We start from the raw sequence: 72,089 nt of genomic DNA on the forward strand, positions 1-72,089 counted from the left end.
GGCCACCTGATGAATTTAAGTCAACAATCACTCCCCATCAATCTCTGGTTTGGTTCATTTACCCAAATGCTGGATATTCAACTTTCTTCAGTTGATTTTCTTACTCACTTACTTCTGTTGTATGAAAGGCACTTTTCAGCCCTTTCATTATTCTGCTCTCTTCTACTATGACCAGTAGCTCATACAACAAATGTTTATGATTCTGTTTATAGCAAAGGGAAATACAACTGTGTTTGTTTAAATTAATTCATTGACCTTCAGCCATGATGGAAGTTTTCCAGCCCACACTTAGAAATTTTAGAAATGGCTTCTTGCTGGACCACATCAACAGCCATATTTACACTGTAAGTGATGAAGGTTCCGATATTGTAACCCTAGTTCTATATGCACAGGCAGAGCCCTCTACTGGACTCTATGGGTCCAGTAGGCGGAGCCCCATGAATGTTTACCCTACTGCAACATGTCATCAGACTGCCTCACTGAGCCTGACCGGCTATGGGTTAGTCGCCGCAGCCTTCCTACTATTTTTTTAAGCCTAGCTGCTTAAACGGAGCAGTAAGGGGCCCAACCCAGTTAACATGCACATGAACTGGTTGAAGACATGGCCTTACCTCACAGGGGTCACAGGTCATACACCAAACACCCTGTACATCCCATTCCCTGAGACATCTTGGATCACTGGAGAATGATGGCGTATAATGCACTCACAAAGCCAACTAGCTAGGCGCTTCTTGGATAGGGCTTTACTGGCCACTCTCTCTCCATAGTACACGGACAGAGGTTTAGTAAGCCGAAAGGGGGCCGTGCATTCAACATAACATGCCAACGCATGTACCGGGCATAATAAATGCAGTCCTGCCTTTCCAACATACCCACGGTGTGGACAAAATGCCTCTAACTGAATAGTTCTTGACCTAAATGAACCACAAAGCAGAAAATTTCAGCAAAGCTGTCTTCAATGACGTCTTCAGAGAGGAGCACTCCAGAGGCTCATAGTGATCACTCACTAGGGCATCGAGCCTCAACAGTAGTTCCCACTGAGGGGCGGAGACACACATTGCTGGCTGTTGTCTCGTAACCCCCTGTAAGAAACATTTCAGGAGGAGGTAAGACAGGTCTGTCGCCAAAGCCCTCATGACAGGAGGAGACAGCTGCTGCACACATTTTTAACAGTGGCATGATACAGCCCCTTTTCCACCAGATATTGTAGAAAGGAGGGAACCTCTCCCACTGCACTTGTCAGGGGGTCCAGTCTCCTTTCCTTGCACCGGCGTTGGAATTCCAACCACTTTGCTTTGTAGCAAGCAATGGTGGATCCTGCTCTTGCAACTTTCATTTTGGTTTAAAGACACCAGCGTAACAGCCAGCCAACCCAAACTTTGGCGCAGCCTGCTGCGCACTCCACTGGACAATCTTGTCAAAATATTCTATCTCCCGTCATACAGTAGTGGTGGTAGTGGCTTCGTGCTTGCTAACCAGCCGGCTGACTGTGGAATCAGGTGTGCAGCGAGGGTTGCATTAAGCGGGGCATGCCAGGAAAAGTAGCATCCATGCAGCCCTACACTCTAAGAAATCCCGCCAAAACCTGTGACTGGGGCTTTTGTCTTAAATGGCTGTCGCTAGGATGCCTCCACAGACTTCCTGGGTAAGCCTGTCCATAGAAACCCTCATGGAGAAAGTTACCGGCTTGTGTGGAAGCAGGGGGGCATTGTTAGCCCAACATGGAACACTGCTATGGTCATCACTTGCAGAAGTCCCGGTGGACAGACCCCTGCAGCTGGGCTCTGCGGGACACTGACTTACTGGACGCTGATGAGATGTTATCTTCATCATCTGCAACAAAGCTGTCGTCTCAGCAGAGATGACCAGGAGCAGCAGTGGTGTGTTGTCAGCTAGAGCAGGGGACTTGGTGTCATCAATCACGAGTCCCGACTCACTCTCCTCGCATCAGAGCATCACATCGGGTGCCGAAAGTGATCCCACCGCTGCTAGTATCTAATCTCAGGCAGCTATCGACAGCTTGCGCAGGATGGTGGCTGCTGAACACCTTTTTCTGCGCGGTCTCGTCCGACGCACTTGAAGCAGAGGACATGACAGTGTGTGTTGGGACATGACAAGTGACAATTGACAAGTGATGAGCGTTTTGAAGGGGCGACTCCATCCATAAAGAGGTAAGATCAGTGAGCAGATTCGCTGTCGCTGAAGTAAGAAGGATGATGAATGGCCGTGAGACGTAGCTCATGTAGTGTTTGAGACACACAAAATCAGTGGCCGCGTACTGACTGGCCGGCTACGTAAATGAAAATTTCAGTGGGCGATTTTGTGCATATGATTGGAGGAGAGTATTACCCATTGAGTCCAGTATAGTCCATTAGAGAGCAGAGCCTGTGTGAGATAGAACAAAGTGGTTATACATTTAGGCTGACAGCTGTTGGAGGAGAAAGAATAAATCGGTTCAAGGAAGTCTTATTATTAAGAACCAGCTATAACAGGCAACTGATCTCTTGAGGACTCAGCTGTAGATTTAGATGATTTATCATCTACTGGCTATCATTCAACCCTCTACAAATTTCTCTCCAGGGGGATGTCAGGTGATATTTTGTCAGTATCAAAGTATTCAAATGTCACATTGTCCAAAAAGCAACAATTTGCTGGGAATGTGAGTGTGTCCAAAATTTGAGGAATTTTATATGTCAGTGTTGGCATTTAGCTACATAAAGCAATCGAATTATCTGCCATAATTAGTTCCAATTGTCTGCATGTGTTGGCGGAATAATGAGTAGATAGAAAATAAAGACTTACTTTCTATAGGTAAACAATAATCTAAAGTAGAATGTGATTTTGAGTGGTTTTAATAATAATAATAATAATAATAATAATAATAATAATAATAATAATAATAATAATAATAATAATAATAATAAGGCAATATGAGGCACACTGTAAAAATTATATTATTTCCTGAGGAGGTGGCAGCTCGGTTGTTAATGCCAGATGGTTGGTTCACTGGTGGGAATCTTTATGCCAGCCAGCTGTGTAACCTCTGGCAATGTGGCAGTGTGTGTATAGCTGTGTAGGTGTGTAACATTGGCAGTAGATGCGTTGTATTGCTCTCTCCTGGCCTCCTGCCTGCTGTGTGTCTCTTAACCTCTTTGTGGGTCACATCCACTGCTGGAGCCTCTCCTGACACTGCCAGCATGACACATGACATTAAAACAGCAGACCCCGATGCAATACAACCTGTGGAGCATGGACCTTGGGTGTTACACACAGTGTCTACAGGCCTGTCACTGTGTCTAGTCTGATTTTTGCTCTCAGCATCTTACTACAGTGACACCATATACATACTTTCCTTTCAAAGGAAAAAAAAACAAACAAACATGATTTATGGAGCAAGATAGCAGAGCAGAGACTGCGCATGTAAATCTGACTATAAAGAGGCGTAACGTGGCATTTTAAACAGTGAAGGCAGATGCAGAATGGGGTGCAAGCAGCAGAAGAATTTGAGTTACATCAGAAATAGCTGAGGTTTATGAATGTTCAGCACTCTTTATAGAGCTGGCAGATATAAAATCAGAAGCCTTTATGTTGAAACCTTTTCACTGCTCATTGCTAAAGCAACAGTATGTGAAACCCTCAGGCTGCTGGAAGCTGCCAATGAGTCAGGAACAATAGGGTGCTAGATGTCTTTCAGTGTGTGCGTTTGTATTTCACATTAAGCTGTTTCATCTCCTCCCACCTCTCATCCCTCTATTGTTAATGTGGACTTCTACCTCCCACAGTCCATCTCTCTCTCTCTCTCTCTCTCTCCATTAGAGAGCTAGCAGTTCGGATCAGGTGATGCTGTTCTTGACTCATTTCCTGTGGGAATCGATGGACACATTTAATCAACTAGCTGGAAGCTAATGGCTTTAGTGGGGCTCAGGGGCGGGGCCGGAGTGCATTGGCTTAGGTCAGCATCAGACAGCAAAGATAAGTGAGCATGGACATCCCTCCTGGTAAGAACACTTGAAGTGACTTAATAGTGATAATGTCCACCACTGGTGACAAATTCACATTGGAATTGATGTGACAATGTTCCTTGACTCAATGGAACAAACAAACTAAAGGCCACAGTCACAGAGTTTCTGCTGTTTTTGCACCACCAGCCAACTTGTTCGCCTCAATAGGGCCTGCTAGGTTTGGGAAAATGTAAGTAGACTCAATAGAACAAACAAACTAAAGGCCTCAGTCATAGAATTTCTGTTAAAGGCCATTTCATGTTGTTTTTGCACAACTGGCCAGCTTGTTCACTTCTGCAGGTCTAAAATATTTGCAGAAATTTTAGTAGTTTCACCAATTTCACCTAGCCTAATGTCTAACCCTGACAGCTTTCTTTTTTCTTTTTTTTTAAATCAGAGGTTTCATTATAGCACATCAACATTGCTACCAAAAGCACACAACTATGGCTGTTAACCTCCTTCCTCTCAGTTGAAGGTAATCATGCATTGAAAAGAAGACCACAACATTATCACAACATTATCTGTGAAATTCATCACTCGCATAATGATATGTGTCCAACATTATGCCAGTTGTCTGTTTTTATTATCTTTTTCTTTTCTTTTTTTTTCTTTTTTTTTTTTTTTTTTTTACCAGCAACTGGTTTTCAATGTCAAAATAAAAAACAAATCAAACAAAAGAAAACAACAAAAAAACAAGCAAACAAAAAGTTCTCTTACACACCCTTATAGATGAGATGAGACCCAAAGTTCAATTTTTAAAATAAATGCTTTGCTTTTTTGGTTTGGTATTTTGTTATTGACAGTATCAAAATCCATAAGTTTTTTTTTTATTTTTAGTTGTTATAACATTATATATTATAGTTATATTCTGTTATATTATATAGTTATATTCTGAACAAATGTTATATTCTGCAGTAGCAGGCTGTTTCAACACAACAGTAATATTTCTCTCAAATGAAAAAAAAAAGCCTCTGAGATATTGTGCATGTTCACAATGCTCAATGTAGGTTAATCACAGGGATATTAGGATTACAGGAGCATTGTATTTATTTAATCAAATATGCAGCAGTCTGGAGCAGTGTTAACTGTGAATATATATATATGTGTGTGTGTATATATATATATATATATATATATATATATGTGTGTGTGTGTGTGTGTGTGTGTGTGTGTCTGTGTGTATATATATATATACACACACATATATATATATAAATAGATCTGAATGGATATTAGGCTAAAGCATAAAAAGCAGCCCACCTCTTCTTTTTATATATCATTCCACCTTTGCTATGCAGTGCCACTGAACGCTTTACTATTCATTAAAATTAGCTCAATCTTCCAAAGAGGTGCAACACTTACAGCAATTTTATGTTAATAACATGTTTCTCAAATTGGAGAATCACAGTGAAGCAGGTGGGAGTTTAACATGGGTTAATATTGTTGTCAATGGCTCTCAGTGCAGCTCTGAAGGTTTCTTTTCAGACGCTTCCCAGTGTCTATCGACGCTTCTCTGTTTGTCATATATGTCAGCATCGATCTTTAAGTAGCTCCCCACTCCGATACACTGAGGGGAAGATGAGAGATGGACAGGATCTAAAAAAACACTTCTTTCTTTTTCCTAGTTTTCACCACAAACACCACTGTGTGTTTTTCTACAAAGAGAGCATGACCAGATGAAACCCGCTGTGTAATCACATGTGACATAAAGTCGTTTGGTATGTGTCTCAGTGTTGTTGAGTCCCAAAGATCAGTGTCAATGTCAACATGAAGCATCGTTGATTTGTTTGACACGGAATTCAAAAGTGACAGAGCAAAAATTGTGCCTAAAGGAAAGATACCCTTGTACATCTCCACTCCATTCATCCCCAGTCATGATCAACAGCAAAGGAAAAAAGCAGTGAATTAACATTTGAGGTCTGGGAGAGCAAGCAGGGCTCTAACTGGGGGCTTTGATATGCAGGAGGAGGAAGATGAGAGACTAGATCAAAAACCAAACAATGGTATTCTCCTGTAAAACTGCTGCAGGACAACATGGATTATTTCTCAGGAAAGAAGGTGCACTGCACGACAATTGCAGATAGGGGACTGATTTGAGATCCAGGTCAAAGCTATTTAAAAGTTAGCACTAAATCAAAAAAAAGGAAACATCATCCATATTCCTCTTCAGTCTGATCATTTCAGGAGTGTGTCACTGCAGTTAATCGTTTAGATGTAAACAGAGAGACCAGATAATCGTCACACATATCCTCAAAACATATATCAGACAACAGATGAGAAAGAGAGGGATGAGAGAGTTTGAGAGACAAGAAAAACAACACATGAGAAGGTTTAAAATCTTTCTTCTGATCTGCGAGTCTTCTGCCCTTCCTATCCTGCAGGATATCTCCAAATAACCACATGCATTTACTGTGGGGGTGCTGAATATTCTAAATTGCAAACCATTATCTGTAACATTCAACTTAAAAAAAAAAAAAAAAAAAAGACTCAAAGAGTGATGTGCAGGAAGACTGCTTAAACTGCTAAACAACCATCAGAGAACCGTTTTAAACTACATTAAGACTCTCAGGCGGTCTAAGGTTGGGCTCCATTAAACTGACAGGGGTCTGGAGTTCACACAGTCAACCAAATGTCCACAAAAGCTTTCATGCAGAAATACTGTTTCAACATAACCTTAATATCATTAAAATAACAAATAGTGTCCCAAAATTAAGAAAGTAGCTGAGACTCGTTACTGTAACATTTGGCAATCTGGACACTGTTCAAAATATAAAAGGAGGTTTGATCAAAGCACTGTATTGAGCCTATTAAATGTCTTTGCAGTTGTTTCACTTTAACTGTAAAAAAAGCATATTTTTCTGTGTTCAGTTTAACCTGATTACTGGAAAAAGGCAGAGAAGAGAGAAGGAGGAGACAGTGATCCCTGAGGGGCGGGTGGTTTTAAAGTGGATCAATGAAAGTCAGAGGCATTTTACACGAGTTTGGTGCAGGTCAACACTCAACACGGGACTAACGGCTCTGAAAAGTTCAGCTTTTACTTCTACATACACAGAGAAAACTCTGAATTGGAATGCCAATGTGAGACCAGAAAATAGTTTCATGAAATTATAAAAATTGGTTTAGTATTGGTGTAAGTGCTGCAAACATTTTAAATAAAAGCTGCACAGTGGATGATGATGGTAATGACACTGGGCAAATGATTCAGCTTAATGGTTGAGGTTCAGGAATCTGTAAAGTTCCCTCTTCATAAGAAAACCGTCAGCTCACATCACAACTACAATCGATTCAACGCTCAGAAAATGAACTACAGTTGACCCTGACTATGATCCTCTGTATGAACATGAATCAATGTTTATTATTATTGAATGGAGGTCTAGTAGAGATCATTTACTCCTTCTGAAGACTGATTTAGTCCTTATCGACTCCAATAAATGAAAGCAGAGAAGCAATGCCCTGTCAGCATCCTCTGTTTGCTCAGAAGCTGTCCATCTTTTCTTTCCCACTATATTATCTACCCTATATATTCTCAGAAGCTCAGAAAAATACATACAGGCAGTATAATGGCTGTGTTGTAGTCAGAGGACTTAACTGGTTTTAAATATCGGGTTTTATAGCTTCTGCAAAAGCAGCAGAATGCTGAAGATTGGACCAACCCAGTGACAGCACGGTATCTGACTTCCTCTATAACATTGTGTATGGCCTTGAAGTATTGTATTGAATGAATGTGTGTTTTTTTTTTTTTATAATCCTGAGTTGTCCTCCACTCATACATACATGATACATGGTTACAGCAGAAATCTGGACAGGCAGTCATTGGCTGTTTGTTGCAACCTACCCACTTACAGCATTCTGTCACACTATGTATGCCTTTACTGAGGCATTTTATCACACATTGAACACTAATATACAGGTCAGATGTGGTTTGTTATCTCAAGGATACTAACACAGTGCACCAGAGTATTCTTCTCACATTCTTCCTCAAAGCTCTTGAACACGTTTGTTGTGCCTTATGTGTAAAGTCTCAGACCAATTTTACAGTATGTTTCCTTTGGGCACATGCTTATAAAGTCTCTTTTACACTCACAATTCTCAGACCAGAACTGCTCAGACATTCAACTATGAATTCTGTAGCATTTCAGGGGTAGACCAAACATGATGTAAATAACTCATATGTGTAGGGATGGGAATCGAGAACCGGATCCAAATTGTCCAATCCATTGGAATTGTATGCCTCCGAGCTTATCAATTCCTTTTGTCAATGCCAGCGTGTTTTTCTGACAGAAAATTGCACATTACGAAACAGTGATGTCAAACCCATGCATCTACGCTGCTGGGAAGTAATAGTGGAGACACACAGACTAATTTCTCATGTTGCAGCTAAACAGTACACTAAAACATGTTTCTGAAAATATTTGAGGCGAGAAATAGGCAATGCAGTAACAGAGTTTTGATTCATATTTGATCAGCACTGCCCAGTTTGACAATTTGATCCGAGTATTGTGAGCCAAGTGTGTTGCACTAGACAGATTCATTTGCATAAAGTTGAGGTTGAGACATGATTATGCAAATAAAACACACCCAGAATAACAGGGAAGACTCGGTGCTAACCTGCTACTGTGACCGGGCTGGGCTGCAGGGAGTGCTGCTGTTCTGCTAGTCTGCTGCTGGGGCTAACGGAGCTAACGGAGCTAACTAACAGACAGCTGACCATCAGCTGTTAACAACCCGGGCTAACAGGCTAGCTGACAGGTCACTGGCTCACCATGCTGCAGTGCAGCACAGTGATACCGAGGGAACTTGGGGTTGATCTCCAAACACTCCATTCTCTGAGTGGAATCACTTGGACCAGCCTGCTGTGGCATTCATGCCTTTTTTCTACTCTTTTTCTTCACTGTGTTCAGACTCACAGATAGTAAAAGAGTTGCGTTGATTCTGAAAACCTGTGTAGGCCTACTTTTTTCCATAGAGATAACTGATCAGGAATCAATAAGGGAATCGATAAAGAATCACAACGATAAGCAGAATCGATAATGGCATTGGTATCAATAAAATCTTATCAATTCCCATCCCTATATATAAGGGAGACTCAGCCTGGTCATCAGAATAGAGCGTTGGCATTGTACGTTTCTGCAAACCACAAACATTGAATATCTACGTTTCAACACATGTAATATGTAGCATATTAACATTTCATCAAAATGTAGCATATCAACATTTCTACAAAACATAGCATATTAACATTTCAACAATACGTATAATATCAAAATTTAAACAAAACGTATCATATCAACATTTCCAAAATATGTATCATCTCAACATTTCAAAAGTGATGTAGTTCACATGCGATCTATATGAGCTGACTTTCCTATTAGGAGGAGGAGGGGTCGGTGGACGGTTAGGAAGTTTCTTGACAGCAAGTTGGAAATCAGCAGAGAGCACGGTTCGAGATCACGTCTCCCCGTTTCAGCCAACAGAAGCGGGTGTTTTTAGCGAGACGTCAGGACATTTGCATCTGTTTTTCTGGCGAGAAAACTGGGTGTTTTTAGTGAGACATCAGCCGTTTTTATTTTATTTTATTTTTTATTTTATTTTAACCCAAACTATGATCTTTCCCCAACCCTAACCAAGTGGTCTTTGTGCATAAACCTAACCAGACCTTAACCACAGCCTTGTCACGCCATAAAACATCATTATTCAACAGGTAGAAATGTTAATATGCTACGTTTGTAGAAATGTTGATATGATACGTATTACACGTGTTTAAACGTGTATATTCAACGTCTCTGTGGTTTGCAGAAACATTCAATGCCGACATTTTGTTCTGGCAATTGGGTTGGGAGACTTGACCTGCTGGCCCATGGGGAGAGCACACAATCTTGAATGTGTCTGTTTATGTCCATGTACATGCTTTATCTGGTGAGAGCGAATAAGATCTAAGAGGGCACTCTCTGCCTCCTATTCATGTGGAAACCCTGAAATAAGAAAAGAGCCTGTTCATGAATAGATTTCATGAATATTGTAGAAATGTCCTCTATTTAGCGCGAGCTGTTGACAGTGGTTTATAGTCTCTCTTCAGTTCAAGGTCCTCACCTCTGAATGTAAAGCTACAATATTTTACACTTTTAAAATAAAATCTGAGTTTTCAAGTGCTGAACACATTTATTTAAATAGCATACTTAGAGTAGTTTTTTTTCTGAATAATGCAATTTACACTATAAAATCCAGTCTCATAATATGCTGCTCTGAACCCACATTCTCACACTCTTGATCCTGGCATCCTACAATGCAGAAAACGCACATGTCCTCTTAATGCATCATCTCCTGTATTCATTGCTTTCCACGGGGAATAGTTACAAACCTCAAGAGCTATCTTCACTGCAGAAAAACAATGTTCGAATGTCTCTAAAGAAATAGTTTCATCTTTACTTGGAGGCCTGCAGTTGTTGGTTCAGTAAAAGTTATTTCTCCACAGGGTCCGTAGGGTGTTGGTTATCTCTAGCTGTTTCTGCTATTTATGTTTTTGAACAATGGGTTTTTCCTGGGGGGTTGTGGTTGGTAGATCAATAGATATCTCTTTCATCTCTCTAGTATGGGAAAGCTTTACTTAATGTCTCTATGCCCTCTTTGTAAATCATTTTGCATTTTCAGTTTCATCTTCTTTTTCTTTTGTGTAAATTGTCAGTTTGTGGAACTACAGTGCATTGTCCATCCCCTGTACTAACCATGTAAAACCAAAACACAAGATTGTGAAAAATATGTCTTCAGATTCTGACATTTCAGCAGAAATAACAAGGACTAATGGGAGGGAATGGCTTTTCATTTAAAGCTGTGGTTAACTCTGTTTCTGTACTTTTGAGACAAAACTGATTGAATTACTTAGACAAGACCTGACTGTGACTGGTTGGGTTCAAACAAAGTCTGTTTGAATCCACTGAAATCTAACAAACACACCATTATACTCCTGGTCCTTGTCAACAAAATACTGATGTATTTGTGCAAAGTCAACAGTTTGAATAGAAACCTGCTGAGAGTCAGTACATACAAACTGTTGATGCCGATGCAGACGGGAACTTGATGCAACTGTAGAAATTTGGAAACAGGATTAGGTGGAATATAATATCAGAGAGGGGTTGGAATCAGCCATCAGTCAAAGCACTACATTAAAAGAGATGACAAATTTGTTTATCATGTTGCTATTTACCCACAAGATCCATTGCATATGGAACACACATACAGTGAATCTTTCTGAGGATTAAGGATAGTGATGCAGCAGCCCCTTAGAGAGGGAAAATCAATTGAGGCCTGAATCCCATTTTAACAATGCCATACCTTCAAAATATTACGCAGATAAGTGGTTAAAAATAATATTATATTATTAAACTGACACAACATGTCATAACTATTCTGCACCACCAGAGAAAAAATGAAAACTCTTGTTTGCTTTATGCCTCAAAACTAAGACAATCTGGTTCTGGCAAACAATACATCACAGATAAAACTATTAGATAATGTGTGTGAGGTGCTTTGCCATGACTGAATATGACCCTAAATGAGCTTTAAGGGCATTGTACTGTATCAAGTTGGCCTAACACTCTGGATTAATCTGTCCCTGTGGTTTCATCTGCGAAGTTGGTGGCTGCAACACAGACAGTTTGACCAAACCATTGTGACCTTGTGACATCATGATATAGACTGAGTCAAATCATTTATCTGACCACTTCCACTGTGTCCAAACATGCTTTCTTTGATGCTGAAGTTGAAGGCATCAGTGAAACTCCAAATGGGAAGAAGGTGGGAAAAAAAATCATTGCTCTAAAACTTTTTTATTCTCCCTTTGCTGGTCCACAGCTGCCGAGCAGCTGGTTCTTATCTCCCTTACCTGGTGCCATGCCACAGCTCTCCAATCTGATCCCACTTGATCAGTAACTCAACGCTTAGTTCAGTAATTACCTCTCATGCTGGAGGGGTTGCAATCCAAGCAGGTAAATAAAAAAGCCTTGAAATGTTGAAATGATAAGTGTGAAATATTCTATAAATGGCGACAAGAGTTAGAATTGATGGCTTTTTATTGGGGATCTCATCTCCAGTGAAAATGGCAAAATGTCAGAGGTTGAATGAGGTTTAGCACACAGAAACAGCTTAGCCCCGCTTGGCTGAGAGCAGACAGACCTGGCATATGGATGAGACATGATCTCACCCAGTGGGAGATTCTGCAATATTGATATTAATAATGGAGTATTTTAGGGGCTGTGTGGCTGTGCAGGAGGCTACACAAGACAAGGGAAGCATGCAATGCATCCATATTTCATCAGGATACTACAGACCTGAAGATACAGCTGCTTCCAGGGTCAATATTAAAACAGCAGTGGTCTCCATTTTACTTTATAACTTTACATTCTTGGTGAATGTCGGACCATTGATCCTCGCAACGCAATTTTTCAATATTTTTTTGCCATGAGGGACAGTTTTGGTGAGCAAAGGTGTGTATGAGAGAGAACACACACACACACACACACAGGAGAACAGGCCAAAGAACTAAGTATTGTAGCTCTCATGCTTTGCTCAATGTGTAGGAGACTGAGAGGTTTGGGCTTCCACTATCTGGCAGTTTCTTTTTTAGTATCTAGCAGAACATGTGCTGACCAGCAAAGCTGGCTGGTACAACTGAGTACTGTCCTCCTGACTATGATTTACAGTTATGAGTAGTGGTTTCTACCATCATCATTCATGCTGTCTGTGTTGTCATCATGAATATTCATGTCTGCATAATGTTTCAGTGAATTAACTCTCTGTAGAGTCTGTATAAAACTACTAGTGAGTAATCCACAAGACATGCATCATGTGGGAGTCAATGGCAGAGCATATATTTTAAAGTGTGGAAATAAGTCGTTTTTATTATTTATATCTTTATTATTTATTATTTGTCAGCTTCTTGGGCTGTAGAGGTCCTCTCTTTCTGTTGACTGTTTGAATCATGAGCCCTTCTGTCAGTTGGCTCCAGAGGTAACACTTCATAAATCAGTTTGTACTCATGGTATGGTACTCTTGAGTGAGCATGCCTTTGCCAGGTTTGTACTCCCTGTACACTAGTCCTTCCCAGCAACCGACCATCTTTCCAGCTGTCACCATTCTTTCAGGATCATCATGCTGTCTGTTCCAGCTTAATGCTGAATATTCAGTTATTGAATTTACCAAGGATGGGGTGATTGGGTGGGGTGGTGAATATTATTACATTGGAATAGAATGTTAAATAGAAAAAACAATAAACTATACCAAGGTCTTTGGGTTAGATTTACCAAAAAAAAAAAAAAAAAAAAAAATGCTGCAGCCTTGCAGGTGTCATTGAATTTGCAGCCACAAATTTCATGCTGTAGTCAGCTCCTGGACTGTGCCTGGAACAGTTCTCCACTCTGCAAATAAGGGTGCAGATCAGCAATGGGATCTATATGAGATCACCAAGCTCAGAGAATAAATAATACGTGATCTTGATCACAAAATCTGCAATTCATGGTTCAAATACACCTAAGACTTACTATTAGGCTAGGCTACTGAAAGGTAAAATATTATAGGAGGCAAAAAGGAGATGGGGCGACACAATAAGACAAATCACGATGCACAAAATAAACACAAGAGCGAGAGAGAGTGTGCGAGCATCAAGTTGAAAAGCTTTGAGTCGAGCAGGTGGAGGTGGCATTGATGTGGATGTTAATAATGAGGTAAATGCATCCTGATTCTCACTTTAATGTCTTTTGTAAAGCATAGCAAATTGTGTGACCTTTTAATCATCCTCTCTTTACATGTCGCCTCCTAGTATTTTCACAATCCTCCCTTAAACATGGAGAGAGTCACACCTTGCAAACGCTCACATAAATGACACGCAAACTGCAGCTTCAGTCCGGTGTGTCTGATAAATACAGCACGTGTGTCAGGGGCAGAATGTGTTACATCAGCCTCAAAAGCTTTCATTAATATGTCCCTTGGTGTATTATTCAACATATTATTCATCAGCAAAGTTTAAAATTTGCAGAGATTACTGTGTAAGAGAGTAGAGCTTTTGATAACCTGGAGGAGGGATCTTTCTAATCTCTCTGACACACTTCATTTGTCTCGTTAATTAACACTTAATCTGCAGATTTAAATGACCTCAGAAACACATTAAATATTTTGGTTGGTTCTTTTAAAGGTTATGTCTGTTAGACTGTGGGTTTACTACTGTTACACCCATACACTATTTACTACTTACTTATTACTTTCTTAGAGCTGTTTTGTTTGTATGATGTGAACTTGGGACACATGTAAAAGACGCTCAGATTCCTTGATGTGGTCTATCTGTTAGTAAATAAGTGTTTAAAGAATTATATTTCTATACCAGAGTGACTTAATGGAAACATGTGGTTGTCTGAGAGGAAGGGCAATTCTAAAATTCATTATTTAAAATGTTATCATATTATTTGAAAAATTCACCACAGTGATACAAAGTAAACACAATTTGTAGTGAATGGATTGAAACGTGTCTCTTTACATGCCTGCTGTAAGCAAAATACATGTCTTGTGCTGGTGGCAAATTAGATATTTGGATGGCAGGAGTCACACCAATAATTCAGGTATCAAGTTTACTGCAGGCAGTGATGGTGGTGTGAGAGAGGGAAATTTGCTTGCTAGTTTCCTTTTCTTTGTCACTTCATTTGATTTTCTACATTTTAAGCCCCTTTACTGTATACTTTTGAAAATTATGTTCTTCAAAGACTTTTCCCATTTACATCAGCCCTGCTGTGTCTCATGTTTGTTCACTGCCTTTTTGTCTGAATTTATGATGTCCTTCCATTCAAATATCTACTAGTAATTTACTAGTATTTTACTTTTTGAGAACAGGTGGAAATATTTCTGTGCAGCTGTATTCCTGTAACATACATCACTGTAGCAACAACAAATGGCACACAAATGGTTTAACTTTCACTGTCAGCTCCAAATCTCATTCAAAACCGAGCTAGTGAGAACTCCCCCCACAGCAATAGTATTGTATATACATTTCCATGGCTTATCATCAATGAAAGAGTCGGGTTAAGATAGAAAAAGATCAAACAAACCAACTTTAAATCCTCTAATTTAGCTTTTGTTCCCTTTTAGTTGCAGTTAAGTAGCTTTAGATGTCCTATTAGAGTGGAAAAGAAAAAAATGAAAAGAGGTGAATAACTATAAAATTCAGCATGTGAATCCATCAATAACATCAAAGGATGACAAAATTCAGATGACCATAGTGTCATCTGGTTTAGTTCCAATTAATCCCTGCTTGTGAGTATACTGTATATTTACAACGAATGACTCAAAGGGAGGCCTACTATTACATGAGATTACATCTGACATTCAATATCATTCATCCTGTTTTATTCCAGGAAAACATATCAATATATTCTTCTTTATTTTCCTCTTCCCTTAACCCTGACATTTGATCTGATTTTCTCCTTCTCCTCAAACTAATTACCAGGATTTTCATCTTTCTTTGGCCTTTAATCAATGTTTACTCATAAAAAACAATCTGAACGAAATGGATCTGGCAAATGAAATGTAACTTCAGCAAGGCCTTAAGAAGGTAATGAAGCCTTGATGCATCTATCTATCACTGTAGGGAGGGAGGGTGGTAGACAGACGAATAAACTGACACTGAGTGCAGTTTACTCCATCCAAGTTTCTAAACAGAGATGAAATGAGTTTCCTCCGGAGAGTGTCTGGGCTCAGGCTTAGAGAAAGTGAGGAGCTTGGGCATCCAGTGGCAGCTCAGAGCAGAGCTGCTGCTCCTTCGCATCGAAGGGAGCCAGCTGAGGTGGTTTAGGCACCTTTTTAGGATGCCCCCTGGACGCCTCCCTTTGGAGGTGTTCTGGGCACCACTAACTGGTAGGAGACTCCGGGGCAGACTCAAAGCATGCTGGAGGGATTACATATCTGTGCTGGCCAAAGGAATGCCTTGGGATCCCCCAGGAGGAGCTGGAGGGCGTTGGCGGGGAGAAGGATGTCTGGGTTTTTTACTCAGTCTAATGTTACCGCAACCCATTCCGGATAAGTGGCGGAAAATGGATGGATGGATGATTTTATCGCAAAGGCTTGAAGCATGACTTTCACTTCAGGACAGGATGTTTGATTGGTTGGCTTTCTACAGACACTGGTCCTGTGCGTTTGTTCTACTTAAGCTGCTTGTTCATACCTTTGTTGATCTGCAAAAACCCCAAGCCTAAACTTCCTCTTTATTCAATACTGACTCTCTACTGTGATTTCCAATTACTCTGCACAACTAACATTTATCCATCTAGGCAGGAGATGTAGTTCACACTGTGAATAACAAAACACAAGTCAATGTGATTAGGAATAGTGGAAAATAAGACTTTAAATATATCAGACAACTATCGTCAATACAGCAGCAGTACAGCTTTTTTGAAAAAAAAAGAAAAGAAAAGAAAAGAAAACTTTCATCAGCTGTTGGCATAAAGTTTACTTGGTTTTTTATAGGGGGAGAAGCTGGGCTGCAGCTCCAGAGGATTTCCCATCCACCCACTGTGCAATAACCATCTAATCTCATTTTAAGAAATGTATAAAAATAACTAATCACAAATTGACAGGCATGAGATTTTGAAAGCAAAAGCCTGCCAATTTCAACTCTCAGTGCTCGCTCCCTAGATTGTTGCCATATATAACCTATTCCACCAGGGGTGAAAACAATGCCAATATGAATCATGCTGTGCTGAGAGTGGTCAGCCGTGTTAATGCTGATAACAAGGGACACATTAAAGATAAAGAGTTGGTTTGAGCTTTGGAGCTGTGAGGCTGTTCAGGCTGGATAAAGCTGTGTTTGATATTAATTTATTACGCTAATTTAGCTGCTGTATTCCCTTAGCTAAAGCCCAAATGAGGGGGTGTGATGTGAAATGTGTGTGTGTGTTTGTATGTGTGTGTGAGTGTTCACTGAAAAATGTCATTTTTCTGCTGCTAGTGTTTATTTCATTATTAATGAAAGATGATCTCTAAGTGAGAAATAATAATCATTGTACATCTAATCTGTCTCTCACATGCACTATCAATTAAGATAGTTGAAGAGGTGAGCAGTTGAGTGTCAGGGCTGTGGACTGATAGCTAATGTTATTATTACTGTCTATTTCCTAACTGTCACCCGTTTACTATGACAGCTGAATCCCCTCATGAGTGAAAGTGTGTGTGAGAGAGGATTGACAGCATGGAGGCTGCAGAAATGGGCAGATGAAAGTCAGATTGTAGATTGACAGCTCATATGAAGACCAGTCTAAAAAGAGACCAGAGAGACCATCAATCCACTGAGCTTTACCGCGACATACCACTACCCATGAACCACACCAACTAATTATCCACAGTCACAGTGAACAGCAGATGTATGGTTAACATTCAGCTACTATTGGAAAGTTGCTCTGTTCATTATGTGGCACAGTTAATCCATTGCTGTGAGAGGTAACAGTGATACATCGTGTTAGCAAATAGCTGCTTTGACCGCCATTGGCATTGCTCTAATATCACACTTATGATTTTAACACATTTAACACATTAGATAAACTGTGATGAATGTGTCATCGCTAACAACAGCAACAATGTAGCATTGTTGACATATGAGAGTAAAACTAACAAAGAGCTGATCACTGAGTGAAGCCCAATTAAACATTGTATAATGGTACAAAAAGTTCGGTATGTACCTCAGTTTTGAGGGTCATGGTTCGTGATGTAATTTCGAAACAGCAGGAAAAAGAAAAAATGGAAGAAGAAAATAATATTTTTGTCCTTAATTTTGAAAAATGTGAACACACAACAATAGCTCATTGGCCAAAACTATCACTGAAACAGCTTAGTTGTGCTGCAGTTGAAAAGGAAAACAACCCTTTTGTTTCCTGCAAGGAATCTGCACACCTGCTGACAGCTGTTTTATGATAATTTATGGTTGCTCAGAACTGATTCTTATGACGTGCTGTCTGACCACGTCAGGAATCAAATAAGTTTATAGTTGTTCCGAACGGCTTCACTCAAAGGAGGAGGGAAAAGTCGACTGCAATAGGGTGGATCTATGGGCGGCAGCTACCCTAGCTGCCACCCCAGTTTTTTGACAATCTAATTTGAAAATATATATATGAAAAGTTGTGGCTGGTCAGAAATTTACAAGAGTGAAACTCTGATGTCTGAGTGCAAGTGAATGCAGCAAGAGATGACACCACCTGCTACTACCTCTCCCTGCAGCAGGCAGCAGCTCCTTTTTCTCCCGGCCCCGGCAGCTTTCTGTGCAGCCTCTCCGGGGCCCGACTGCACACAACGACTGCTGATGGCTTTTTTTTCCTGCTAAATGTGTGTAGGGTTGCCAACTTCCACTAGCAGAAATGCATAATAGCTGCAGATTAATCACATTAGAAGCCACATTTGTCAGCAATGCAGTGACAGTTCATTCAAAGCGTACCTGAGAGTTTGCACTTTCACCACATTTTCAAATTGAAGCTCAGAGAAAAGGGCGTTTGCCATTTAATCAGCATTACTGGATAAACACTAGATATATTGGATCATTGGCAACACTTTGTTTGGCTTCACAGAGTATAAGTGACACAATTAGTGACTATCGTCTTCATATGTAGGTCTCTATCTAGGAGCCAATTTAAACCCTTAAAAAAAGCCTGCATTGGCACAATTACTGATCACATTGACTCTTATTTCAGAAATTTGTTGGGAAACATTGAGGGGCATTTAGGAGGTTGAAACAGACAGCAAGTGAAAAACATCACACATTCACTCAAACTTTCCATATATTCAATGTTAAGTTGTACACTGTTATTAATAATGATGATTATTACAGGAAAAAAGAAAAAAAAACATAGTAGTTAAGTCACTCTGAATCTTATAGGAGACACAGAGCTAAGCTTTGGTTGAGTGGTCAGCACAGTTGTCCATGGTCTGGGAGACAGGGTTCTGGGACCCGGTGTGGGAACCCCTACAGATACAAATACAAATACTGGGCTCTCTGCACATCCCTAATATATATATATATATATATGCCACCCTCTTGCCATTGCCACCCCATGAATATTTCTCCAGATCTGCCCCTGGTTGACCATCACAGAGAAAAGAGGGGGACAGGGAGACGTGATATTGTTTAAATACAGGGATAACAGAACATATTTTAATAATAATGATGGCAGCAACATTACAGGGTAACCAGGGTAACTTGGCTAAGCCGGCAAGCATGCGTCCATGATGTAGCATGCTACCAGCATGCCACAGCTAAATGGTGCACTGCCAAAACATTCCAGGTGGAATTCAAGTGCAAGAATTATCGTTACACACATTGGAGTAAGTGGATTATTAAACTATTTTGACAATAACTGTTTGGGTTTGGGTCAGGGAGCATACCAAACCATGGAAAGTCGCATACTGAACTGAACGTCTTGTACCGAATGGTTTAGGATGAATACATGAATGGTTACACCCCTATATTACATTATCAGTCTTAACAATGTCTCATTAACACCATCTATGTTAATCATTCAGCTGCTCAACATTCAGGAAGAACAATTTGTTGTTCATCAGTGTGTTCAATTATTTGTCATAAATTAATTTTCACCTTGTGAGAAGAAAATAAATAAATCACAGTCAGAGAAACATATCAGAGGAGACTGGAGCATTTATAGCAACAAACAGTTACACAGTTGTGTTTGACTGATGATGCTCTGCTCCATTTAAATCTCTCTTAATGAATCTAAGCAGCATGCCAGAGATTCTGCCAGGAGCAATAACTCTCAAATGCAGGTATATAAAACAGAAAGGAGCTCACACATATCATAGTGAAATGACAGACACATAGTGCACACAGCAGGAGATGCCATAACAAGTATAATTACTAATGAACCACAGTTTGAGGATTGCATGATAAAGAGAATCAGACCAATAAAACTGCAGTATGTAGCAGTTAGCAATAAGAGCAGCGACAGGAGCAGCATGACTGGACTGCATGTATCTGCTAATGGTGGCCATGTACTGGTCTGCTCTGAAACTAGACACACATGCACATACACACCTAAAAAACACACAAGGCAGGTCTGGCAGGATGCCATGAAAATCCTCCTGCAGATGCTGCTATTCTTGAACTGTAGAGCAGATGTCAAACACACACACACACATGCACGCACACACACACACACACACACACACACACACACACACACACACACACACACACACACACACACACACACACACACACACACACACACAGACGGCTGTGCTGATGAGCACCTGAGTAAACTAATATTGTAATGTTGAGCTCTGGGTGTGTTTATTTTGACAAAATCTGGAATTCTAATACTGCAACAAATCAGGTCGTTGTACCTTAATTTACCTTTAATTTGCTTTGGTTAATGCCAAAAGCCAAGAAAATCTGACCAGATCCGCTATTTAACAAGAAAAGCTAAAGTTCTGATGGAATGAGTTGGATCTAATGACAGCAGCACTGGATAACTGGTATAGAAGTGATGTGAGGTGAGTAATAAAAATGACATTAAAAGCACAGCCGTGTCTGACAGTGAAAGTACATAGCTTAAAAATCAATTAAGCCAAAATATCTTGTTATTAAGTTACAGAACTATAAATCTCCAGAGCCTGAAATACAGCTGCTCTGAATGTTTGAACATAATTTCATTAAATATAAATTAGTTTGAGATGTGGCTTTTTCTATTCGCTTTTGCATATGTCCAATGGCACAATCAAATTTGCCTCAGATAAGCAAGCAATAAAAGCAATTGTTAGCTTTGCTGCATGTCATACCCCATCTCTCCCACCTCATTTCCTGTCATCTCTCTCTACTATCCAATAAAGCATAACAACCCCTCCACGCCCCCAAAAAACAAAAAACAAATCAAATAAATATGTATGTAAACAGTATATTCACAAATAATGTTATTTTGTAATTGTTTGTTGCTTTATAATAACCCTTATTATAACATTCCTTTCATGAAGAGACTTTGGGTGAGTAACAACAAGATAATGAGGTGTACTGTCATATTTCAAGTTGTTGTATCCATATGGTATCCAGATGCACAGAACCTGTCGTGTCTTAGGCTAATGTGATGCTTCAGAGACTGTCACATCAAATAGACATACATACGGTAGATGCAAATTGTTTGGCTCTCAGTTTGAAAACAAGTTTGTGAAACTCCATCTGCTTATGGCTGAACAGCGGTTCCAATTTAAAGGTATACTATGCAGGATTTGTCAGTTGGCGTTTGTAAACACAGCACTCAAAGTTGGCCCGTCCTCCCCAGCTTGACCAGAGCGAACTGAGAGCAGAGTGAGAGAGAGAGTGTGGCAGCGGTCTAACAAGCTAGAGAGTGAATGAGGAGAGCGAGCAGCGCTGGTGAAAACAAAGCAGTAAATCAGATAAATAATAAGTTATTTCCTGATTGTTTCATGGTGGTTACGTGCTAAAGCACAAATCAACATGCCCACACCTCCTCAAAACCCTGTGGGAAGGTGCCACATTGCTGGATTTTGTGTGAATGCAGAGCTTCATCCTGTGGCCTCTCTGCTGTGTGTGTGTGTGTGTGTGTGTGTGTAGCTCAGCCCTGCCCTCGGTCAAGCAGACACACAGACCTGCAGCTCTTTCTACATCACAGAGACACAGCAGAGCGGAGCAGAGGAGAGAGATGGAGACAGCGATGTAACCTGGTTGCTACATTTTTATAGAATCCCGACCTCTCTCCCTCAACTTGAGACTGTGGATTTAAATGATGGAGGTCAGTTCTCAGTGATGTAAGAATAATTTTAAATTTGATGTATTAAAATATATTTTACCTGTACAATAATGTGTAATGTATATAAATTGGTTTCTTGATGCCTCAACTAGATCTGCTAAATACTTGTTCAAGTGTGTTGCTGTGCATTAATTCCAAATATGTAGGTTATTTGATTTCTTGTGAGTAATTGAATTAACTTTTATTGCTATTATTAGAGGACATTGTTAGAGGACATTGTGAGGAGACATAAAAAGCTTTTAATACATATTTCAATAATGTGAGTAACCCCTAATGAGAGAGGACAGGATGATGGAAAATAAGAAACAGTTTGACCAAATTCATTTCATCATGTCAAATAACACAGTCATTACAGACCTCTGTGGGGAGGCAAAACTAATTCCTGATTAAGCACTTCATCAATGACCATGTATTTTAATTGATAATGTCACTGTGTCCTTGCTGTGATAAACAAAAAAAACAAATTAAGAATCAACATGATGATGTAATTCGTCAATACCTTCGTTTGCACATGAAGCTAGAAGCAGCTAAACACAATCTGCAATCAACGCTGACAGTGACTACACACAGTGAATATCAGCCTGTAACTTCCACCAGGCCAATTAGACTGAAAATGTGATGGAACGATGTAACTGAAGTGAGATGAAATTATGAAATGGCATGTGTATGTTAATCTCCAGCAGTGGTGATTACTATTATTAAATCCTGAGTGTTGTTAGTAGCAGCCAAGCAGCTATATCACACTAATGTACACTGATGACCGAGATGAACATAAACAGATTACAAACTATTAAGAAAAATCACTAATCATTTATGGCAGGATAAATTATAGAGCTGATATGTGTGGATTGTAAAAGAATAAAACATCCTCTAAAACAAATATATTTCACAGCCGACACTGGTGTATGAAGCATCGGGACATCAGTTCTCTGGTGTTTATGAAATCCTGTGTGGCCACACGGGCTTCTTCATGCCTCCAGACTTCTTCTGTAGAAAATGCTGGCATAAAAGAGACAATCAGAAAGATGTCTGTCTGCTGTCTGTCTCCATCCATCCAGCCCTCCTCCCTCCCCTGTTATCCCCATTCATGTGTTTTAAGCTGCGGAGTTGTTTTATAAATCATAAAGATGTTTAAAACATCAAAGTTTCACAGTCTGGTACAAACCAAATGAATCACAGAATAACTCTGATGTTTTGATCAGAGGCTGTAATGAAGATCAGAGGAGAACTGCTCAGCAAGCCCACACACAGCTTTGTGTAAATTAGTAAGGGAGAATAACTGCACAGACACCAAACCAAAACTGGTCAAACTTAAGACAATTGAAAGTCCCTGGACATGATATATCCGCAATATGTTGAATTTGTATGTGGTGCAGGGATAACAGAATAGCAGGGCAGGAGAAAGGTTCAGACTGTAACTGACTGATTAAAATGATTCAAGGTGTGAGGTGGTGCTGTACACACTGTTATTAAGGGAGCAGATTAAAAAACCTAAAGTTAAGTCAACTGGACCTCTAAAATGGAGAGAAAATCATATTGGTATCTTGGTGACTCGCCGTGCGCCCCAGTGATAGGAGAGGCACGGTAGAGGGTCAAACAGATGACAAGTTATCACACACACACAAAAACAGTTTTATTCCGATTAAAGAATTAATGCCAGTGATACAGACTAAACAATAATGAGTGATTCTCACAGCACTGTAATCCGTAACAGGTATCTGTTCCCACTTCATTCCAGAGTGAACTAGATCATGTTTTTTTTTCCACTTTCCATGGATTTATGTTACCACAATGGTATTTAACTGGTGAATATTATTGTTAAAAGGGAAGGAAGCCTCAAATACCTATAATATATAGTAATGTATTGTTTTTGATTCACCTGTATCCGAGTGTCCCACAGGTGCGCCAGATGAGCAAGTCTCATGTTGGCATTCAGAGTATGTCATAGCCTACTGAAAATACTGGATGATATACATTTTTATATATCAGTGTATATTAGTTATACACTGATATGGAGTGAATTAAAAACACAGACTGACAGTGTAACACAGACAGCTGCTATAACCCTGCAGGATTTTATCTACCAGAAAATAGTTTGATCCCACTGTCAAGAGGCCAGCAGGACAAGACAAGAGAAGCCAGTGAAAGTCCAGGACTGACAGACTACAGGAGGCACAGTTCACCTCCACTGACAGAGAAAAGAACAAATACAAACGCCGTGACATGAAACATCACACAGAGTCAGTCGCTGGGAGGTGACTGTAAATAAATGGCTTTAAACACACTGAACAAAAGAAAAAGGTACTGACACTAAATTATGTGTTTATTCTAATTAATTTCCACATGATATATTACTCCTAAGAGTTAAAGATTAGAACATTTAAATCAGTTTAGTGATAGTTTTTAAGTGAATTAGTATATTTCAGGGACAGGGTGCTTGATAAAGTACCAAAGGCTAAAACAACAGGAGTGTTGAATCATTACCTCCCTGTTTGTTTTCCTGTTTACCTCAACTTGGTCCATCCATCAACATGACAAAAAAAAAAAAACACAACACATCACAGTCCTCTGATTATAAGCTCTTTTAAAGGCATATATACTTTTCTCTAAGATACCCCACACACACACACCTATGTGTCCCACAAAATAACGAATTTGAGAAAATGCTCAAAACAAGACTATGGAGGCATGTGTTTGATATTTTTACTTGCATTGCACACACACTTTCACTCCCACACACGGATTGTAACAAAGCTCTCTTTATCCACTCCCTTCAGTCAAGAGTTCATTGAGATCCAACTGTCAACAGACAGAATGAGTAAACACACAACTAGTCCTCTCCTCAGTCCTAATTTGCACACATGACAACAGATCAGTCTGAAAACACTGATTACATGTGGAGCTGATGTGTCGGGAGACACATCAGTTTTCTACAATCTATTTTCTACACTATATGTCCTGTCTGAGAAGATGCAGGTGTTGTGGACATTTTTTTTTTTTTACAGTTACTGACATTGTGTACATCATTCTAAATATATGGATGGCCCCTGTGGCAAAATTATTCAACAGGGTTCAAGCTCTTGTCATTTTTCAACCTGGCCTGCAGTTGTCATAACAGAAATATGAAGTCTGGATGATTCCACAGAACTCTTAAATATACTTTCCTCTTCAATCAGTCTCTCTCTCTCCCCTATTGATTTCATGAGCAGAGCATCTCCTTAGATAAAGAGTTTGTTTGACTGCAGGCTCTGATATCCAGCTGAACCCACAGTGGGCAGTGGGAGGCCGAAATGCAGCACAACTAAAGCAATGAAAAAAAGGTGCAGCTCTAAAAGTCCTAGAAATATAAGTGGGTTTTTTCTTCTGGAAACTCTGAGTGTCAAACCATTTCATGTTAAAATACACCAGTAGAAGAAGAGGTTTTACTGACAGTTTATTAAACTATAACTTATCCTCTGCAGTTGGTGAAAGTGAAAAGCCTTAAAACTGTAGCACTCTTGATAGAAAAGCTAATGAACTGTTTGATAAGAGGCTCCTGCATGTGCAGTTCACACAAGCTCACTTTCCTTTTTTTTTTTTTTTTTTATTATTAACTACATAGTAATGAAATCAGACTCCAGTGAATCTGAAGCAAGGCAGATTAAAGGCTTTTAATATCATAAGGATTCACATTAGATTAAAGTCATTTGAGGGCACCAATTAGTGTTTTGAGAGGATACTTTACATTTTGAGAGAAAGAGATGCTAATTTGAAGGGACAATGTATTAAAATTATATCTTGGGGGTGCTTTAACATTAGAATTATTAAACTTCACTCAAACTTTATTTCCACAGAGAAAACGTTTCTCACTCTGCCCCTCCTTCCCTTTTATGTCTTAAAAAAAAGGGGTTAAAAGGGACATCTTTATCTGACACACACACAGCTTTTCACTCTTCTGTGACAGTCTGTGATCCTTCGCTCTCCGCTGAGCGACGGCCTGACTCAACCATTCTCTCTGTCCTCATCTCTCCTCCTTCCTCTCCATCCACAGAGTGTGGCATTAGCTGCCTCTGGTAGTTTTGTTGATATATTGGTTGACAGCTAACTTAGTTCTCCACAGACTAGTCTAATGTGTGTGTGTGTGTGTAACTCTGGTCTGACTCTGGTCCTGGAGATCCAGACTGAGCTGTGGGAGAATCTCTGACTGTCTTGCCAGTACAGCCGGCAGTAAACTCCGAACAAAATCAAACCTGGCATGTTTGCAGAGGCAAAAAGGTGGGATTGCAGCCGAAACTAATCACTGCATTTGGCTTTGATCAGCGCAGTGAGTACAGGCTGTCCAGCTGAATTTGCAGCAATTTTCACACAACCTTGTTTGCCATCATGTGACTAATTTATATCCAGCTCTGTCGGTTCATCCCGCAGCAACTTGAGCCCCTCCGTCTGTTGCTGGAAATCATTCATTGAGCAGACCTTGAGGTAGTTATTATTGTACCACATAGACACACATTAAAAAAAAAGACCCTTCATTCTAAGAGATTCATTAAAATGAGAATCCACCAGCATGACACCATATCAGAGGTGTTTTTCCAGGATTACTTGTTTGAATGAAGGATTAATAGAAACCGGATGTGTGGATGTATTTAATGGTTGAACACTAAGCCAAGCAAATATCTCTAATCCTGTAATCCTATAATACAGTCTCACCTCTGATTTTTATTGACTCTTAAGTAAAGAAAACAAATATCCAGTAAGAATTAATCATTGAAGACCTGATAGCACAAGACATTTGTTTTCATCATCATGGTGTTGAAAGAATGTACAAGACAGCTTCCTGATGTACACTTTGCAGGGAAATACAATGTTATGCAATGTTACATTTGGATCCAGTGAACAGTTTTAAATACTCTCATTGATGCTTTAAATTGCGCAGAGCCTGTAGATTTTTATGAGCTCTTTAAAATGAGCAACTGATGTCGTAAATATCAATTACAGGCAGTAAGTACTTGTTAGAAGCTGAAGGGAGGATGTCACTTCCTCTGTTGTCACTCCAGCTGTAATGTGCAGAGGCAGCGTTCATTTTCTGAGCCGCAGTCTATACAGTCATGAAGATGCTAAGCCTCCTAAAGTGAGTGTGGCAAACACTTAACAATTAGAAGTGTTTCAAAGGGAATTTACCAAAAAAAAAGTGACATATGATGGAAAAATGCCTAAATATATAAATAAACTAATAACAAGAGTGGCCTTTAAACAAAGGCATGTATTACTCAAACTGACTTCCTGGATCATATTTCATCGTTACCTGTTGTTTTCAGTCTGATCGCCCACTAACTGCCCTTCCTCTCGAGAAAACAAGCTACACTGAAATTCAAATGTATAATGTTTCCAAATTAAAATGATGAATCTGAATGAGTCCTTAGTAGGCAGAGTCAGAGGTGAATAACTTTTAAGGAGATATGGAAAAGGATATTAAATGTCTTATATATAGAGAGAGTTGCAGACAACCAGATCATGTGAATGTTCCTTAATTAAACTCTTTAATAAATGATCTCAAGCATCATTAAAGCTCCAAAAAGCTTAGTGCCTAGTTTGAAATTAGACAAGTCAGACAGTGATAGACGGGAGTGAAGACTTTATCTAAAGTTACTAGAAACCTTTACAGATCTTGCAATTTATTCTTGGTGGTAACACTTTTTCACTGACTTGCTAAACTTAGTGGAGCAAATAAATGAGAAACCAAACATAGTAATAATAAAGTACAATTCACTATTTACCAGCTGACCTTGTTAGAGGGAGACAGAGTGGGTACAGTACCTATGTGATTAAAATTGATGCTCTGCAAAAGATAAGTGCTTGTTAACTGAAAGTAGTAGCTGAGTTTACTTACTTTAATAAGAAGGCAGAAATTCACAAATCAGTGTTTTACGCACACAAGCTCTACTTAGTCAGCCCACCAAAGTATATTAATGTACATCCAAGTAGACTTCGCACGAGTGCACACTGGCCTGAACAGGTATTGAAATAAAACTTCCAAGGAAATGATCATCAGTTCATCCTCTGTCTCTCTGTCTCCTGCTCACTGGTTGCACTTTGAAAAGCCTGCAGCAAACAGAGTCAACGTTTAAATCAATTAAAATCTGAACAGCTGAGAACTTTGAAGAAGCTCTGCAGTCAGATGGACATCACTGCTCCCCTCAGGAAAAAAAAATAAACAAACAAACCAAAAAAAACAAATATGTCAAGATAGGTATAAACAAAAAAATCGAGATGCTTCAAATCGTGAGTGCCATGGAACAGAGGTGAAGGACGGTGAGGCAAAGTAAACAAAGTAAAGAGAGTAAACAAAAAGTGTAGTTTCTGGAGTTTATCAGTATAACAATGAGAGAGGAGGAGTGGGAGATGGAGGTGAACTAATGAGGAATGTTAGAGGGAAGTGGAAATACTGAGAGAGGATTTCATGAGAGGTAGTGATGGGAATTTCAAGCATGGATCTTTTATTTAACTCTATTATGTTCCATCTCTCCTGAACAGCTCCGTTTTTCCAGCAGATAAGCACAAAAGGCCGCTATCCTTTACTGAGCAAGAAAAAAAACACACAAAGAGAAACCGGGAGTCCAGTTTTGTTCTGGGCCTGAGTCTCTGAGCCATCAACTCAAAATGATTTCCCCTGCAAGCATTCTTCATATCTACTCTCCGTCCACTCTGAGTGCTCTGTGTTTGTGTGTGTGTGTGTGTGTGTGTGTGGTGTGCTGCTGCGCTGCAGTGAAGCTGTGAAAAGTGTCAGCTGTCAAACAGCATTGCATTTACAAGCTTCAATATGTTGTCTCACAAACCATCCTGCAAAACACAAAAGCAAACATGCAAAAAGGTATCATAAAAAGATAATGTTAGGGCTTCTTTCAACAAAAAGCTCCACTTTAGCAGTCGACTCTCAATTCTCCTGGAAGTCAGAGGTTCCTTCAGCACATCAGAACACCACAGCAGCAGAGGAAAAACGCTACTGTAAACTCTGAACAGTGTTTTTAAAGATCCCAGAGAAAAGGAGAAGAGACAATAAACTCACCATTCTCTAGAAAACTACTGCACTTATCAAATGGTGACTTTAAACGCAGAAGGCACCATATCTTGAGCTGGGTATCATTACAATTTGGCAGTACAAGTGAAAACAAACCTGGGTTTCCATATTGATACCAAAAGATATATTGCCTAAAACCATTTTGATGGGTTTACACTCGTGGGTTTTTTTTTTACAAATTTGTTTCATACAGAAATTTTAAAAAAATATCTGTTTTTGGGAGGGAAAAAAACCCATGTTATACACCAGTGCGCAGGTAGGTTCCATACCTATCTCATTAAAGGCCTTCTGGCAAACAGTTATGTCTATCAGCAGGTCTCACGGAGGGGAGTCACATCAACCTGCAACATGATGCACATTTCCTTATTTGGACACCACTCCCGCAGCTGGGGGTGTTTGCCAGAGATAAAGCTGAACTACTGACACAAGCGAAGTGCTTTCAAGGGACTCTCCATAACCTGTTGTTTCCTTTCTCCTTTCCACAAAGTCAGGTTGTAAAAAATAGGCAATAAATGAAAAGTGCAAAGCAATAATCAGCTTTGAAGTTCTATGATCTGGGAGACTCCAGTTCGAGACCTCGTGTGGAGACCTCCTTCATAAGGTAGTTTATTCATGAACACTTAATTGTAACACTTAAATTTTCTCAAATTAAAAGCGTAATAAAAACAAAACAGGATTTTTAAGCCTCTTTCCATTTTTATTCGAACGCAAACACAAATACAAATAATTTTGCTGCCTCAACAAATACAGACACAAATACAAATACTGGGCTCTCTGTACAGCCCTAGTACATAATAATGTATATAATTATGTACAAATTCTACAGGTAGGAGCTTTAAAAGTTGGATATTTACCTATGTGCAAGAAATATATACTGAGCATGCAGAAAGTGATGATGTGCATTATGCTGTAAGAGCGTTTTGAGAAGTTTTTTCTAGTTCAGAAATGAAAACTCATCACCACTCTGAAGGGCAAACATCAACTTTTATGGCCACACTAACTCACAGCCAATTCATTAAATAAATGAGCATGATGTTCATCCAGTCATCTGCATCATTTAAAGGTGGATGAATGGGAATGAATATCTTGCCTCGGCATATGTGTGTGTGTGTACAGTATGTGTGTTACATCTTTGTGTGATACTATAGTGACTGGACACTTTTATTTCCAGCACTGACCCTGAAGACCTGATGGTGATTTTTCACTCAAACTGATTTCTTCATGAAGTCAAACTGAGCAGCTGATGATATATCACTGTGTTGCCTCTGTCACCACTCAATTACCAAACTCTCAATTCATTTCACAGCTGATGTACTTACAGTCTGGAGAGCATCATTACTTACTGCTGACATTTAATTACAAAAGTAGACAGGGGAGGAAGGCATGGGAACTATTTTTTTTTTCTATTTTCCATCACATATTGCTTCTTTCTCTTCCCTTTATCCACACGTATCACACATTCCCTCCCCCATCTCATCACACTAATAAAGCTCCTTGCCAGCATAAGAGCCTGCAGTGCCAAAGAGAATCCAATAGGTCATGACTGATTGATCAAACTACCATGTAAACATCATGGTTTAAAGAGAAGGGATGTGTTTGAAGATAATAAGGTATTTCTATTACACAAGCTAACTGGCAATTGTCCTATAATATGAGCCACTGAGATGCAGACTGTAAGAGTGGAGCTGACTGTTGAACAGCATCCACATGTTTCTGCATTACTCTACTACTATACTGAGAGGAAGCTCTACTGAAGCTGTCAGCTGTACCATCAGCCTCTATAGCTGCTCTCTTCTCTCTGTCACATACCGCTGCTGTACATGAAGACTGCTGTCAGCTCAGCTCAGCAACATCACTAACTTTATTCAGACCAAACACAGCTGTACTGTCACAGTAAACAGTATTCTCCACGAGGAGTCCAGTTCTCTGTCATGTCAGGTGTTCTCAGGAAGGGGAGTCATTTCACATACCTTCATAACTAGAGTCAGAACCAGACGGACAGACGCACATTAAACATCAATGGCAGTTTCCTAGTGGAAAACGTCAGCACATGAAATGAAAAGAATGAAACGGTTCCCTTGCCTTGAAATCCAAAGAGGAAAGCGGCGACGGGGATCCACACGGTGTGTATCCAGAAGTAAAGCATGGTGTCCTTTAATCAGGTGCAAAAGCTCCGCGCTCTGCCCGACGAAGATCTGTCTCCAGTGGTTAATTTCCAGAAGAGAAAGCTGCAAATGAAGCCGAGCGGAGGAAGAAATCCCAATCTGAAGAGTGCTGATGAACAACACAAGAGCCGGAGACTCTGTCACTTCTTCATCTGCTGCTTTCACACAGACATCAGCGACCCCTACCGAAACTCTCATCCACAGAGAGAGAGTGTGTGTGTGTGTGTGTGTGAGACGGTCCTCTCTCTCAGTGTGGTCAATGATTCTACTAAAGCAGGGTTTTATGGTTCAAGACTCACAGCAGGACTAATCTGGACAAGTCCAACACATTTCATTAAGCACCACGACCACGGTTTCCTCACACCAAGGCTCTCACTCTTCTTCATCTCAGCACATTTACTGCTGGACAAAGCAAAGCAAATGTGTTCGCTAATCACAGATGGGATGTCTTAGCCAGCAATTTGTAACAATGTTATTCAATATTCAAACTCAGGTGGAGTGTCTACAGTGGATCCTCCCTAATGCCAGCAGTCTGATACTGTACATGGCTCACAGTGTGATTGAAGACACTTTATATTAACTCTTTAATCAGCTACTAAAACTGTAATAATTACATTTACTGAGACTAACTTTTTTATTGACTTTGTTGGGAACTTCTCCTCCAGACAGAAATGTAGTCGATTTTTACACAAATCAATATCAAACACTCACGTACTGTAGATCTGCCTTTATAAGTGATCTGTGATTGAAAGTAAAGCAAAGACAGCTCATAGAATATTTGCACATAAGCACAGTGACATTTTGTTTCTCACAAAATGTGCAGAATACCCACATGTCCCACTTTTGTCATGATTGTAATTAGAATATAGAAATGCATGCCTGACTATTAGTGTGATCTTCTCAGTAAATGATCTATAGGAGCTCCTTAGCTATGAAGTCACATAATAACAGTTCAAAATGAAGAAAGTTGGTCTCACTGGAGAAAGCCAGTTATCTGAGTGCATACAAGTTTGGTGTTTTACCCCAGACATCCTGACAGCAGATATATTACATAGTTCTCACACAACCACTAGAGCTGTTGCTTTAGTTTTCATTATGCACCGTCTTCTGCTGAGTTTGGTGAAGTGAGAGCGTCTAAAAAGAGCAAAAACAACCCCCCACCCCACCCTCTGTGTAAATGCTAAGGCACTAGGCGTGAGTTTGAGTCATTGTCTTCACATATTAGCCTAATATTGAAGCATAAAGTGACAAACTGGTAATTTATACCAAAGAGAATAGTCCAACACCTTTCACTGCAAAGCAGAGAAACATGTGAGCTGTGAAATTCTCAACTTTTTTACTACTAAGCTGACTCTTAGCTTAGCTTACATCTTTCTCCAATTCTTCGCCATCCATTTGTGGCTTTTCTTTTTTCTAATTTGGCATTTGATATGTAAACACCATGCATAATCTCATCCTATACAACTGTAACTCATTCATCAGCTATGAATTAGAATTAAGTGTCTACTGTCCTATTTAGAAACAGTTAGAGTAACATTTCTGAATCAATCTGATCATATGGACAAAGTGGAAACAGAATGAACAAAGTCAAGTGTAACACTGTGGTTCAGTGTTATTTTTACACTGACATATTGTTTGAAATATATGGAAACCTCTCCTGTCGCTTGCAACTACATTTTGCACAATTGTATTTGTATTTATGTGGATTTGTATTTTCAGTTGCTTTTTCATTTTAGTTTCCATCTGTGAAGCTTCCACCCACGAGACATTATGGCACAGGAGGACTGTGTTTGGAGAGTTTATTTACATTCCTCACCTGCTTCTCTCACACTGCTCATTTGTATTTCAGGCTCAGAGGAGAAGAATAACATTTTCATTATAACATGCCGGCAGCAAGAAACAAAGCAAAGATTAGATGGAATCCCACCAAAACAGTAAGATGAATATAGTTTGCTGTCAAGAAGTGAGACTACTGATTCTCAGAGACAAGTCAAGTCTCATTTCATGCAAAATCCACTGGTCGTATGGATGAAATGTAAATGATTTTTGCTTTCAAACACTATTCATGATCACAAGATATCAGATCTGTGTGTGTGGGAGCGTGTGCTTTGTAGGTTAGAATTCACAGTTATCTTAATATTTTTGTTCAATCAAGTAACACAATCATAATGTCAATCTTCAGTCTGAACATAGTAATCACAAACCATCTCTTATCCTGCTGTGTGAATTATATACACACATTAACACATCTCAAATCGTCTGCATACACACTGAAAAGTAGGCAGAAAGAAAATAAAATCAGTTTGAAACATGGCTCCCTGCAACAAATTGCATTAATATGCAATGCTTCCCACAGACAACTCTTTGTAATGAGTTATTCTATTGTGGGCAGATGGCAGCTTTAATGTGTTTGTTGAAAATTATTTCACATTAGCTTGTGCCACTAATAGCTTCACAAAATGCAAATTTATTACCAATGTTGGAAGAAGAAATGAACATCACATGATACAAGAAATGTGGAAAATGTTCCAGTTCTTGCCGGTCTATAATTTCAGATGATTTCTCCGGCTTTGCAGTTCTGCAATCAGAGAAATCATCACTTTAGGTGAAAGAAAGTCCTCCTCATTACATTTTCTCATTAGAGAGAAAAATTCAGATTCATTTTACAGCGTACAGTCCACTCATGTCTTATACTGAATACTAAGTTCAAAGCTCCTGACCTCTAAGTGTCTTGATTCATAATTCATTTCCAGCCCACAGTGTTTCTGTCCTCCAGCAAACCTTTGGATGTCAGTGTGCAAGCCTCAAGATGATGTTGGTGAATTTGGGACTGTGTTGAACTATGGCAGTGGGAGTTTTTGAGACAGCTTTGATCACTGGCATGATACAGGATGAATTGTTCATTATCCAGGATGCACTCTGAGATTATGTGGCATTTTGGAAATGCAAAGTAGGCTGCAGTTTTCTATTGATCAGTTACACATAGATAAATACGTAATGCAAGAGAGAGAGAAGAGAGAGAAAGAATAAAAAAGAAAGGCAGAAGAGAAAGACAGGAAAAAGATAAAATAAGACTCTGCATTACACTGTCTCGCACCAAAGACTCCCAGCTTTGATTCATCTTCCCCGGAGCCACTTGATGGACGGTCAGTAGACAAAAATTGTTCCTCCACTCTGCTCCCGGCACCTCATTTGACTACCTTCCAGTAGCTGCCATCTGGAGATACCGCAAGAGGTTTCTGGTCAAGGAGTAGCTACTGATGTTTTAAAAGATTTTTGTTGGGTTTTTTTCTAAGGTTGGATGAGGGATTCTGAATGGTCCCTTTTATTGAGGCTTATCCATTCATTCTGCCATTCTTACATGTTTACTGTTTGACCTGAATCATGGCCTTGCTATCCAGGACCCTTCAGCAAGCAAGGACAGCAACAAGATCAATCAGCACCAAATGCCTTCGCTCCTGAAGTGTTAAACTACCCTGACTGTATGGTCATGTGTATGGCATTGCTGTTGAATAGACATATAGGTCCTAAAATTGCTACTGCATGAAGGGGTTAATATTGCTGGTAAAATCCAATGGGGACAAACTTGCCAAACAGGGGGAAATATGACTCATTACAGAAGCTAGTTTTAGAAAACAATACTGCAAATAACCCCATTTGAATGTGTTGGAAGTTTCCATTTACACTGATGGATCTCAGTAGTGCACTGAAACTTTACTGATATGACATTGTGTGGCATAAATGGCATCATGTTTAGCTCTGATGAACATTATTATGATCAGGTTTTATCACAGTTTATATGGCTGGTGCATGGGCACAGTTCGGTTTTGTCCATAATGCTGTGCCTTGTCAACAGTGCTGTTTTCATTTAAGACCATGACCCAACTAGAGGCTAACACTGTACACTACCATGTCCTCCCAATCAGCACCATGGAAAGAGACAGAGCAGCAGCAGAGTGCTGAGCTTGGTTCACTGTGGAGACAGAGTTCTGCAAAGACTGCTGCTTTCACCACAGTACATGAGAAATTACCAACATTATAATTTTTCTTTTCCTACTGTGATTTAAATTATTCATAAATGCTTAAAATGAAGTCACTGCTGCACAGTACATCAGCAATTAGCTGTGTCCCCATACATTATTGCTCTATCGTTTATTAAAATGTTGTGCCTTCTTTAAAAGCATTATTAGTAACAGTGAGTGATTTTCACTGTTCACTTTTTCCTACTTATTTCCCCCAATTTTGGATTGACACATTCTCCTGCACTGCCGTCTTTGTCATTGCTAATTCTACTGTTGGGGAGGGTGTAGGCAGATATATTTATCCTCTGATAACACACACTGCATGCCAGCTGCATCATTTTGCCAGCCAACAAGGAGCTTCACTGTGAGGACATAATATGTTCACACACGGTTCACATGTTGGGAAATAGTAAACTTGTTGAAGAGGAGGTGAAGGGGTTGCCAAATTCATTATAATTCCTCCTCAGGCTACCATCAATATCTACCAAAATCCAGAAATCCTGTTGTGAGATAACTTGGCAGGTCCAACACTATGTTCCTGTGAGACATAAAAGTGTGAAAGTGAAAGTTGCTTAACTTTCTATCCATCAAGTATCTGGAGACAGTTCTGAAAAAAGGTCTATATTGATATTCTAAATATGACACCACATTGCACAGCACTCTCTGCACTCTGTGTTGTGACCTCCAGAAGTGGATTGTTTACAGTAAAGTTGCAGATACTCTGTGGTACTTGTACTCTGCTGCTAATGACTCTTGCAGCTCTAGTTTCCTCTGCTGTTGGTCTTTGTCCTGAATAAAAAAGCTCCTCTGTCTATTTCTAGTGACTCCATCCCAGTGGTTTCCATCACACCCGACCCCCAGCTGATTACCTGTGACTCTACTGAGAGAGTTTGATTTATGACTGCTTTGCTCTTATTATACTTGAGTGCTCTGCTGTAACAGTGTAGCTCTCAGCTGGCAAGTAAAACCTGTGAAAGCTTCCCTAAAGACTTTGTCTTGATAACAATTTGCCCCTGACGCGGAGCCAAGTGGCTGTAGAGCAAAGCATCACTTTCTGGTTCAGATCCAGTTAAAAGTGTGTTTGGTCTCTGTCACCAGACCTTTATTCCACAGAGAGAACTGGATCCCATTTCTAACAGAAGTAACCCTAAATATCCAGGCAGAGAGAAGAGAGTGAGTCTATATCTACAAAAGTATAATTAATTAAAAGTAAATAGAAAAACTGTTATTGTGGAGATTCTCTTTCTGCTTCACTAACTTGGTGAATGGTGGCCTTTTTTGTGAACAGAGCCAGCAGCTGCAGTGTCTAGTCATAGATGATTTAGAGGTGGGAGAAAGGTGATTACAATCTCCAGCACTATTGAATATACAACACCAGTCAAAAGTTTGGGCACGCTTTCTCATTCTGGGGAGTGGGAAGGTGCCAAACTTTTGTTTGGTACTGAAGGAATAGAGGAGGTTGTTTTACTTCAGTCCAGCCAATCCAGCTCCTGAAAACTGTTCTCATCACACTTCTGTTCTCGAACAACTCCAGTAAGAGGAACAACTTCAAATTCTAGGAAAAACATAGATATGTTTTTAAAAAAACTACAATTCCCTACAGTTGCGACATGCAGCTTAAAGGTATAATATGTAATTATTCCACATTAAAATATCTAAAAACAACTAGACCTATGTTATATATTTTGTTGAGTTGTGTACTTACATTATCCCAAATGTTTCCAACAATTTTCAAACCCAGAGAAATCTGTAACTTAATCAAAGTAACGGATCGTTTCATTTAGTTGCATGTCAATGGCGTCATACCTCCTCCACCAAAGAGTAAACACCATAGGTAAACACGCACAAGATGCATACGGCGGCGCTGTGTTTGTCCGCTACAATGGCGTCTACCAAAGAGTAACTTACACACATACAAGATAATACATCAGCGTTGTGGTTGTTCCACAGAAACTGTTATAAATTGACTTTTTTTCACTTTTAAGCCACATTTTCATGATAAATTTAGGTCGCTTTTAACTATATCTTTTAGCCGGAAGAAGGATTTTAGTCATTGGACGTCTGGATCTAAAGTTATAAGAGAAATAAACCAAACAAGTATTAGCAGCAGCTTGGCTAACAGCCCGTACCGAACGTCCGGTGCTCGCCAAACATCGTCGGAGAAACACTAATTTTTTTAGGTGAAACAGCTTTATTCAGTGTTTTTACCTGTAATCTCCGGGTCCGTTTGTTCTGAAGAGGAGACCTCTGCGGGTAATTTGGCTCCCGGCAAAAACATGCCAAATGATTAACACTGGAGTAATCCTATCCTAGTGAAGCTGGTTATTTAACACATGAATGTATAAAGCAAACTGGATACAGCGTCGGAGACGGGGCCCCGTTCATTCCTATGAAAGTTGCTCAGTGGCGCATGAAGCAATAAATAAATCGACTTCCCGGTGTGAAAGTACCCGGATCTTCCGCATTGTGCAGCCCACAGTGCATGCGCGCTAGTGACTTTCGCTCGTTCTCTTTATACATCCATGATTTAACAACGAAGAAAACAACTCCCATGATCCCGTGCTACTTCACACTGTCGTCACACTCTGTCTTTTGTTATTGTTTTGATTAAGAGACCCCTAGTGGCTGAAATTACATATTGTGCGTTTAAGACAAATCAGTCCGGTTCTTCCAGTTTGCAAAGTAGGGTTGTAAATAGGGTCGTGAAATTATATATCTATTGAAAATATTAAATAACTAGTACAGCTGAACTAGTAATTACACTGCATCTAGATGATCTATGTTAACAAAAAGTAAAGATGTTGGTTTATTTCAGATATAACTTTATTTCTCAGAATTGAAGGAGAAATAATTAAAACGGATGGCTTTAACATTAACCTGTCAAATTGTTGCATTATCAAGGACACTTTCGTGTTTTTCTGTTGAGAAATGTTAGAGATACCTTTAAAAGAAAACCTTAACATGGTGACAATGAGGACAGTACTTCCGGGCGGCAGGTCTTCTGGTCAGCCAATCGCAAAGTTTCAGATTCTGGATTTCAAATTCAGTTCATCCCTGGGGCGCTCCAAAATCTACATTTCTTTATTGAAAGAATATAATCAAACAGTTCCATAAAATAATAAGAATACATAACAGCTCAGATAACAACACAATGCAAAGACAATGATTCAAACAAAATGCAACTACATGGTTTCAGCAACAGCAGCTTCCATAGCAACCACCATAGCAACGTTAGAAAGCCTGAAAAAATCTTCATGATAACTAACAAAATAAAAATCATATAGAAACTATCTTAAAATATTGCATTTTCCACTGAAAATAAATGTCAGCCTTTTCTTTTTTTCACAGACAGAAACTTGACAGTCACATGACGTGGACGCAGGTCAATATAAAACAACAAGCCAAAAAAATGTAGGAATCTCACAATTTCAGAGCCGTTGTTGTGAAACTAATGTTTTGCACTGTGGACCAACGTAGCCATTGCACACTTTGATGTAAGATTGGGTTGGTAATGGGTACTTTCATGTAGTCTTTCTGTCCATCTCTTTCATTTTTATATGAATGTAGTTCTTGTGCATACAATACAAAAGAAAAATGCATAATTTATCAAAGATGCACACAGTACAGAAGAAATACACAGATATAAATTCTACATCAAACACATAGGCATTCCTTTTCTGTCTCAGGCAAACGCCCTCCTACAGACTGTCCTCACTCCTGTTCTCTGTGTCGCTGCTTTGTGTTATAACACTGATAATTAATTTCTGTGGGATGCTTTGTCTGCAGACTGTAGGTACTTGTAAGTGGCAGTTTTGAAACTGGCATGCACAACAGGGTGTCCATTGTTTTACTGTACATCCAACATGTAGCTGCTGGTCAAACATTTAATACTGAGACGCATTCAAGAAATAATGTTTTCTGACCTTTTTTACACAACAAGCTTGTATACAGACTTTGTGACAGGTGTGTGCATTTGTGTGCATACAAATAGCAGCCTCACTGACTGCTTGCGAGGTGATTGGTTAACCTTCCAGACTGCAACAAGCTGCATCAATGTCAACAATCTGAGAAAGTAGTGAGTCGGATCCTTCAAACCTCTCTGAGCTAAAAAATGTCACAAGTTGAGTGATGAAGCTCTTCTTCTTGAACGTGTTTCCTTTAAAATGTTCCATTTCAGAGTTTTAGTGAATGTGAGAGGACTTATTATGGGACTGACAGGAACGCAAAGACACATTGCAGTCATTTCTACCAGACTTATCAGAGGGCCTCTTTACCTCTCTCTGACAGAGGGATACAGCCCAGTTCAGCCTCTGTGAAACTCTGAAGAACAAATTACTTGAAAACTGCTGTGATGGAAGTGTACTCCACTGGATTATGAAGTCGTAAAACTAGCTGAGATGTCAGTCAACTCATATTGGGAAGTCAGCATTTATATTTTCAAGCTGGAACCAGTGGCAGAATATTTTTGCCACTTTGCAACAGAACAATTAAAGTGAACGCACTTTGACACAGTCCCTAAGAAGAAACAGACAAGCAAGCACAGACGGCCAGAGTACAAAAACCCATGTACACACATGTTTGTCTTTATATACTTGTGAGGACACTCATTGACATAATGCATTCCCTAGCTGCTTACCTTAACCCTAACCATCACAACTAAATGCCTAAACCTTACCCTTACCCCAAACTGAACCTAAACCCAATCTAATCTTAACCCTAAAACCAAGTCTTAACCTTCAAATTGCCCTTTGAAGTTGTGAGGACCGGCCAAAATCTCATCACAACACAGAAATGTCCTCACAAAGCTTGTTTTCAAATGAAATTGGTTCTCTGAAAGATAGACACGCACATCCATACACGTACACAGTTACCTAAACCATAAAATGATCATCACTGTGACCAATCAAAATGTATCCATCTGGTGTCTCAGTGGAAAATCAAGTGTTAAAATGTGTAGGTCTGGTGTTGTTAGTACAGTCACAGATGTTACAGTAACAACAATCGGATTGGGATTGGTGTGTGTTCATGCTCCTACATCTGGTTATGTAAAAGAAATGGTGGTGGAGGTGTTTTTGTTTCCAGTACATGTACAGTACACAAACAATATTTACAAAGGGTCCCTGCTTTTAAACAGGAGGAGAACATCTCTTCACACTGCCTGCTGTATTCAAATGTTAGAGCTACTTCAGTGTTGTTAGTGCTTTGCAGGTTAAGGGCCAAGTAACTGACACACTGGTGGTCCAGCTAAAGTGATTGAGGTGTGGTGTTACTCCTGCCACTGTGCAGGGGAAACCCCTACACGGGTTGAATCTGCCTGTCATGGCATTAGCATGCAAATTTCAGTGGGCTAAGCTGAAAGGATGAGTAACTAAGCCAATAAAGTCTTGTTTGAGAGAGAAGGGTGTGTGAAATGGAAATGTGTGCAATATTTTCTTAAGAGGAAGCAGACACTGCTTTGTCAATATCATAATATGCGCTCTTTTCCATGACTTAGAAATACTTGACAGCTTTATAATTGGGTGTCAAATAATGAAATTTAAAAAGGGGAAGACAAAATGATTCACCTAATCTGTGACTGTACTATGCTTTGTACTGTGCGTGACCACATTTAAATACTTTTATATACACAGTATGTTCTTGAACTGAATGCCTACGCGCATGTGGGAGAGATTTCCTGTAAATGTCTTTGTATGTGTGTGTGCGCGAGTGTTTGTGTGTCTGTGTGTGATGAGTGAAGGGGGGAGGTGGGTCATTTGGGCCACGTCACACAGATGGATGTTATATTTTTTCAATTTTATTTATATAGCGACAAATCATAACAAACACCAGACTAAAAATGGCACCCATTCAGTCCTATAAGAACTGCTCAGCTGGCCCATATGCCAAAAAAAGTCTCTAGCTTCCAGGTGTGCTTCCACATTATGTGGCCCACTGAATATGCACAGTAGTGTTTCCCCTGCCGGCCCTGCCAGCAAGTTCCTGCTCGGCCTATAGACTTTACACTGTGATGACGTCATGGATTTTTAAATCGCTTTTCTCAGCTTGAGGAAAGTTTTACAAATATAAAACTTCCATGGATCATAAATTCATAACAAAAAGAGTCATCATTGACATTGTTTGCAGTTCAAGGTGTACTGTCAACAGTTTTACAGACGTCTCTTTTACAATGGTGGTCTAAGGGGAAGATGCTTTTTGGGCCACAGGGGGATTTTTTCTGCAATACCGCGTGCTAGTGGCAGAGCCCTATCAAGCTCTTATTATACATCTATAGTTTAGCATTATAACTTGAGTCCTGCAGTAGACACAATGATGACAGAGAAGCATTCAGAGCTCAGACACTGACAGAGACCCCAGTTTGTCAAAATAACGGTTAAAAAAAAAGATAATGGAAATTGGGGATCAGAAAAGGACAATAAAGTCTCTGAAATGAAGAGAAATAGACAGAAACAGCAGGAAAAAAAAATCAGCAATGAATGGAGAAATATTTTTTAATGTCTTTTTTTTTCTAATTTTCTTGAATTTTGTTGTTGGTAAAACTTGATTAATTTGTCATCAGTTCAAATCAGTCAGTGAAAACCAAATATGTCTAAATTTAAAATTTTGTCTGTGGCCAAATATTGTAAATTATAACTCCCTCAGTAGTTCATACATTGATTTTGTGTATTAAAACAAAATAAGATTGGAGATGCTGCTTTAAGTAATTGTAAACGTTTCTATGGTGACCTGTGCCCTTGCAGTACAGTTTCATATTTATGTACTATGTATGCTGCCTGCTGTGGTCCTGTTTCTGCTCCTGATAACCTGGTCTGGAAGATTGTAGCATGCTGAGTGCGCCAATTTCTCCAGCAATCTCTCTTGTATAATTGTAGAAATAATCGTTATTAGTGTCTGTATATTTCTTAGTGTTCCCCATTGTTAGTTTGCTTAGTTATGAGTCAGTAATTCGTGCCTGATGAAAAATGAAGCTATCCACTGCGGAGTAGCAGTGGACCACAGTTTTACATTTATACAGCTTTGCTCTGCTCTCTGTTATGTTCACATTTTAGAGAATGTAATTAATATTCTCCTCATTAATGATGTATTATTTCACGGCCACAACCCATCTGCCATTAATCAGAATGTAATTTTTTACGACCCGACCCGCCCAATCCGCAGATTACCCAGGGCTCTAACTGCAATCCGCCCATCAGTACTGTCCATGTACAAGCTATGTTTGATAAGTGTTTTAGGCTTAGATTATAACAAAAAGACTACAATAATATATTGAAATCATCTAAATGTATGCTTTAGCTAATATACTCACACACAGCCAGGGTAGTGCTGCGTTTTGGTAAACACCAGTGCAACATATGCAAGGTCCTACCAGCAAGTAATTTGTAACTGAGGGGACAGATGGACCATTTCAGGTCTCACTGCGTAACCAGCCAGAGATAATAACCATAGTAACAGCATGAGAAGATGCACTCCATTGTAGTCAGTGCTCGGTTCAGTTTGTCATTTGCTAAGCGATTGTTTAAAATAAATAAATGAACAAATAAATAATTATATATAAAATCCCTTTCGTAATGGAGGCATCCCGGGGAATATCAAAAAGTGAGTTCTCAGAGTTAGAAGGATCATGAAAACCCCATTTGAAAATGTGATTGGATTTTGATATTATATTTTCAGAGTACATTAAGCATGTCTGTTATTTTGACAAATAAAAGAGAACTGTACTGTATATCAGTTTTGCTAACTAGAATGTCAAAACTTTGGACCTCAATAACTCAAAACCACTCAGAATGCAGATAGAACTTGATAATTCTAAGGCGTCAACCTGTTATTTTCCTGTTATGGTACAAGTCAAAATGCGTGTTTCGAAAAATGCTCATATAACAAAATCACACTGCAACAGAGGAGACACATCAGGCTTTCAATGACAAAAATTATTGACAGCACAGACAAAACTACCCATTTCATTTCCAGCTCACAAACAACAACAATTCAGGTTTCTACTCAGTAATTCTCATTCTTTCCATCTTTATATGTCCATTGTTGTATTTAAACTCCTACACTCTGAATAGTCCCTGCAGCTCTGTCCTCCTGCATCCTGGGTCACACAGCACTGTGAAAGTGTCATGTAACCTCACAGAGCTTCCAGCAGTACAGGATGTCATTATGCAGCATACGAGACCAAGTTCACACTCAGACCAGCAGATCTTCCCTGCTGGCAGCAACCAGAGCTGGAAGCTACAAATTATCATCACTTCTCGTACGACACATATTCATCACAGCATGAGGACTCATTACAGATAAGCAGCACTGTTGTACCTTAATATTACTGACAGAAACATATGGGTGGGCAGACAGAGACAACACAATGACTCTTCTAGGTGATTCAATAAAATGTGAAAGCAGTTTAATGTGTTTGGTTCAACTGCTGTGAAGACTAATGGTGAAGGAGATGATGATGGAAGTTATGTGATTGCCACTGGCTCTAAACAAACACATGTAGTTCTCTCAAAAGTTCAATATTTCAGCCTGTATATCTCTTAACACCAGCACTACAATAAAGGCTATTGAACACAGTATTCTCTTCATAGTTCATGAATACAATAATTACATTTGTCAAATTTTTAGCCCTGCCACCAACATAGTTCTAAGGATGGTCAGTTGGTCTTCTACTTTGGTCCAGACTGAAATATATATATAACTATATATAACTACTAGATCGATTGCCATGACACTTTGTACAGACATTCACATGTCCCAGAGGATGAATCCTACTGACTTTTGATAATCTTTCCTCTAGCACCACCAGAAAGGTTGACACTTTTGGCTTTTAATGAAATGTCTTGACAACTATTGGATGGTTTGCCATTTAGCACACATATTCATGTTCCCCTCAGGATGAATTTGAAAAACTTTGGTGACCCCTTGACTTTTTATCTAGTACCATCTTCTGGTCAAAATTTACATTTTCCCAATACTTTGGTCTATGCAACTGGAATTTCTACTACCCTCAGTTGTAGGATACTTTGTGTTTACTGCTAATTAGAAAATTGGAGTATGCTATCATGATGCAAGATGTGATCATGGTAAAGATTACACCTGCTTATCATCAGCATGTTAGCATTGTCATTGAGAGTATGTCAGAATCATGGGTGTGGTTAGCATGCTGACTTTGGCATTTAACTCAATGCTGTGCCTAAGTACAGCCAGACTCTTGCCCTTGCTTATAATTGTATCACACTCTCAAAATGTGAACGGTACATCTGCTATAAATTAAAATGTAATTATGGTACAGAAATGTATTAGTTGTTCCCTATGATTGTTGTCATAAAGTATATATCAGAAGTTAAGACAGTAGCCTTGTAGGTCAAAGAAGTACATATTTCTGCTGGAAGAGCTGGTTCTGTGCCAAGTTTGACGTGTCAGGTTTTCAGGTGACAGTAAGTAATTAAATGAAGTACACTTGACTCAGAGAATGACTAATTTGGAGGGAAAATTGTTGCCTGCCATGTGAGTGGCCATTTGAAAGTGCTTCCTTAAAGACCAGGGCCATGTTTCCCAATAATGATCCAATGATGATGATGATCCGCAGTTTTAGGTTTAGGTTTCGGTGATGTGCATGTGACTGTTCTGTTGACAGAGGAAAAAGCTGATGCAGTTCATGATTGTCAGTTGAATCAGGTTTATGATGCCTAACAATATTTGTATTGATTCCGAGATGCACAGAAACTTTTCTGTAAATTGTAACATCTTCATAAAATGAAGGTTTATGAAAATAGTAAGATTCAAAGACCCTGTTGGTGCTGAAGATTAACCTTCTGGGTTGCAATTCCCGTGACAATAGGAATTTCCTAATTGACAGATTCAGACTGACAGATTGCAGGATGAAAGCTGATAGTTATGGTGACATTTGCATTTTTGAATAAGAGGTTTTTAGCAATACCAGTGAAAAGCAGGAAATCACAGTGACACTTGAAAATCAGTAAATAAAGACTCACAGTAAGGCAGAGTGGAAAGAATGAATCAGAAACTCATGGTTAAATATAAAAGAGGAGGGAGGAATAAATGATTTTGCTCTGTGGGCTTTTTCAAAAGCTTTATTTAAATCTCCATTCATTGATTTGAATAAAACAGTATGTTATGTTTTCAAACTTTAGGATCTGTCCAGCTGTCACAACTAATAAAAATGTCAGTGGTTACATGTATCTTCCCCTGTATTTTTTTATCTTAACATTCAAACAGTATAATATTCAAAACAAAAAAATGGTTTGTCTGGTGCCAGTAAAGTTCTTCTCAATGTTTCTTCCTTTTCTTTACCTTAGTCAGGGAGTTTTATTGTCACCTTTAACTGGTCTCGAGTTCTGTTCTCAACTAGACTAAAATGATACAATTGAAGGAGGATCACTTAAGCTATGTTTAAAATGAAGTGCATTAAACTTCTAACATCAAAGAAACAGCATTATACACATGGAGTTGGTATCCATGCATATACATTAAGAAAGAGGAAGAAGGTGAAATGAGAATAGTTTTGAGTTGTATTGAATATCTACTTGGCTCGATGAAATCTTGAATCTTTAGCCGCCTTTCCTTTAACCTGAGAGTGTACAGCCTATGGTACACATCAGCAACCTGATCAACATTAATTGGATACACACTGCTAATGTAAGACTGGGAAGACTTCCCCAGACTTGTCTTTAATCGTTAGAACAGGCCTGATGGAGATGACCTGAGAGGCTCATAACCACTAAGCAGGCCTGAGAGCTGTTGTGGAGCGAGAGCATTTAGTGCTTTACAAACAAGAAGTAGAGAGTTGAAGTCAATTCTAAAAGTCTAATAAAAGCTGATAAAGTGATCACAGTTACACACACTACCACGAGGGACATCCTGTGAAAAGGCAGTGTAGTGAAAGAACCTGAGACACTTGCTTTCAGCAGGTTCAGATGGCTCTGCAAAAGATCAGCAACAGAATGGACCAAGGATCAAGGGGATAGACTGAACAAGCTAAACGTAATTATTACTTAACTCTTAGAAAACATTTGTCATTACCTCTGTTAACTATTGCTATGGGAGAAGCAGATTGGAGTGGCAGTTGTTTAAATGTTTGAAGGCTCCTAACTTCAAATGGTTGCAGGTTCAGTTCCGAGTGCTGGTAGTGTTCAGTCATTGTCAGCTTATCTGTTTCTTTTGCTTTTTCAGATTTTGATCAACAATCAATCAGTCAATCTTTCCTGGAGGCAACAGAGAGCTATTGTACAGCCTCTAATATACCAACAACCCTTCACCGATTGCAAATAAAATATCTGCAATAAAACTAGCAGAGGAGCAGTTTTATTGTAGAAAAAAAGGGTAACAATGTTTATGTTGGCATACTGCTGAGAGTCTCCTCTGTGCTTGGCAGGGTTGGACTGGGGATAAAAGTCAGAGAGAGTCAGATAGATGAGAGAGGTGGATGGCAACCGCCCAGAACCTCATTGGGACAGGCACAATTCCCTTTTCCATCTCTCTCCAGCACTGTCATAGTTCCGCTGACATGGGATCCACTGGGCACAAAATAATTTAAAGTGAGAACTTGCTAAAGTTCACAAACAGTTGAAAAATAGATGTTAATTTCTAATCAGCATTTACAGTTTGTGTGCAAACTAGTAGTCCTATATATGAATAAGCAGGGAGTTTCCAAGTCAGTGTGTCTAAATATTGGATATGTGATGAAGACCAGCGGTCTTGTGCTTTCTGGTGGAGCTGAAGTGTAAATGCTCACTGAGCGGCTGTAAATACATCTAGTGCTACAGAGTTAAGCTCCTCACTTCTGAACAGCCTGAAAATATTGGTTTTGCTGAAGGTGGTGAAGGATGAATTGTTTCACTCTGTCATGACCTGCATGACAAGGACATTACAGCAAACTAAAGCCATGTGATACTGTCTGTCTTTCTCAAAATCTTTAAGTATTTCTTTGCCTTTTACCTATCTCTTCTTTCACCGTTATCTCAATCTTTCTCCTTGTACTCATCCTTTCTGTCTGCCTTTTCATGTGTTTCCTTTTATCACTAAAAAACATTTCCACTGCAATATTTATGCATGTTGAGCGTTTTCTGTATGCGGATGTCAAGCTTTTGTTCAAGAAAAATAGAGTGAAAACCGATTTCCAATTTCACTGTTTTGTTCATCCATTCAATCGGTTCTTTTCTTCCACCTACCTTTTTTCTTTTCTGCTGAGGGTGATAAGGAGGGTCAATTCAACTCATTTCAGACGGTTGGAAGAAAAACAAAGTTTCTGTGACTAACACTGGTGAACCTGATGGATATCTGAAAAGAGAAATGTTGCTGTTGTATCTGGCTCTTTACAAGAAAAATGCTGAGGCTGTCAGTCTTTTGAGATGTTTGTGTGCTTAAGTCTTGCAAACTGCAAATCTGCACACAGCTCAGATCTTTAGATTTGAGAGAAAGTCCTACATCCAGTATTGTACACTGTATTGTTTATAAAAAATACTTAAATGTCATTACAACATAAAATATGATGTTTGGAATTTGGGTAAACTGTTTGCTGCAGTATGTAGAAATGTTCTCATTATTATTTTGTTCTGTAAAATCTCCTGTAATACTCTCAAAAACTCTCCTTTTACTTGAACCAAAACACTGATAATGTGAGAAATCTCCTGCTGTGATTTGATGTAGTGTAGAGGTGATGTCATTATTCTTTCACAGAATCAGAGGTGATTGAATGATGATAATAATCACAGAGAGAAATTGTTGAACTGGATCAAATCCTCATTAATCTCCCCACGCACATTCCCCTTCACATCTGAGGCCATGTTCATGAGTGAAGTGGGATGTGTGGCTCCTGGTTAAGTGGATCACACTTTTCCTCCTACATCCAGTTTCTATCACCCAAACACACCCAGAGTACCTCCTGTTCTTATATGTATCTCTTTTCCCTTGATGCTTGTTTCCAAACAGAAATGCAGCATGAAATGATTCAGAGTGGAACCACTGAATCAGTCTGAAAGGATTGAAGAGGGAGAGGCTGTACTCACTGAGAAGCCTACAATTACTGTATGTATGAAAACGAATGCTGCTTGATGTACAGAGTCAGGGATGAATGTGTTGCTATAAGAGTTCTGCTGTATTTATTCCTGTGAGTGTTTGTGATTTCTGCATTAGGAACTGTCAGTAAAAAATGGGTCACAAAATGGACAAACCTGCTGTTCAGTTGTCTGGTTAAAAATGACCAAAGACCATATTGACACATGCTGTATTTCTGCAACACACCCCTGTATGTGATGGGATTATATGATGCTATTTCCAATTTAAGCTGCAGTGCAATCAATTTCATGGCTCACTTTCACATTCAGTAGTCTCTACAGGTGCACTGAGGCCTTCTCAGAACAAAAACTCTAATTTAACAGTATGACAGACTGAGGAACAAAAGAGTTCTGCAGTCTGTTCAGTTAAGCCATTAGGACTCGAAAACGCTGTCAAAAGCTGATATTCTCGAAATAAAATATGGAAGGGACCTGATATAATATTACCGACCAGAGACAATATTATTTTAGTATAAGCAGTTTGAACTTAACTGAAATGTTTGACCCACAACCTTGAGCAGATATGTAGCAGTCTAACCAGTCTAGCTTTAAGCTGAACAGAGAGACAGCTGTACCATGCACTTATTCCATACTGCATAACACTGCATTACAATTTGGAAAAATAATAACATAATCTGTGTGTTTGCTCCAAGTAGCCTCAGTCTCCTAAGACAATGAATACATTGTTGTGCCTTGCTACAGATATACCCCAAACATTAAACACTCTCAGATCAGGAAATTTTGGTGTCTATTAAAACAGTACTGAAAAGCTTAAAGAGTATGTGTAGCCTGCTGTACGTAAACCCCAAGTGAGAACTTCAGCCGATAATGACTTTCATTAGAATGTTTTATAATATCTTTGCCTTCTGAAGGTTAGTAGCTTCGAGTTGGTTGCTGCTTGAAATAGAGGGTTGTATATGCAGTGCGCTCCAACCACATTTTTTTGCAAGAATGATGAAAACATAAAAACTCTTCAATAGGTTACCACAGACTTGCATGTTCTACTGCTCGGCAGGATGCCAATGGGATATCACAGCAATATTTCAAAATGAATGTCAGAGATCAGAGCACAGTCAAGAGTTATGTGTAAGATCACTGCAGAGTTCTGGATAAAAAAAGAAAAAAAAAACATCACCTCTGCATTCTCTCCCTGCTCTCACTCTCTCTCTGCCTCTCCTCTGGGACTGAGTCAGATCCCCAGCACCAGGTTGTCATTTTGAACCTCCATCACTGCCTGTTCCAGTCTTGTTTCCCAGTCTTGTTTCTTGCCTTTGGGACAGATGATGGCTCCCTACTGTTCCCATCCTGCCCTCTCCTGCTGTGATTGTGGCAGCTTCTTGTCCTCTGTCATGACTGTCAATTGGTTCGATGGTGAAACTTGTTATGCCAGCCAGCTGACTAACCTCTGGCAGTGTAGCGTGTATGTGTGTGTGTGTGTGTATAGGTGTGTAGTTGTCTAATCTGACAGGGATTAACTAAACAGATCCTTGCCAAAGACTGAACAAATACAGGGGTATAAACACATATCAAACTTAAATCACTGTCAACAACACTGATATATGCAAAATACAGGAGAGATGATGAACAGCAGTTCTGGTGTGTGACTTAGATTTTTTTTTTTTTTTTTTCCTGTTGGTGGTTGGGCCTTACACAGTAACTGAAGGAATGTTTTCTCCATCATTATAATTTTAAAGATAACCTATTATGCTCATTTCAGGTCTATATTTTTATTCTGGGACTTCACTTGAGTAGCTTTGCATGATTCACAGTTCAAAAAATTCCTGATTTCTATTATACTGACTCTTTATCCAGCCTCTGTCTCTTAACAGGCAATCTTAGCTCCTGTCTCTTTAAGGCCCACCTCCCCATGAGCCCACTCTGTTATGATTGGCCAGCTTTACGGAAGCCTGCCAAGGAACAGCTGTATCAGAGTCATGTTAAGTTACCGCTGATGCAAACCCAACATTTCCTGCCTTACAGCGTCATACTAAAAGCTTTTAAATGACTAAATAACAGGAGATTTTATTGTGAGGAATTTACCGGAAATGAAACGTGTTCCTCACCAAATTAGCAGAGTTTCATTAGCAGTGCTAAAAATCAGTCAACACAAAAACATGGAGATATTTGGAGCTCTTTGTTCAGCAGATCAGTTAGAAATAATGCAGGGATGAATTGCAGAAGCAGAAACAGCCACAGTGATGATGATATTTGATGAGGAGCTGCAGATGACCAGCACACCTCCAACAGGTAAACTACTCATTTTACTTTGCCCTGCTGTGTAATGATTACCCCCAAAACTTGGCTCAGACTGAAAGTAGAAAAAAAAAAAACCTTGGAAACCGAGTATTCAGAGCAGTCTGAAGCCAGTGCTTTTTGCTCACAGGGATTACCTCCACATAAGTTTACCTCATTATTTGACACTTTGACAATTTTTAATATGAAAAGATCATTGTAACATTACAGATATGACTGAAAATAAGGAAAAGCATAATACACCCCCTTTAAGTAAGGGGCAAATTGGCAATTAGTGCACTATAATCACATTTACATCTTGTACACTAATTAACCAGCATGCTCATAACAACTACTGCTATTACAAATATATACTTGTAATTTGTTTTTGGTGAGGTCATGGAGTTCATCTGCTATAGTGGTCTCTCTTTCTCTCTCTCTCTCTCTCTCTCTCTCTCTCTCTCTCTCTCTCTCTCTCTTTATCTCTTCTATTTCAATTCACCTCCAACTGACATCATTTTGTCTCTTTGTGTTTTTCAAGATTATTGTACGACCATATTGGGAAATGAAATGAAAAATACATATTCATGCACAACATTTGCAGTAAACTGACATCCTGATCCACAGTGCAATTATAGACAGCACACGTGTTCTGTCTCTCTCTCTACTGTGTCTCTGTTAACCTCTTTGTGCATCACATCCACTCCTGAAGCCTCTCCTGACACTGTGGCCAAACCCACAACACAGCCAGCATGACCCTTATCATCACAACAGCAGACCCTGTCCACATCTGTGGCAAAGCACCCAGCATGTGATGTGTGTGTGAGAGAGAGGGAAGGGGGGAGTGCAAGTGTGGTTGTTGTTGTTTATGTTCTCTGTATGAGTCTAATTAAAGTTTAGTTCAGTGTAGAGTACTACAGTACATTTAGAGTGCTAAACACAGCATTATTCTCAACCTGACAAACAGGAGAAAGGCAGTGAAAACAGGCAGCTTTGTAAGTGCTGCTGGAAAAAGCTTCTGTGAAAGCTTTCAAAATCCACCTATCTATTCTCCACAACAGTACTTACATTGTTAATTAAAGTATTTTTGAGTATTTCAAAGAATGTATAACTGTCTGTTATAAATAATAATAAATATGGAGTCCCTTGACAGTTGTGCCTCTGACTGAAATAGTAATATTAACACTATTCACACAGTTATTGCTTTGTGATTTTGTAGTGAGACACTTTGTATTGTAATCTGTACAGACATAACACATAATATTCAGTAACTTTATTAACATTCACAAAATCCTTAGAAACAGAGACTTGAACACAAGGACATGCTTTACATTCCTCAGTGTTACATCTGTACAGATAAGTCAGTGCCATAGTAGAGCTGTCTGTACCATTTAGTATGGAAATCAAAAAATAATATTAATACCTGCAGCCCTTTGATGAATTATGTCTAATGGTGCCTCCATATTCTATCTATCCCCCTCCAGAAAGAAAACAATATTCCATTGTATTTCAATAAAAAGACTGTGCTGCTCAAATCTTAATTTGATCTTTTTGCTCCAACAACATGCATGAAAAGTAGACGTCATTCATTTATCACTCTGCTCTCAGTTGTATCAGCATGGATGATTATCACACAATCAATAAGCTGACAGATCACCATCGTTTGTTTGTTTTTTGTTTTTTTTGGAAAGATAGCAGTAGACAAGATGTGTGGAGCACTTTACAGCTGCAGCAGGTCCTGACATACTGACCTCCAACACAGACCAAAGGTAAGGTATGTAAAAATATAAAATATGAATATATATATGTGTGTGTGTGTGTGTGTGTGTGTGTGTGTGTGTGTGTGTGTGTGTAACTGTATGCTCCTACTCATCTAGGCTCTGTGACAGATGACCAACAGTATATTTTACATTTTTTACAGAAGAGTGGGATGTAGTAAACTAAACCACACAGAGGAGAGACAAGGAGTCTGAACAGGGTAGAAGAGGAGGACAGCAGGAGAAGATCTTTGAAGATGTGTAAGATAATACTATGAAAATTACTCAAAGTTTGAAGCTTTTCAAGAACTTACACACACAATGTAGCTGAAAAAAAGAAAAATAAAAGTTATATGTATATACAAACACAATCCTCTAAATATATCTGCAATTAAAATGATACATTTCTTATTTCTCATCCAAACAGAACTGTCAAAACATCTTTCATCTCAGGGATGATGGGAAAGAGTGATGTTTCGCATCTCTGAGTTCAATATGCAGTGACAAGACATACAGTTTGAGCTAAACAGATAACCCTGCAGCAAGCTGGGATTGTAGTTTTACCTCCCGTATAGTTTAATGAGATGATCAATTCAGCTGCTTTGAATAAGAATCATATTACCTGTCTGTGCCAGAGGAGATATTTCAACAAAGGCAACAGAGATGCAAAGTATCAGACGGCTCACTTTAACAAAGACCACACACCACAGATAATCCTATGATGCACAGGCCTACATATTCATTGCAGGATATGCAGGATGTCTTGGTAAGGGATCTAATGGTCTGTGATCTTTGACAGAGTGGAGGAGAGCACATGGTTTTGGAGGATAGGCCATTTTTTTTTTATACATTTTGACATGTCACAGTTGTGATGATTTTGATAGGTTGACACTGTTGCTTATAGGCAGGAAACCAGAGTTAATATTTTGTCCAGAGCTGTCTTTGGATGTAAGCTATTAAAAAGAATATTTACTCTCTATGTTGAGTGATCGTAGGATGTGATAAAGTCACAAGACAGGCCCTATCATTCACAAAGTCAGTTAAATATTATATTGCCCTAAATAATGCAAGCACAATTTATCTATCATGGAGCCTTTTATACGTCACCTTTTGCTATTATTTTCAATTATTTTTGATAGCTTTGAGGTTCAGAGATGGTTTAAAAAAACAAATGAGACTTCTAAATAATTCAGCAGATGATACTGGAAGAGGCTTGGTTGTCTTCAGCAGTAACTGTGTTCAGAGGCTGATTCTCTGAGGGATCAAAAGTGTTTATGATGAAATGATTACGTTTGCAGGCCATTAGTCAGAATTTTAATCCATGTTTTTTCTGTCGACAGTGAAAGCCTGACAGATTTGGTGGGCCAACACTTTCTGAGGGTTAAAAAAATCTGTCATTTTATGATTCATCACATTAACTAATTCTGTACACTTTGCATTACTGTCAATCATTTTCCAAAGTACACCACAAGTTAGTTAGTTTTTCTGCCATCCAGGCTGGTGATGCAGTTGATTGATTTAGAAACATGTTCTAGTCGATTCAATTTTACTCCAACATCCAAAAATAAATATATACATATATATATATATATATATATATATATATATATATATATATATATATATATATATATATATATATATATATACACAGTAACAGTCAAAAGTCTGGACACACCTATTCATTCAGGGGTTTTTCTTTATTTTTACTGTTTTCTACATTGTAGAACAATACTGAAGACATCAAAACTATAAAATAACACATACGGAATCATGAAGAAAACAAAAACGTGTTAAACAAACCAAAATATCTTTCATGTTTTAGATTCAGCTTCATGAAGCAGTCAACTGGAATGCTTTTCCAACAGTCTTGAAGGGGTTCCCACATATGCTGAGCATTTGTTGGCTGCTTTTCCTTCACTCTGCGGTCCAGCTCATCCCAAACCATCTCAGTTGGGTTTAGGTTGGGTGATTGTGGAGGCCAGGTCATCTGATGTAGCACTCCATCACCCTCCTTTTTGGCCATATGGCTCTTACATAGCCTTGAGTTGTGTTTTGGGTCATTGCCCTGTTGAAAAACAAACAATGGGCCCATAAGGGCAAACCAGATGGGATGGCTTGTTGCTGCAGAATGTTGTGGTAGCCATGCTGGTTAAGTGTACCTTGAATTCTGAATAAATCACCAACAATGTTGACAGCAAAGCCCCCCATGCCATCACACCTCCTCCATGCTTCACCGTGGGAACCACACATGAAGATACCATCCGTTCACCTTCTCTGCATCTCACAAAAACATGGCGGTTGGAACCAAAAATCTCAAATTTGGACTCATCAGACCAAAGTACAGATTTCCACTGGTTTAATGTCCACTCCTAGTGTGTCTTGGCCCACGCAATTCTCTTCTCAGTGTCCCTCAGTAGTGGTTTCTTTGCAGCGATTCGACTATGAAGGCCTGATTCATGCAGTCTCCTCCAAACATTTGATGCTGAGATGTGTCTGCTACTTGATCTTTGGGAAGCATTGATGTGGACTCTGATCTCAGGTGCTGTTAATTGGTGATTTCTGAGGCTGGTAAATCTAATGAACTCATCCTCAGCAGCAAAGGTAATTCTTGGTCTTCCGTTCCCGGGGCGGTCCTTATGAGAGCCAGTTTCATCAAAACATTTGATGTTTTTTGCGACTGAACTTGAAGAAACTTTCTTCTTGAAATTTTCCAGATTCATGTCTTAATGTAATGATGAACTGTTTCTCTTTACTTAGTTGAGTTCTTGCCCTAATATGAATTACTATTTGCTGTATACTAACATTACCTCGGCACAATACAACTGATGGTCTCAAATACATTTAGAAGACATGAAATTCCACCAATTAATTTTTGAGAAGGCATACCTGTTTGAAAGCCATTCCAGGTGACTACTTCATGAAGCTGAATAAGATATTGCAAATAGTGTGCAAAGTTGTAATCAAGGCAAATAGTGGCTACTTTGAGGAATCTAAAGTATGAAACATAGTTTGGTTTATATAACACTTTTTTGTACATTATATGATTGCATATGTGATCATGTTTTCAGTATTGGTCTACAATTTAGAAAAGAAAATTCCTTGAATGAGTAGATGTGTCCAAACTTTTGACTGATACTGTGGGGTAGTCTTGGGATTGAACCCACTCAGTTGTAACTCACCCTCCTGCCACCTTTTAGCTTCATTAGTCATCGGGCAGGAAAACAAATGATGCAACTGTTAGCTACTCTTCACAGTGAACCTCAAATTACTTCTCTTTTTTCACTGCTAGGTTCATGCTGGTTCATATTAGACTTATCGCGTACTCGTAAAGTGCCAAGCAATAGAGCACACATATCTGAGAAAGTCCTCATGTTATTTACATATTACTGAATATACAGGAACCTAACAATGCCAACCCCATGCATTACCCACATATCACTGAAAAATATCATAGTGCTTTTGATTCCTTCCAAATTCTCCAATAAAACAGCTTGAAATGACACATCTAGGCAGTTTTTTTCTCTCTCTCTCTTTGTACGAGGGCCAGCAAGATAGAGATGGAAATCAAATCAAAGAGTCATCAGGAATGTTGATAAGAAATTGAGGCAGGATGGAAATGATGGAAAAGTAGGCAAGAAACATAGCAACAAGCTGTTTCTGTGTTTGTGTGTGTGTGTGTGTGTGTGTGTGTACTCTTACTATCTCTTTCCAAGTTCAGTATTTCCAGGCGGAAGCAAGACAAATGTTTACACAAAGTAGGGTTGGTTCAAATATGTCCATCTTACCTGAAAAAATAGAAAAAAACAGAGAGACATGTTGTTAAAATGCGCTGGATGAGACTTTTGATTTCAATCAAAATCATATAATAAAGTGGCAACTTTACAACAGAAATTCTGTAATTTGTTTCTGGAAGAATTCCTCTCTGTGTCTCTCTGGATCCTGCCAACTGACCAAACTGCAGCTCCAATTAGACACGTTTTCTGTGAAGAAGTGATCTATTGCTGCTCATTGCATGTTAAATGTTTGTGCAGGTGGTGTTATGAAAAAAAAAAAAAAAACACTCAGTGAAATACAATTAAGCATAGTGTAATGCAGTGTGATCAATCATATCTGGGTAAAAACGAGTTTTGGGATTCACCCAACCCTACAGAACCATTTTTGGGATAAATGCTGTACAGAGTGGTAGATAGGGTGAGTACAACACTGCAGAAGTACTGTTTACTAATGTGGCACTGCCTGGCTCAAATAAGAACGTTTCTATGTATGATCCAGGAGCAACATATCAGAAGAGAAATGCTCCATTAAATACAGTGACAACATCTAAACCTCATTTATTGTTTAATCTGATCTAGAAACATTCAACTTTACAGTGTCTTTCCTTCACTTTGTACACAAACTCTCTTGTACATCAAGCCAGTCATATTGGTTTAAGATACTCTACATTTTCAGTCATTATTTGTCTCACTTTAAAGCCCAAATACTTAATATACATCGAATTGTATTGATTTTTATGATTAATCAATAGCAGAATTGGTGTTAACTTAGCATGTGAAATGTCAAAGGCAAATAAGATTTATGTCATATACTGCTGTATGATAATGACTATAAAATTCATGTGTGTGCCTCTAGTGATTTTGACCATCTGCTGTGTATTTTTATCTGGGAATTTCAGAGAGACACGTACACACACTCATAGAAAAAAGGTAAATACAACCAATATATACAGTATGTGTCCTGGAACAATAAGCTTGAAAGTTTATTTCAACATTCACTCTGATGTGCATTCACACTTACAGACACACACATATTTCCTGAGTCATGTAAGAAACTCTGACATATTCCAAATCAGACAGAAAGATGGATTTTCACTGCTCTGGGTTTCAATTACATGTAAAGTGAAGCCTGAAATGAAGAGAGGTCGATGCCTTGATTTAACAGGAAATCACTGCTGCTGCTAAATGTATTTGCCACGGTCAATTCCTGGTTAATGAAATGCATGCTAACTTATGAGATATGTGATTGCTTTTCAGTACGGGTCTGGCTGATGGATCTTGACATCTGTAGTAAGATATAAGTTTCAGAATTCAGCATATTTATTTATTATTAAGTATTTTGTGTCTCCATGTCATTCTTTATAAGAAGTCTAACAAATGTCAGACAAATCTATTCAGATGCCGTGTGTATGAGAATGTGTATGAAGAAAGTGGATTAGGGTACAATGATATGTACAGTACCGGTCAAAAGTTTAGACACACCTTCTCATTCCCTTGAATAAGATAGTGTGTACAAACTTTTGACTGGTATTGTACATAATAGTAAGCAGAAGTAATCCCCAGTATTTGCTGCAGGGAGAGGATTTGCATTAATCTGCTCCCAGAAAACTTCTCCAGCTGACGTGGATAATTACCAACTGAATCCAAAATATTCATGTGTTATATTTATTGATTTATAAATAAGGCAGATATGATGACAAACTTACACTGAAAAATTATCTCAACCCAATTTATCTATACTGCACTGTATACCTATTTAAATGTAAATTCTCTGAGGCTGAAGGATTTGTTACAGAAATGCCCTGTAACACTTTATAAAAAGGTATCAGAGAGGAGGGAAGAAAGGTTGTTTTTGCTTTAAACCTCAAGTAGACTAAAGTTAAAGTATATTCTTTACTCTTTCTTTGTCTTTCTGTGTATTTATCTCTCTTTCCCTGTTTGTTTCTAAATTTCTTCTTAAATGTGGAGGTGAATGAAGTGATTGGGGCAGAGCATATTGTTGTCACAGACACCTAAAGATGAGGAAACCAATTTTCCAGAGTGCAGGAGATAAGTAATTTGTTTTTAGTAAGATGCAAAGCAGGGCTGTGAAAACAGAAAGACAGAGAAAAAACATCATTCTCTTCCTCTTTCTTTGAGCCCTAAAGGCACTCGCTGATCACTTTCACTCAGCTTAATGCAAACTTTAAGCATGAAGGGAGCAGCTTTTAAGGAGAAACTCAAGAAAGACCAACCGGAAGAAAAAACATTCCCAGAAAACACCAGAATTGATCCTCCTTTTAATCTGTCTGTAATGATGAAATATAAAACATACATCATGTTTCATATTCATAGATCTTCAAATGTTTGCACAAAATGTATATATCTTTATTTATCTCCATCTTGTACACCTGACCTTTACTAAATTTCACCATACATCCCGATATGTCTATAGCAAAAATTGTTCTATTGTACTACTGCAAGTCTAAAAGCAGAAAGTCAGTTAAATCAAAAGTAAACTGAAGAGGAGGTAATAAACATTAGATCTCTGTCATCTGAAGTCATCATTAGTCAATCTAATCTCAGATTATCATATTGATTTATTGTGTCTTACTGAAACCTGGCTGTGTCATGAAGAATATGTCAGCCTAAATGAATCCACTCCCCCCAGTCATTTTAATACTCACACTCCTCGAGACACCGGCCGAGGAGGTTGCAGTCATTTTCAACTCAAGCCTATCAATCAACCCTAGACCTAAACTTAATAATAACTCATTTGAAAGCCTTGGTCTTAGTCTTTCACACCCAACTTGGAAAACTTTCGAGACAATTCTATTTGTTATAGTGTACTATCCTCCTGGCACATACTGAATTTTTATCTGGATTCTCTGAGTTTTTATCAAACTTATTCGTTAGTACAGATAAAGTTATTATGGTAGTTGACTTATTCATGTGGATGTTGATAATGATAGTCTTAGCAGTTTGTTTATCTCTCAATTCTCAATTGACTTCTCTCAGAGTGTAAATAAACCCACTCACTGTCTCAACCACACCCTCGACCTTGCTCTGGCATACGGCTTCAAAATTGAACACTTAATAGTCTTTCCACAAAATCCTATTTTATCAGACCATTACTTAATAACTTTTTAATTCCTATTACTGGACTACACACCTTTAGACAAAAATGTCTTCACCAGATCTCTATCTGATAATGCTGTAGCTAAATTTAAGGAGGCAATTCTAATAGCACTGGATTCATTTCAGTTCAAGAGTCAGTGTGGGGACCTCCTTCGTAAGATAGTTTATTCATAAACACTTATTTTAACACTTTAATATTAAAAGCATAATAAAAACAAAAACACCTTTTTACACCTATTTCCACTTTTATTCAAATACAAATACAAATATGAATCATTTTGCTGCTTCAACAAATATAGATACAAATACAAATACTAGGCTCTCTGCACATCCCTAATTTCCATGTTATAACTCCTAAAACCCAAATCAAAGCAAACATTGTGAAAACTTGAAAGGATATGGCTTTTCACCAAACTGGAAGTATCTCGCTTAGTCTGGCAAGATAGTCTTAAATCATGTAGGAGGCCCCTCTGTCATGCCAAAGCTGCCTATTACTCATCATTAATAGAGGAGAATAAAAACAGCCTTAGGTTCCTTTTCAGCACTTTGGCCAGACTGACAAAGAGTCATAACTCTATTGATCCATGTGTTCCTATAGCTCTCAGTAGTAATGACTTCATGAGCTTCTTAACTGATAAAATTCTAACTACTAGAGACAAAATTCATCACCTCCTGCCCTCAACGGGCACCGATTTATCCCCAAACACAGGAACCTTAGAAACCTGATATATATATAGACCTCTCCAATCGACCTTCCTGAACTAACTTCAATGATTTCTTCATCTACACCATAAACTTGTCTCTAAGACCCCATCCCTGCAATTTTCTGCTACTAAACTCAGACAAAACCGAAGTTTACACCTTAGAAACACATTAAATAATGATATGGCTACTCTAGATGGCATTACCCTGGCCTCCAGCACCACTGTAAGGAATATGAGAGTTATCTTAAATCAGGATATGGCCTTTAACTCCCACATCAAACAAATTTCAAGGACTGACTTTTTTCACTTATGTAACATGGCAAAAATCAGGCACATCCTGTATCAAAAAGATGCAGAAAAACTAGCCCACGGATTTGTTACTTCTAGGCTGGATTATTGAAATTCCTTATTATCAGACTGCCCCAACAAGTCTCTAAAGACACTCAAGCTGGTCCAGAATCCAGCTGCATGTGTACTGACAAAAACTAGGAAGTTTAGCTTTGCTGAACTGGTTCCCTTTAAAATCCAGAATAGCATTTTAAAATCCTTCTCCTCACCTACAAAGCCCTTAATGATCAGGCATCACGATATCTTAAAGAGCTCATAGTACCCTATTGCCCCACTAGAACACTGTGCTCCCAGAATGCAGGCTTACTTGTGGTTCCTAGAGTCTCCAAAAGTAGAATCTCCCATTCTACTCTTGAGTGTTCAGCTATCAGGCTCCTCTCCTGTGGAACCATCTTCCAGTCTCGGTCCAGGAGCCAGACACCCTCTCTATGTTTAAGAGTAGGCTTAAAACTTTCCTTTTTAAAAAAGCTTATAGTTAGGGCTGGCCCAGGCTTACCTTGACCCAGCCCCTAGTTATGTTGCTATAGACCTAGACTGCTGGAGGACTTCCCATGATGCACTGAGCTCCTCTCTCCTCCTCTCCCTCTTCATCTGTATGCATTCAGTTCCCATTAATGTATATTACTAACTTGGTTTCTTCCCCAGAGTTTTGTTTTCTTGTCTCGCAGGAGACCTTTGGCCGCCTACTGACTGCTATCCAGCTTGACACCCACGCTAATTATTAGTCATATTTCTATTATTATTATTGTTATTATTGTTGTTGCCATGCTTCTTTGTGTCTCTCTCCTTCCTCTCCCCCTCCTTATCTCTTCTGAACCTAACCGGTCAAGGCAGATGGCCGCCCACCTAGAACTCAGTTCTACTCAAGGTTTCTTCCTGTTAAAGGGGAGTTTTTCCTTGCTGCTGTCATCAAGTGTTTGCTCATGGGGGAATGTTGGGTCTCTGTAAATTAAAGAGTACGGTCTAGACCTGCTCTATGTGAAAAGTACCCTGAGATAACTTCTGTTGTGATTTGGCGCTTTATAAATAAAATTTACTCGACTTGACCAGAACACAAGATGCTATAACAATGCTGACATGGAGGAAACAGGTTTCTTTTCATGTTCAACTGAATGGGACTGTTTTCAGAGCAGAGATCCTGTCACAGTTTCATAAATGATTTACAGCACTGAGAGAGAGTCCTAGATTTAAAAAAAAAAGAAAGAAAAAGAAAAAGAAAAAAACATCCATGTAGAGTGGTCTATCTCCACTGCCCGACATTTCTATTTATTTCATGGCAGGAGTCTCGGTGACAAAGCAGGAGAATCAGTGTGCAGGACTTCTTTTCTCTCTGTAAATGCCAGGTCCATATCAGCATGAGTGTAGGTAAGGCCTATTGAGCACAGTACAGCCTGTGTTGAATGAAGCGACTGTGGAGGCTTTCACACGGAGGCCGACTGGAAGAAGCAGATTAACTGAAGAGGTTGTTCATGTTATTCATGAGGTTGAGCCAGGAGCTGATAATTTCAATTTCCCACAACCTCCGGCATACAACAAGTATGTGAAGCTGTTTTGTATTTGCACTGGTGTCTGCTTACTCCCATAGGAGGATTACAGGCTTTATCTCACTGCCTGTGTATCTTCTTTGTTGTCTCTCAAATCAATTTATGGATATACTGAATAATATTTCTAACTTTCTTCTCCCTGCTTTTGTGTTCACATCACTGCCTTGACTTCTACAGTATAGCCTTCACACAGTACAGATGGGCATCCTATGTGCAAAAAGAACAACCATAGATAAAAAAAAAAAAAAAAGAAACAGAATAGTGTTGACATATTAACTCTCTGAACACATGCATTAAAGATGATCTCTAGACTCACCAGAGGTCAACATGTGAAGGAAACATGATCGTTTAAAGAGCGCCGGCTCTGACACAAAGAAGAGAACCAATAAATGATTGAATGAATATGGTGGAAAAGCTGACAGAAGCGGAGTGACAGTGAACTCCACTAATAGACTTTGCTGTGTAACTTCCACCAGCATGATTTGATTATTAGGATTATTATCATAAACTCAAAAATTGTCTCTCCAAAAACCTAAGACTCCTGGACTCTCCTTTATCATTATTATTGGAGCAATGAGTCAGGCAATTCACAATGTCACACTACACACTTTCAACACGAGCAGAGGTCTAAATAAATGTGAAAATAAACTAACATGAGACCATGACAAAATAAACCATGTGCCTTGTGACTCTCTCCTGCTCAGTCTGTCATTACTGAACACAACAGAGCAGCGGGACTGTTTAATCATAGTGTCATAATACTAATGCCTTCCTGAGTCTTCCACCTATTGTTTGTTTCATTAACACACCAACACCTCCACACACACGGTTATACAAACAGACTGAAACAAAGCTCATCCAGTTCCATCAGAGAGTTGAGTAGATATCCACCTGGAAACAGACTGATCGAGTAAACACACAACTCTCTTAACCTACACACATAATTTATTACCAACTGTACGTTTGAATGCAGCATAGTTAGCTAGAGAATTAGCACAGAAACCCATCGATAACAGGCCAGATGTTGACTCCACACATAAAGTTTCTGTTTTTGTCTACTGTTTAATATCAAAGCCAAACTCCACTTTGTTTTGACATCCAGCTGAGCTCACAGTGGGAGGCACAAATGCAGAACAACAGAACAATGAACAAATTGCCAGTTTGTTTTATGAGATTAGTTCCTATCAGGAGTAACCCCCCTAGCCCCTCGCCTCTATCTGCATGCACATAGGGCCACTGGCTTTTGTTGTTTTTTGTTGTTGTTGTTTTTTGTTTTTTTTTCTACATAACTGCACAATAGATTTATGAAATATTTGTGGAGTAGATGGTTTTGAAATGTTGGGCTTCATGCAGCAACATTCTCTTAAAAAAAAAAAAAAAAAAAAACGAGAAAAAGAGAACTCAACTCCAGATGCACCAAAAATTCTTAACCAAATCTGCTCTTACCCAGATGTGCTGAATGATAAATCCCACTTGATCATAAATTGGAGGCGCATGGCTGATTGTTTGTTATTAGCATATAACGCCCCCTAAACACTATATAAGGACAAGTGTTGTGCTGTGCGCAAATACTCTGGCACATGCCCAAGAATTGGAGAGATACCACCAAAAAAGGCTGGAAGAAGAAGAAGTACTTCAGCAGTAGTGAAATCAACATACAGTTAAATAAGCTTAAGCAAAGTAAACATGATTAGAGTGTCAGTACTGGCATAACAGGAAAATCAAAAAGCCAGCAATGGCAAAATGTATGTGATGCTGCAAATGCTGTGTCAGCAGAGGGATGCACGGTAACTGAGATTAAATAAATTAAAGAAAATGGTTTGACTTGAAAATGGAAGCAAAATAATGCATTGAGATGTTTTTTTTTTTTTTTCTTATCTTGGTAAGAGTGCTTCTCGTACCTAAGAGAAGAGCAAAAATAAAAAAAACATTGGTGAATCCCAGAAATCAGTGGGTACTAACAACATGAGAACAAATTGTGGATACGAACAAAAATAAGAGGACATTTGTTCATATTCCTGCATGAGGCCCCTTGTCTTTTCATGTGCAAATACAGTAGGCTGTATGATAGCTTCTGCTCCATATTCAATTATCCAAAGCCGGTGGTGGAAAGTGACTAAATACATTAACTTAAGTACTGCACTTCGAGGGAAAGATTGTACTCTCTACTGCACTACATTTATTTGCCAGCTTTAGTTACTTTCAAGTGAAGATTTCACACAATGGATACTATAACAAGTTTTTAAAAAACATTGCTAAAGATAAAACCAGTGGTTTCCAATCTTTTTGGCTTTGACATTTTACAAAAAGCAGTGTGTAATCGGAGTCACATTTCAGATGTCTGTGAGTTGTTAACAGCTCCACCAAATACTGATTTTTCCCTCTAAACTTCTCACATGGTTTCATTTCAATAAATGTTCAAATGGTCCAATATTTCACCAAAAATCAAAGATTAAAGAAAAAGTTCAAAAACTGAAAACAAATTTGTGCATCAGAATTTTGTTTTTTCTTCTTTCCTCTCCCATTAATCATCTCATGACCCTTCAGATTTATCTGGTGACCCTTTGGAGGGGCCTGACCCCTAGGTTGGGAACCACTGGACTAAACTAGCTAACTGTATATAAAGTAGTTCAAGCTAGCTCCACCTCCAGCAGCTACAACAGTAACATGCTGCTTTAACACTGATGCTTCAGCATTATTAATCTAATGATGTCATATATAAAAATATATCAGTCAGAGGGACCAAACTAGTAATTTTTCTTTTATACTTAAATACTTTTTGCTGCTAAAACTAATATACTTTTTCTTAAGTAGGTTTTTTTTCATGCAGGACTTTTACATGTGATGGAGTATTTTTACATTGCTGTATTAGCACTTTCACTTCAGTAAAATATCTGGATACTTCTTCCACCACTGTCCAAAACTCAGGCAACTGAACAGTGACTGTTTTTTTCACAGCTGAAGATTAACTGAGCTGTTTAAAATATCAATCTGATCTAAAAACAATATTACATTGTTATTCTGTATAGTTTGTGCCCCTCACATCAAAAACACCTAGGGGAATGGGGATGTAGCATTAATTAAACATTTTAATGAATCCTAAAATGCTAAATAATGTCTGAATATTAAATTGCAGTTATATTTATCAACAACCTTGAACCCAAACCTGACCCACACAAAAATAAAATACATAGGACAATTGAATCTGACCCAGTCTGACAGGTGACCTAACTGGGTAGAAAGGTTCATGACTGTTTTCAGAGATCAGAGGAACTCAAACTACAAGCTCCAGGTCAAGTGTTCAATGTTAATTTTTCTTATTATTTGTTTGTGTGAGAATTTTAATTGTCCTAGTTTTGATTAGCTGCATCTCATGTTTTGATCTTCACCTCATAAAGAGAAAGAAAACACTGACAGAATTAAAAGCAATATAGTGAAACACATGCTAATGTTTGAGACTGAAAGAGGAACAAATGGTTGGAGGGATGAAGAACAGTAGGGAGGATTCAGCAGAGGATGTGTAGAAGCTAAAGACTCCAGTTTGTGTGTGTGTGTGAGGAATATGACAGTTGCAATCATTTCTTTTCCCCAAGGCCATTTTAAATGGCTCTCAGTAGATTGCAAGTATCCAGTGACCAATACCTTCAGCACGTTTTGTACAGCTGCATTCTAGCTGTATTCTATATTTGGAGTCTCACAGTAACACTGAGAACCTGAGAGCCACAAACACTGAAAAATTCAAGGAAACTTTACACCGTTTTACTGAAGTGTGATTATACTGTACCTGTCTTTAGTTTTATAACTAGACTACTGCTCTCCGTTATTTAGCTTTAAATTCATGATATATTGCAGTATCTGTCAACAACAATAACAATAGAAATTAAGTAACACAATAATTTACAATTTTACAAAACACACCTCTTGTATTCATTCAAAGCAATTGGTCTAAAAACAGATGGAACTGGTCCAGCTGTGTTTCAGTTTAAGATAAAAGAATGCAGGAATAAAATCAGAACATCTGGGTTTTACCTTTTCTGAAGGCTATGAGAGACCACTGATTTGCTGTTACTCATGAAAACTGATGAATCTGGATTGAGCTTAAGTTGGATATTCATTCTATTATCTTCCATTCATATAACAAAACACCAGAAGAAAACAAAAAGGTCTGCAGTCCTCAGTACCATGTGCAATGCATCTAACTTTGGAAACTAAACATCAGAATAAATAATACTAGTGCTATCACAACTGCTGCTGCTAAGTTCTCTTAAGCAGAGTCACACAGTAAAAATATTTCCAAGTGGAACCAGTGACACATCGAGGCGGGAGAAAAAGAAAATGAGAGAATGTCACCCGCATGGTGAATGCTGCATTCAAATAAAACTGCATGTGTGGTGGAAAAAAAAGATAGAAAAAAAGTGGGCTGATATAAAATAAGAACCCACCAAAACATCAGTTGGCTGTCAGCTCCACCTGTTTTTATATAAAAACAACATACTGTGGGTATGACACAGAAAGCTCTGTACAGACTATGGTAATCTGCAAAATGGAAGATGTTTTTCTTCAGGAAAAAAAAAAAAAATACTGGATGTGATGCAATGCAATTGAATCGCCTTGAAGTTGTTGCTTCATATGTTTCTGTGAGGCTGAAGCCCTGACAGTTAAAAGATGTTGGACTCACTGAAGCGCAACTTTTACAGCACTTCACCTCTTTAAAGCTGCAGCAGGGGAAGAAGACAAGGACACTTTCATCCTCCACCTTGGGATGTAAAAACTAAAACATATAACTAAATATCACTTTGCTCCTGGCCTCAGCAGTGGAAATACATACTGATCTCTGAGACACTGATGCTACTTTACTTTCCCGCAGTGTTGGGCTATGTGTGCTAACATCCAGCCAGCCAGAGAGGGGCCTATGAGATATGCAACAGCCAGAAATGTATTACAGGGTCAAAAGGTTTCAATCCAGCTGGGCTGTTCCTAGAAAACTGAACAGATGGCTGTCTGGCTGCACTATAAGGTGGATATAAATGGAGGAGGAAGCCTGGAAGTCTAAAATCTGAGAGCAGACAAAGATTATGACGGGCGGTAATAAAAAGTAATGGCCAACAACATGTAAATGTGTTCATTTACACAACTATACATGTAAGTATAAATTAATTAAAACGCAATATATAACAAATTGAGTGTACCTTCTGTCCACCCTCACCCCACCATTCTCTAAACAGGTAAAACTGGTGAATGATGCATCTTTTTCCCAAACCACATTACAGCTCCATTAAGCCACCTGCAGATAAACTCAGTTTGATTTAAAAGCAGAGAAGAAGTACAGGGAAGTATAATGGATGACTGCCTCATTTATCTTTTTTTTCAATTAACCTGGAAATGTGGAGACACTGTTGTATCCACACATATTGTTTATCCAGAAAAAACTGAAGTGGATTTTGCCTGAAGAAAGTATATTGATTTCCTGCATTGTGTTGACTTTAATAAAGCCCCTCAGCTGGCATTTTTAGAGCAGTAGGTGGAACAGTGTGCTTCTGTACCTGTGTGACTACAATGATACTCAGCAGATGATGGACACTTACTGAGAGAAATAAGTGGCAGGATGAATTATCCACATAAGAGTGTTGAGCTGCGCTCAGTCAAGGCAACCAAAGTAAACGGTGGCTCTCAATTCAAATGAAAATTTTCAAATGGCAGTTTGCCATTACATTTAAAACACCACAGGTAAAAATCTGCTTCTGAAGTATTCACATTTGGTAGTGTTATGCTGTTGCTGAGGCAATGAATTAAAAACTGTACACATAACAGTACATGAATGCTCAGATGAGACGCTGATCATCAAATTTGACTACTGATTGAAATGTATTTACAGTCATTTTCAGTCTATTGGTTGTAAATACATTAATGTAAAAGACCAATACATGAGGTGATTCTTTTTGCTGTTTGGTAATTATGGAGTGCCACTGTGGCTGTGTCACATTTCCACTCTGCTGGGATGCCACAGACGATCCACAGCCATTCTAGCCAGTGTGTGTGTGTGTCCACCAGGTGCATGAGGCCTTCTATGCACCTGCTCTATTTTAATACAGCCACAAAGCATCTGTCACCATATCTAAAGAAGCTGTGAACATGTAAAACAAGAAAAAAAACAACAACAAAAACAACACCAACTCTGAACTGATATGTAGCAACGTCATCATGCAGAAACCTACACCAGGAAAAAGGCATTTTGATGCTAAAACATACATACTTCAACCAACATTTGAGAACTACTGGGACACTACCGAATTATAAAAACCACAAAATAACAAAAAATAATGGGCCTGCCCTTTAAGGTCAAGATAGTTATTCACACACCATTTTCTAAAGTACCTGGTTAATGCTCTATGAACTGCATCACCCCATCTCCATAATGTAGCTCACAATCACTGTGTAATCAGATAATATCATCATGTTATTATAGCTAAAGGGGAAAGGAGACTAAACTTTCACCTGGAGTATAGATGGAAGTCACAATTAATGCAACATAACATAAAATAAGAAATTCAGCACTGTCCTCTTTGTTCCACAGGTGCATGTATGTATTTTACCATTATACCATATTTCTACTAATGTATGGGAAAAGAAATACAGGGATATATCTATAATGAAATACAGGCTCCTGATTAATTCCACCGGGGTCTTCTGCTTGATGTCTAAACATCAGCTTTTCAGATAGTGACTAGTTTTACAAAGAAAGTTTTTCATAAAATAAACACATGAATGTTCTGCTCAGCGGGTGATGAATTCTTTCCACATTTATTTCGCATTGCTCTAGTTTCCAATTTAGTTTTACTTTATTCATATTTGCCCTACCCAATCAGTATCCTCAGTCCCCTCCCATCTCTGTGTTTGAAATTCTTTTTAATCATAATAATAAATAATAAATTCCAGTCTCAAAGGAATGCATATTTGTCCCTCAGCTTTGTTCAGCCAGTTCCATATAACAAAGTTTCTTTTAATACCTCGCTTTTATGGTGTTCTTATTTGTCAGCCCCTAAAATGCAAGACAAATCCAAAACTACACATTTATAACTTAGAAAGAACTCTCCAAAATATTTTGAAGTTAGTCTCAAGGATCAAATTCAAGTATAGAAGTTGTCTCGCACAAAACCAAAGGGTGCCACAGCAAAATTGACCACATAACCTCATTAATGGATAAAACAAAATGTATTTTCTGAATATCTTATTAGCCTCAAATGCATTTACATTTTGTTGCTAACAAGTAAATTTTAAAGAACCTGTTTGATTGTTTGAATTTGTTAATACATGATGTCTGTAATCTGCATAATAGATAATTTCCATAAACTATTTTCTGACATTCATTTCCCTGGAATAAAATGTCAGAAAATTAATAAATGACTGAATAAATAAATAAAAACAAGTCACCACAATGCTTTACTTATTCATTCATATTTTCTCTAAATTGCTTGTCATGTTAAGGATCATTGTTAGTTGCAGTCTGTCCCAACATCTGTAGCAGCTGGGTCAAACCCACAAGGAGAGAATATAGACTACAGAAAGGCCATTGTGCCAAAAAAAAAAATATATATATATATATATATATATATATATATATATATGTTTGCTGAAGGTTGACCTGTACAGAGTGGAAATGTTTTCCAATATCGCCTTACAAGACCCTCTGTCACTTTGGTTTATTTTGTAATATTTCAGGCAGCACTGGTACAGATCTCTTTATAGTCTAACAGTGTGACCTTGCTCATCATGTTCCAACTTCAATCTCAGTCTCACTGATGTGGTGACAACAGAACTTTATCACACATGTAAACATAAATTCTTCAGCAGCATTAAATATTTCCTGTCACATCTCAGACCTTTGTTCAACTCCTCTTCCTCCCAGTATTAACTGTCAAAGACTTCCATTTTATGTCTCCTGCTTATCTTTTCCTTATGTTAACCATTTGTTTCACGAATTCACAAATAATACATGTTTCTCAGGAAACAAGATTTTTCTCATCTTTCTTTTTTTTTCTCATTTCCCTTTTCATTTCCTTTTTCTAGCTTGTTATTTTATTTTTACGGGCACAAAAACATCAGATCTTATTCAGTATTTGTCATTCTCCAGTCCTAAATGAAATAATTCCATACCCTTAAAGGTCTTTTAGCCTCTACTGACTGACATATGACCACTACATGTGATGTGTAGGCCAATGTGCCATTTTTTTTACAGATGGTCTGAAATGATCGGGTGGTGCAGACAGTCCCTGAGGCAGTACAACTGAGCAGCAGGTATCTTTGTTAATATAATCAAAATGACACTTGAAACCTCCCTCAGATCAGAGAAGGGTGTGCATCCCTTTGCTGTTAAACATGAGGGGAGCAGATTGTACTGGTTCAATCATTGTTGACATGGCAACAGCTGATGGCAAAGATGTCAGCCTCCACAGCAGCAAGCTCTCCACGTCAACCTGGCAGCCACCTATGAGAGCGTTGACTCTGTCAAACAATGTAAACTCGCATGTCGATAAGACTGTATGAGCAATACAGCAGCACTCAATATTCCCATTTATTAACCAGGAAAGAAACAGATGAAGCCAGACAGGGCTTGTTACATAACACTCATTTCACTGCTGCACACTCCCTCTACATCCCCCTCTCCAGTGGTATTACTGATATTAAATCAGTTATTTCATACACCTACAGCCTGCTTTGGGTTTCAGGGACACAGGTATCTTTAAATTAGACGAACATGTACACTCAGCTACCTCTTTTGCACATTCAGCTTTTGTTGAGAGATGTTGATCCAACTCTGTTACAGCTTCTGTGTGCATATGAATGCCTGCATTTGAAATGGTAAATAGGCTGCACTTATATAGTGCCTTTCCTCCGACCACTTAAAGTGCTTTACACTACATGCCAACATTCACCCATTCACACACACATTCATACACTGATAGCAGAGGCTGCCATGCAAGGTGCCAACTGGCTCATTGAGAGTTCTAATGCTCATTCACACACTCAAACAGCCTTCGGGAGCAATTTGGGATTCAGTATCTTGCCCAAGAACACCTTGACATGTGGATCGAAGGAGCCCGGGATCGATCGTGATAGGATCCTGGACGACCCGCTCCATCTGAGCCACAGCCGCCCCAAAACACATATATGAGTGTCATGTCATATACCACTGGGTTAGAGAGACTCTAACTTCTCTGGCTGACAAGCTGGTCACTGTGTTTCTTTTGCTAGAACTCCATTACCAGGCCCACCTTTTAGGGTTGAGCTACTTACAGTTTGAAGAGCGTCATTAATGCTGACATTCAATTACAAAGGTAGACAGGATAGAGGGAATCAATTGAACCATGTTTCCACTCACGTTCGCTTTATCTTCTCTTACTCCCGCAGTTCTCTGAATTCTCTTATCCCTTCCCTCTGAGTTTGTTTGTCTATGTCAGTCTCATTCTTCTGTTTCTCATCAGCCCTTTTTGCTTCGTCTCTGTTCACATTCTCTCTTTTCTCACCACCAAGGCTGCTCTCCAGCATCAGACCTGTGCCAAAGTAAATCCAATATCTTTTGTCAGGGTTTATGCTAAGTTGTGTGGTTCAGTGGGAAACAAAACAAGCTTCAGCAATAAAAGCACTGCAAATGAACAAAAGAGGAGGCCCAGCCTTAAAGGATTTTTTCAGTTCAGTTTTTTTCAAGTCTGTCACAATCGGAGTCTTTGTCCCTGTAACACTTCTTTCTCTCCACTGTGAGAGAAAATCGACAGCCCTCGTTCAATGCAAAAATGCAATCCAAAGTCTGGATTTTTTAGTCACAATGTCATGAAGCATGTGTCATTTTAAGGATTTTAATTTGGTAATTTAACTTGTTTTTGTGGAACAACCTTATCAGACACAAATTATTATCCCAAGCAGAGTACTTTAATATGTCCTGAAACATGCCTGGAGGGGATCTTTAAATTTAGGCAGTTAAGGAGCTGTAGAGTTGGCTTCAAGATTCACATGAGTTGATTATCTGTATTTATCTCAAGATCTCTGAGGAAAAACAGAAAGTGATTGGCTGTCAGCACACCATCTGCAAAGAGGCATAATTTAGCCTATAGTGAGTGAAAGCACAAACATGTTCATTTAAATTATTGTAAATTAGGGTCTTGCAGACAAAAACATATGGCACTTGTCTTTTCGGGATGCTGGTGTTCAGAGCACTGAATGTAAGTTTATCACTGGGTTAGTTATGGTGGTGGCCTTACCTTTAGCTGTGCAGTTCTTAAACACAAGAGAGAGGATGATATATGACAGGTAGAATATCTGTTGAATAGGGACACATTTACAAAAGACCAAATTTCATCCCTGATAACCATTAAAAGGAAGGGCCTTGAAAGTTATTTGACTCTGAAGTTGGTACTTTCTATCATATTCAGAACAAATAAATAACTATAATACCTGTTAATATGTACTCATTTCAATAATTTGGTGTGGCAACTGTAAGAGACAG

The sequence above is a fragment of the Thunnus thynnus genome, chromosome 7 (assembly GCF_963924715.1).
Source record: "Thunnus thynnus chromosome 7, fThuThy2.1, whole genome shotgun sequence".
NCBI lineage: Eukaryota > Metazoa > Chordata > Actinopteri > Scombriformes > Scombridae > Thunnus > Thunnus thynnus.